This window comes from Chamaea fasciata, unplaced genomic scaffold (assembly GCF_029207755.1).
Source record: "Chamaea fasciata isolate MVZ Bird 193981 ecotype frontalis unplaced genomic scaffold, bChaFas1.0.hap1 SCAF_426, whole genome shotgun sequence".
NCBI lineage: Eukaryota > Metazoa > Chordata > Aves > Passeriformes > Sylviidae > Chamaea > Chamaea fasciata.
This window is the reverse complement of record NW_027094511.1, coordinates 16,441-87,184: the sequence shown is the minus strand read 5'-3', so window position 1 is coordinate 87,184 and position 70,744 is coordinate 16,441. Positions and strand designations below refer to the sequence as shown.

Here is a 70,744-nt window from a genome sequence, read left to right as displayed (position 1 = left end):
CCCTAACCCTAACCCTAACCCTAACCCTAACCCTAACCCTAACCCTAACCCTAACCCTAACCCTAACCCTAACCCTAACCCTAACCCTAACCCTAACCCTAACCCTAACCCTAACCCTAACCCTAACCCTAACCCTAACCCTAACCCTAACCCTAACCCTAACCCTAACCCTAACCCTAACCCTAACCCTAACCCTAACCCTAACCCTAACCCTAACCCTAACCCTAACCCTAACCCTAACCCTAACCCTAACCCTAACCCTAACCCTAACCCTAACCCTAACCCTAACCCTAACCCTAACCCTAACCCTAACCCTAACCCTAACCCTAACCCTAACCCTAACCCTAACCCTAACCCTAACCCTAACCCTAACCCTAACCCTAACCCTAACCCTAACCCTAACCCTAACCCTAACCCTAACCCTAACCCTAACCCTAACCCTAACCCTAACCCTAACCCTAACCCTAACCCTAACCCTAACCCTAACCCTAACCCTAACCCTAACCCTAACCCTAACCCTAACCCTAACCCTAACCCTAACCCTAACCCTAACCCTAACCCTAACCCTAACCCTAACCCTAACCCTAACCCTAACCCTAACCCTAACCCTAACCCTAACCCTAACCCTAACCCTAACCCTAACCCTAACCCTAACCCTAACCCTAACCCTAACCCTAACCCTAACCCTAACCCTAACCCTAACCCTAACCCTAACCCTAACCCTAACCCTAACCCTAACCCTAACCCTAACCCTAACCCTAACCCTAACCCTAACCCTAACCCTAACCCTAACCCTAACCCTAACCCTAACCCTAACCCTAACCCTAACCCTAACCCTAACCCTAACCCTAACCCTAACCCTAACCCTAACCCTAACCCTAACCCTAACCCTAACCCTAACCCTAACCCTAACCCTAACCCTAACCCTAACCCTAACCCTAACCCTAACCCTAACCCTAACCCTAACCCTAACCCTAACCCTAACCCTAACCCTAACCCTAACCCTAACCCTAACCCTAACCCTAACCCTAACCCTAACCCTAACCCTAACCCTAACCCTAACCCTAACCCTAACCCTAACCCTAACCCTAACCCTAACCCTAACCCTAACCCTAACCCTAACCCTAACCCTAACCCTAACCCTAACCCTAACCCTAACCCTAACCCTAACCCTAACCCTAACCCTAACCCTAACCCTAACCCTAACCCTAACCCTAACCCTAACCCTAACCCTAACCCTAACCCTAACCCTAACCCTAACCCTAACCCTAACCCTAACCCTAACCCTAACCCTAACCCTAACCCTAACCCTAACCCTAACCCTAACCCTAACCCTAACCCTAACCCTAACCCTAACCCTAACCCTAACCCTAACCCTAACCCTAACCCTAACCCTAACCCTAACCCTAACCCTAACCCTAACCCTAACCCTAACCCTAACCCTAACCCTAACCCTAACCCTAACCCTAACCCTAACCCTCACCCTAACCCTAACCCTAACCCTAACCCTAACCCTAACCCTAACCCTAACCCTAACCCTAACCCTAACCCTAACCCTAACCCTAACCCTAACCCTAACCCTAACCCTAACCCTAACCCTAACCCTAACCCTAACCCTAACCCTAACCCTAACCCTAACCCTAACCCTAACCCTAACCCTAACCCTAACCCTAACCCTAACCCTAACCCTAACCCTAACCCTAACCCTAACCCTAACCCTAACCCTAACCCTAACCCTAACCCTAACCCTAACCCTAACCCTAACCCTAACCCTAACCCTAACCCTAACCCTAACCCTAACCCTAACCCTAACCCTAACCCTAACCCTAACCCTAACCCTAACCCTAACCCTAACCCTAACCCTAACCCTAACCCTAACCCTAACCCTAACCCTAACCCTAACCCTAACCCTAACCCTAACCCTAACCCTAACCCTAACCCTAACCCTAACCCTAACCCTAACCCTAACCCTAACCCTAACCCTAACCCTAACCCTAACCCTAACCCTAACCCTAACCCTAACCCTAACCCTAACCCTAACCCTAACCCTAACCCTAACCCTAACCCTAACCCTAACCCTAACCCTAACCCTAACCCTAACCCTAACCCTAACCCTAACCCTAACCCTAACCCTAACCCTAACCCTAACCCTAACCCTAACCCTAACCCTAACCCTAACCCTAACCCTAACCCTAACCCTAACCCTAACCCTAACCCTAACCCTAACCCTAACCCTAACCCTAACCCTAACCCTAACCCTAACCCTAACCCTAACCCTAACCCTAACCCTAACCCTAACCCTAACCCTAACCCTAACCCTAACCCTAACCCTAACCCTAACCCTAACCCTAACCCTAACCCTAACCCTAACCCTAACCCTAACCCTAACCCTAACCCTAACCCTAACCCTAACCCTAACCCTAACCCTAACCCTAACCCTAACCCTAACCCTAACCCTAACCCTAACCCTAACCCTAACCCTAACCCTAACCCTAACCCTAACCCTAACCCTAACCCTAACCCTAACCCTAACCCTAACCCTAACCCTAACCCTAACCCTAACCCTAACCCTAACCCTAACCCTAACCCTAACCCTAACCCTAACCCTAACCCTAACCCTAACCCTAACCCTAACCCTAACCCTAACCCTAACCCTAACCCTAACCCTAACCCTAACCCTAACCCTAACCCTAACCCTAACCCTAACCCTAACCCTAACCCTAACCCTAACCCTAACCCTAACCCTAACCCTAACCCTAACCCTAACCCTAACCCTAACCCTAACCCTAACCCTAACCCTAACCCTAACCCTAACCCTAACCCTAACCCTAACCCTAACCCTAACCCTAACCCTAACCCTAACCCTAACCCTAACCCTAACCCTAACCCTAACCCTAACCCTAACCCTAACCCTAACCCTAACCCTAACCCTAACCCTAACCCTAACCCTAACCCTAACCCTAACCCTAACCCTAACCCTAACCCTAACCCTAACCCTAACCCTAACCCTAACCCTAACCCTAACCCTAACCCTAACCCTAACCCTAACCCTAACCCTAACCCTAACCCTAACCCTAACCCTAACCCTAACCCTAACCCTAACCCTAACCCTAACCCTAACCCTAACCCTAACCCTAACCCTAACCCTAACCCTAACCCTAACCCTAACCCTAACCCTAACCCTAACCCTAACCCTAACCCTAACCCTAACCCTAACCCTAACCCTAACCCTAACCCTAACCCTAACCCTAACCCTAACCCTAACCCTAACCCTAACCCTAACCCTAACCCTAACCCTAACCCTAACCCTAACCCTAACCCTAACCCTAACCCTAACCCTAACCCTAACCCTAACCCTAACCCTAACCCTAACCCTAACCCTAACCCTAACCCTAACCCTAACCCTAACCCTAACCCTAACCCTAACCCTAACCCTAACCCTAACCCTAACCCTAACCCTAACCCTAACCCTAACCCTAACCCTAACCCTAACCCTAACCCTAACCCTAACCCTAACCCTAACCCTAACCCTAACCCTAACCCTAACCCTAACCCTAACCCTAACCCTAACCCTAACCCTAACCCTAACCCTAACCCTAACCCTAACCCTAACCCTAACCCTAACCCTAACCCTAACCCTAACCCTAACCCTAACCCTAACCCTAACCCTAACCCTAACCCTAACCCTAACCCTAACCCTAACCCTAACCCTAACCCTAACCCTAACCCTAACCCTAACCCTAACCCTAACCCTAACCCTAACCCTAACCCTAACCCTAACCCTAACCCTAACCCTAACCCTAACCCTAACCCTAACCCTAACCCTAACCCTAACCCTAACCCTAACCCTAACCCTAACCCTAACCCTAACCCTAACCCTAACCCTAACCCTAACCCTAACCCTAACCCTAACCCTAACCCTAACCCTAACCCTAACCCTAACCCTAACCCTAACCCTAACCCTAACCCTAACCCTAACCCTAACCCTAACCCTAACCCTAACCCTAACCCTAACCCTAACCCTAACCCTAACCCTAACCCTAACCCTAACCCTAACCCTAACCCTAACCCTAACCCTAACCCTAACCCTAACCCTAACCCTAACCCTAACCCTAACCCTAACCCTAACCCTAACCCTAACCCTAACCCTAACCCTAACCCTAACCCTAACCCTAACCCTAACCCTAACCCTAACCCTAACCCTAACCCTAACCCTAACCCTAACCCTAACCCTAACCCTAACCCTAACCCTAACCCTAACCCTAACCCTAACCCTAACCCTAACCCTAACCCTAACCCTAACCCTAACCCTAACCCTAACCCTAACCCTAACCCTAACCCTAACCCTAACCCTAACCCTAACCCTAACCCTAACCCTAACCCTAACCCTAACCCTAACCCTAACCCTAACCCTAACCCTAACCCTAACCCTAACCCTAACCCTAACCCTAACCCTAACCCTAACCCTAACCCTAACCCTAACCCTAACCCTAACCCTAACCCTAACCCTAACCCTAACCCTAACCCTAACCCTAACCCTAACCCTAACCCTAACCCTAACCCTAACCCTAACCCTAACCCTAACCCTAACCCTAACCCTAACCCTAACCCTAACCCTAACCCTAACCCTAACCCTAACCCTAACCCTAACCCTAACCCTAACCCTAACCCTAACCCTAACCCTAACCCTAACCCTAACCCTAACCCTAACCCTAACCCTAACCCTAACCCTAACCCTAACCCTAACCCTAACCCTAACCCTAACCCTAACCCTAACCCTAACCCTAACCCTAACCCTAACCCTAACCCTAACCCTAACCCTAACCCTAACCCTAACCCTAACCCTAACCCTAACCCTAACCCTAACCCTAACCCTAACCCTAACCCTAACCCTAACCCTAACCCTAACCCTAACCCTAACCCTAACCCTAACCCTAACCCTAACCCTAACCCTAACCCTAACCCTAACCCTAACCCTAACCCTAACCCTAACCCTAACCCTAACCCTAACCCTAACCCTAACCCTAACCCTAACCCTAACCCTAACCCTAACCCTAACCCTAACCCTAACCCTAACCCTAACCCTAACCCTAACCCTAACCCTAACCCTAACCCTAACCCTAACCCTAACCCTAACCCTAACCCTAACCCTAACCCTAACCCTAACCCTAACCCTAACCCTAACCCTAACCCTAACCCTAACCCTAACCCTAACCCTAACCCTAACCCTAACCCTAACCCTAACCCTAACCCTAACCCTAACCCTAACCCTAACCCTAACCCTAACCCTAACCCTAACCCTAACCCTAACCCTAACCCTAACCCTAACCCTAACCCTAACCCTAACCCTAACCCTAACCCTAACCCTAACCCTAACCCTAACCCTAACCCTAACCCTAACCCTAACCCTAACCCTAACCCTAACCCTAACCCTAACCCTAACCCTAACCCTAACCCTAACCCTAACCCTAACCCTAACCCTAACCCTAACCCTAACCCTAACCCTAACCCTAACCCTAACCCTAACCCTAACCCTAACCCTAACCCTAACCCTAACCCTAACCCTAACCCTAACCCTAACCCTAACCCTAACCCTAACCCTAACCCTAACCCTAACCCTAACCCTAACCCTAACCCTAACCCTAACCCTAACCCTAACCCTAACCCTAACCCTAACCCTAACCCTAACCCTAACCCTAACCCTAACCCTAACCCTAACCCTAACCCTAACCCTAACCCTAACCCTAACCCTAACCCTAACCCTAACCCTAACCCTAACCCTAACCCTAACCCTAACCCTAACCCTAACCCTAACCCTAACCCTAACCCTAACCCTAACCCTAACCCTAACCCTAACCCTAACCCTAACCCTAACCCTAACCCTAACCCTAACCCTAACCCTAACCCTAACCCTAACCCTAACCCTAACCCTAACCCTAACCCTAACCCTAACCCTAACCCTAACCCTAACCCTAACCCTAACCCTAACCCTAACCCTAACCCTAACCCTAACCCTAACCCTAACCCTAACCCTAACCCTAACCCTAACCCTAACCCTAACCCTAACCCTAACCCTAACCCTAACCCTAACCCTAACCCTAACCCTAACCCTAACCCTAACCCTAACCCTAACCCTAACCCTAACCCTAACCCTAACCCTAACCCTAACCCTAACCCTAACCCTAACCCTAACCCTAACCCTAACCCTAACCCTAACCCTAACCCTAACCCTGACCCTGACCCTGACCCTGACCCTGACCCTGACCCTGACCCTGACCCTGACCCTGACCCTGACCCTGACCCTGACCCTGACCCTGACCCTGACCCTAACCCTAACCCTAACCCTAACCCTAACCCTAACCCTAACCCTAACCCTAACCCTAACCCTAACCCTAACCCTAACCCTAACCCTAACCCTAACCCTAACCCTAACCCTAACCCTAACCCTAACCCTAACCCTAACCCTAACCCTAACCCTAACCCTAACCCTAACCCTAACCCTAACCCTAACCCTAACCCTAACCCTAACCCTAACCCTAACCCTAACCCTAACCCTAACCCTAACCCTAACCCTAACCCTAACCCTAACCCTAACCCTAACCCTAACCCTAACCCTAACCCTAACCCTAACCCTAACCCTAACCCTAACCCTAACCCTAACCCTAACCCTAACCCTAACCCTAACCCTAACCCTAACCCTAACCCTAACCCTAACCCTAACCCTAACCCTAACCCTAACCCTAACCCTAACCCTAACCCTAACCCTAACCCTAACCCTAACCCTAACCCTAACCCTAACCCTAACCCTAACCCTAACCCTAACCCTAACCCTAACCCTAACCCTAACCCTAACCCTAACCCTAACCCTAACCCTCTTGGGAACCCTAACCCTAACCCTAACCCTAACCCTAACCCTAACCCTAACCCTAACCCTAACCCTAACCCTAACCCTAACCCTAACCCTAACCCTAACCCTAACCCTAACCCTAACCCTAACCCTAACCCTAACCCTAACCCTAACCCTAACCCCTAACCCTAACCCTAACCCTAACCCTAACCCTAACCCTAACCCTAACCCTAACCCTAACCCTAACCCTAACCCTAACCCTAACCCTAACCCTAACCCTAACCCTAACCCTAACCCTAACCCTAACCCTAACCCTAACCCTAACCCTAACCCTAACCCTAACCCTAACCCTAACCCGAACCCGAACCCTAACCCGAACCCTAACCCGAACCCTAACCCTAACCCGAACCCTAACCCTAACCCCGAACCCTAACCCTAACCCCGAACCCTAACCCTAACCCCGAACCCTAACCCTAACCCTAATGGGACCCTAACCCTAACCCTAACCCTAACCCTAACCCTAACCCTAACCCTAACCCTAACCCGGGACCCTAACCCTAACCCTAACCCTAACCCTAACCCTGACGTCGGCGACGAGGGGGCGGGGGCTGCGGTGACGTCGACGACAGGGGGTGGGGCTGCGGTGACGTCGACGACAGGGGGTGGGGCTGCGGTGACGTCGACGACAGGGGGTGGGGCTGCGGTGACGTCGACGACAGGGGGTGGGGCTGCGGTGACGTCGACGACAGGGGGTGGGGCTGCGGTGACGTCGACGACAGGGGGTGGGGCTGCGGTGACGTCGACGACAGGGGGTGGGGCTGCGGTGACGTCGACGACAGGGGGTGGGGCTGCGGTGACGTCGACGACAGGGGGTGGGGCTGCGGTGACGTCGACGACAGGGGGTGGGGCTGCGGTGACGTCGACGACAGGGGGTGGGGCTGCGGTGACGTCGACGACAGGGGGTGGGGCTGCGGTGACGTCGACGACAGGGGGTGGGGCTGCGGTGACGTCGACGACAGGGGGTGGGGCTGCGGTGACGTCGACGACAGGGGGTGGGGCTGCGGTGACGTCGACGACAGGGGGTGGGGCTGCGGTGACGTCGACGACAGGGGGTGGGGCTGCGGTGACGTCGACGACAGGGGGTGGGGCTGCGGTGACGTCGACGACAGGGGGTGGGGCTGCGGTGACGTCGACGACAGGGGGTGGGGCTGCGGTGACGTCGACGACAGGGGGTGGGGCTGCGGTGACGTCGACGACAGGGGGTGGGGCTGCGGTGACGTCGACGACAGGGGGTGGGGCTGCGGTGACGTCGACGACAGGGGGTGGGGCTGCGGTGACGTCGACGACAGGGGGTGGGGCTGCGGTGACGTCGACGACAGGGGGTGGGGCTGCGGTGACGTCGACGACAGGGGGTGGGGCTGCGGTGACGTCGACGACAGGGGGTGGGGCTGCGGTGACGTCGACGACAGGGGGTGGGGCTGCGGTGACGTCGACGACAGGGGGTGGGGCTGCGGTGACGTCGACGACAGGGGGTGGGGCTGCGGTGACGTCGACGACAGGGGGTGGGGCTGCGGTGACGTCGACGACAGGGGGTGGGGCTGCGGTGACGTCGACGACAGGGGGTGGGGCTGCGGTGACGTCGACGACAGGGGGTGGGGCTGGTGGGCTAGCTGTCAATCAACCCTGGGGGGTGTGTCGCTGTCAATCAAAATCAGGGGATGTCTGTGTGCGCGCGCGCCGAAAAAATTTTGCTAATTAGCTCATTTGCATAATTAGTGACGTCATGTGCATAATTAGGGGTTAATTGGGGGGTAATTAGTACTCCAGATGGGAGTAGACTGTGGTGATGATTAATAATTATTGGTTGCTACTCCCATCTGGAGTACTAATTGGGGGGGCTATATAGTATATGGGATGTATATACACCCTATATACTATATATAGTATATAAATAAAAAGAATAAAAATAATAAGTCTGGTGCAGCAGTAGGGGTTTTCAGGCGGCCAGGGAGTAAATATTTTTATTTTAAATTTAAAGTTTTTTTTAATATTTATTCCCTGGCCGCCTGAAAAGCCCTACTGCTGCACCAGAGAGAAAGGAAAAGAGAGAAAAAGACAGAGAGAGAAAAAGACAAAGACAGAGAAACAGAAATAGAGACAGAGAGAAATAGAGACTAAGAGAAATAGAGACAGAGAGAAATAGAGACAGAGAGAAATAGACAAAGACAGAGAGAAATAGACAAAGACAGAGAGAAATAGACAAAGACAGAGAGAAATAGACAGAGAGAGAAAAAGACAAAGACAGAGAGAAATAGACAAAGACAAAGAGAAATAGAGACAGAGAGAAATAGACAAAGACAGAGAGAAATAGAGACAGAGAGAAATAGACAAAGACAGAGAAATAGAGACAGAGAGAAAATGACAGAGACAGAGAGAAATAGAGACAGAGAAAATGACAGAGACAGAGAGAAATAGAGACAGAGAAAAATAGACAAAGACAGAGAAATAGAGACAGAGAAAATGACAGAGACAGAGAGAAATAGAGACAGAGAGAAATAGACAAAGACAGAGAAATAGAGACACAGAAATAGAGACAGAGAAAAATAGACAGACAGAGAAATAGAGACAGAGAGAAAATGACAGAGACAGAGAGAAATAGAGACAGAGAGAAATAGACAAAGACAGAGAAATAGAGACAGAGAAATAGAGACAGAGAAATAGAGACAGAGAAATAGAGACAGAGACAGAGAAATAGAGACAGAGAGAAATAGAGACAGAGAGAAATAGACAAAGACAGAGAAATAGAGACAGAGAAATAGAGACAGAGAAATAGAGACAAAGACAGAGAAATAGAGACAGAGAGAAAATGACAGAGACAGAGAGAAATAGAGACAGAGAGAAATAGACAAAGACAGAGAAATAGAGACAGAGAAATAGAGACAGAGAAAAATAGACAAAGACAGAGAAATACAGACAGAGAAAATGACAGAGACAGAGAGAAATAGACAAAGACAGAGAAATAGACAAAGACAGAGAAATAGACAAAGACAGAGAAATAGACAAAGACAGAGAAATAGAGACAGAGAGAAAATGACAGAGACAGAGAGAAATAGACAAAGAGAGAAATACAGACAGACAAAAAGACAAAGACAGAGAGAAATAGAGATGGAGAGAAAATGACAGAAACAGAGAGAAATAGAGAAAGAGAAAAACACAAAGAGAGAAATTGTCTATTTCTCTCTGTCTTTGTCTAAGACAGAAAAAGACAAAGACAGAGAGAAATAGAGAAATAGACAAAGACAGAGAAATAGAAAGAAACAGAGAAAAACACAGAGAAACAGACAAAGAGAGAGAAATAGACAGAGCCAGAGAGAAATAGACAGAGAGAAATAGAAAGGAAGTGAAATAGAGAGTGAAATAGACACAAAGACATACAGAGAAACAGGGTTAGAGAAAAATAGAAATCAAAAGAGAAAAACAGAGAAACAGCATGAGAGAGAAAGAGTGAAACAGTTAGAGTGAAAGCAAAAGACAGACTGAAACAGACTGAAAGCAAAACAGACAGAAAAAGAGAGTTAAAGAGAAAGAGAAACAGAAAAACATCTAGAAATAGAATAACAGAGAAAAATTAAGAGTTAAGAGAGAAAGAAGCAGAATTAGACAGAAAAGGAAATAGCATGAAGGTGTAGAGAGGAAAATAGACTTACCTTGAGGTAGGAAATAGAATAAATGACTCTGACACCAAATAAACACAGGAGCCAAATGGGGGAGAGGGGGGCACGGGGTATCTTTATTGGGGGGGCAGGGGGGCATCTTTATTAGGGTATATTCAGCTTTTATTGCATGAATGGGTTTCTTTACACTTTAGTAAACATACAGAAACAACAGATACAAATGCAAATACAGATACAGTCCATAGGCACACCTATAAAATTACAATTTACATACAGAGCAATACATTGAAATACAGCAGCAAATGCCAATACAGAACAATACAAGGCAATACAAGCCAAATGACTATTAACACAATAGAACCATTTTTCAAAATCTGAAACACTCATTATATCTTGTTTTATTGTTACAGGAAACCCAAAACAAAAGCAGCACACATAAAACATAACAATCGTCCACCGCACACACCTCCTTCAGCATGCGCACCGTGCACCCTCTCTCGCCTCTCAATCCCCTACCGTCAGCACACACTCGCAACGCTCCTCGGGAACGTGGTTCCCGGGAGCCCTGAAAAAATCAGCCTGCCTGACGAAAACCCCGGTCCCTAGGCCGTCGGCACCCAAACTTTGGCGATGAACGTCGCCTCGCAGACCGGCCGGGACCGAGGAAAAAAAAAACCCAGCCGGGGGGAAAAAAAAAAAAACCCCCCCGGCTGGGGATTTTTTATTCTAAGTTTAAAATGTGTTGAAAAACCTGGAAGGCAAAAGTCACACACACAAGGTTAGAACCAGTCAACATGCACACAAACCCACCCTCTCTCACCTCTCAATCCCCTACCATCAGCACACACTCGCACCGCTCCTCGGGAACGTGGTTCCCGGGAGCCCTGAAAAAATCAGCCTGCCTGACGAAAACCCCGGTCCCTAGGCCGTCGGCGCCCAAACTTTGGCGATGAACGTCGCCTCGCAGACCGGCCGGGACCGAGGAAAAAAAAACCCAGCCGGGGGGAAAAAAAAAAAAACCCCCCCGGCTGGGGATTTTTTATTCTAAATTTAAAATGTGTTGAAAAACCTGGAAGGCAAAAGTCACACACACAAGGTTAGAACCAGTCAGCACACACACTCGCACAGGCAAACCCAAGCAGACAGACAAGTCTCAGACATACACAGTCACTCTTCAGCTTACCCAGTAGATTCCAAGAGACTCCGTAGCATCAGCAACCACAGAGAGACTAATCCTGCCCGGAGACCTGCAAGACAACGACAGGTGGTCAACAAGTGGTTACCTGACAGCTAGGCATCATCCCCCCTCAGGGCCCATACCTTCTCTACCCAAAACTCCACAGAAAAAAGATGAACTGCAAAGCCCTACAACTCTTCTACCTAACTGTGACTGTGCCAGGGCAGGGCAGCTCAAGCATAAGTCATACAGTAGGATACAGCAACATCATGACTTAGAGTGCAATACAAACACAGTCACTTTCAATACAATACAAGCACAGTGACTTTGAGTGCAATACAAGCACAGTGACTTAGAGTGCAATACAAACAGTCACTTGCAACGCAAACAGAGTCACTGGCAGTGCAATGCAAACAGAGTCACTTGCAATACAAACAGAGTCACTGGCAATACAATACAATACAGAGTCACTTGCAATACAATACAATACAGAGTCACTTGCAATACAATACAATACAGAGTCACTTGCAATACAATACAATACAGAGTCACTTGCAATACAATACAAACACAGTCACTTGCAATACAATACAAACACAGTCACTTGCAATACAATACAAACACAGTCACTTGCAATACAATACAGAGTCACTGGCAATACAATACAAACAGAGTCACTTGCAATACAATACAAACAGAGTGACTTGCAATACAAACAGAGTCACTGGCAGTGCAATACAAACAGAGTCACATGCAATACAATACAAACACAGTCACTTGCAATACAATACAAACACAGTCACATGCAAGACAATACAGAGTCACTGGCAATGCAATACAATACAGAGTCACTGGCAATGCAATACAATACAGAGTCACTGGCAATGCAATACAATACAGAGTCACTTGCAATACAAACAGAGTCACAGGCAGTGCAATACAAACAGAGTCACAGGCAATACAATACAAACAGAGTCACAGGCAATACAATACAAACAGAGTCACAGGCAATACAATACAAACAGAGTCACTGGCAATACAATACAAACAGAGTCACTGGCAATACAATACAAACAGAGTCACTGGCAATACAATACAAACAGAGTCACTGGCAATACAATACAAACAGAGTCACTGGCAATGCAATACAATACAGAGTCACTGGCAATGCAATACAATACAGAGTCACTGGCAATGCAATACAAACATAGTCACTGGCAATACAAAACAAACATAGTCACTTGCAATACAAAACAAACATAGTCACTTCCAAGACAAACATAGTCAGTTCCAAGTCAATACAAACAAAACTGCTCACTAGACTAAGTGCCTAAGCTGTTAAGAGGACGCGCCAGAAGCTCGGGAAGCCGAGTGAAGAAAGCGATGACTGCCGGGTGACCGTGGCGATGCCTCCGGATGAAAGGCAACCTCGTCGGGTGAACACGTCCGCTACGCCGCCGAGACTCAAAGACTGCTGACGACGCAAAACACGCTAGAATGCTGAACTGCCCTGCCCGGCAAATGCTCCGGCGAGACCGAGTGGAAACCCTCTCCCATTACTTCAGAGGGACCCATCCCACTAGGGCCCTCTCTTCTAAGCTAATGTGAAATTGCCTCCCACTTCCAAAGTTTTTTCCCCTGCACCCAAACACAAACCCCAACACTTATCTTTTGGAAGACGAGCGGACAAAATCCATCCTCCGAGGACTTCGGCGCTGCCGTATCCAAACTTAGGCTCTGCACCTCCTCTCAATACCTAAGACAACAAAGTACAAACTGTGAAAATTGTGTGACAGGAAACTAATCCCCAGGCTTTCCAAGCACCTCTGCCCCAACTCACCTCAGATACTGATTTGGCTCCACAGTCTACCCAGAGGGTACCTGCAAAAGGAAAAGGTACACATTTAGCATGCTGCTACACACCCCATGCCTATGGATCACCCCTAATGCCTAAAAGCCAACTTACCCGCTTGCCCCTAATCCTTGGCATGTGTAGGACAGTAGCAGCACCTGCAAAGACACAAAGAAAACAGCAGGCTGAGTCACTGAGAAAACACAATCACCACAATCTAACAGAACTCAGTAATACATAAAGCTCAAGCTGATACCCACCAAGTCACTGGCATCCAGGACCAGGAAATCTTGCAAGTGGACCACCTAAAATGAAAGTAAATTAAACAGTGGATGTTAGAGTTACACCAGAAATTGAGACCTGAGCAATGACAGCAGCTTCCATCCACCAGTTAATGCTCACCTAGGCAGCTGATCCTGGACTGCCAAGCTCCCGCTTTACCTCCTAAAAATAAAAACAAAAAACAAGGCTGTAGCAGAGTCACAATGTACATCCCCCTGGCAAAACCAAACTGGGACTGACTTAAACTCACACCCACCTGGCCGCTGCCAGCCTGAGCCACGACAACCTAACAAGCAGACCACCTGAAATAAAACAAAAATCAACAGTGGATGGTTAGACTTGAGCCAGAAATGGAGAGCGGAGCAACAACAACAGCTGCTGTCCACCAGTGAATGCTCACCTGGCGCGCTTCTCCTGGACTGCCAATATCCTGCATAAGCTCCTAAAAACAAAGACAAAGGTCAGGGCTGTATCAGAGCCACCATTTACACCTCCCCTGCAAAGACCGACAGGGACTGACCTTCTCGGGGGAACCAATGAATCCCACAGGGGCTGCTCTGCCACAGGGTTAAACCATCTGCATCTGAAAGAAAGTTAGGACAAGAGTCAAAGGGCTGCAGGATAACTTGACAGCTCCAGACATCTTGGGTCAATCTACAGATCCCACCTAGAAGCCAATGCACCCTGCATTTCAAATTTGTCCTATTACCCCTACACCCAGCTGTGCTGCAGGGCAGAGCAGCTCCGGGCCAAATACACACCCACACCCGTGACACAAGACGCAACAAACAAAGGGACGCGACAGGGAAAGAAAACTCTCGATGAGAGGAATGACCCTGAGGACCGAGAGAACTCGGGAGCAGATGACCGAGGTAAGCTGAAAGGAGAGCTGACCGGGCTCAGAGAAACCTGCAGGAAAAAAGATGCTAAGGGGATGAATTATCCCAAGAACCGCAAAGATGGACGCTCGAGAATGCTCCGGTCACACTCTGCTACCTAGCTTTGCATTCTTACAAGTCCTAATCCACCGGAATGGATGCTGGTGGTGCTCGGCTGTCAGTACAGCTCAGAACAAGACCTGGAAAGACATTGGACTGGATGCTTCTGAAGAGAGATACGATGCCCATGCCTGCCCGAGCTCCCGAGTCGATGGTCCGAGGGCATCGGCACCTGGCCGAGGAACTGAGAGTCCTAAGAGGCTAAGAGGGATGCCAGGGTTTTTGGTAGGCCCCTTGAAGGGCTAAGGCAAAAGACATGAAACAAAGAGTGCGCAACAAACGAGGGACACGACAAGCACCGGGACTGCTCTGCCCTGCACACCTCAGTGGTGAGATCAAAAGGGAGACTTTCCCTGTAGGAAGCCTAAGGGGCCGCTTCCTGGACAACCCCAGCTCCAAACCCAACTGAAAAACCACTCCCGGTTGAAAGCCGACCCGGCCCCCCACTTTCGTCCCCTCCGTGGCTCGGAGCCCTCCACTTATCTCTCAGACATCTGAAGATGCAGAGTCCAGGCAGGTGAAAAGGAAGGCTGGCTCTCCCTCAGGGAAATTCCTGGTAACACCAGGCTGCTCTCTCTTAGTCAGCTGCAATAAAGAAAAGCAAACATCACTGTGTGATCTTAGCAGCACAGCGCCCAAACCCCAACAATTCTGCTACTCACCATCTCTTGAGAACGCCCAGGCCCTCAAGCCCGCTGCCTCAGCCGTGCTTGGAGAGTCATGCCATCGTCCTGGGGTAGGTCTGGATTAAGAACACACAAGGGATTTGACAGTGCTGAAACTTGACAGGACCCTCTCTCCTCCCTGCCTCCCCAACTCCTCAGCTGTTATCAAAGCCTACCTGGAAAGCAGCTTCAAACAGAGAAATTGAGGCTTGATCACACAGTCCTGTAATGCTTCTGAAGGGCTCACAAAAAAAGGTGCCCAAGTTCATGATCTCATGGCAGAGGGTACTTCAGCAGAAGAAGAGTGGACCACCTAAAACACAATAATAGAAGCTTAGAGGTGCACCAGAAATTGAGACCTGAGCGATTACAGCCACTTCCATCCACCAGTCAATGCTCACCTAGGCAGCTGGTCCTGGACTGCCAAGATCCCGCTTTACCTCCTAAAAATAAAAACAAAAAACAAGGCTGTAACATACTCACAATGTACACCTCCCCAGCAAAACCAAACTGGGACTGACTTAAACTCACACCCACCTGGCCGCTGCCAGCCTGAGCCACGACAACCTAACAAGCAGACCACCTGAAATAAAACAAAAATCAACAGTGGATGGTTAGACTTGAGCCAGAAATTCAGACGGGAGCAATAACAACTGCTTCGGTCCACCGGTCAATGCTCACCTGGCGCGCTTCACCTGGACTGGCAATATCCTGCATAAGCTCCTAAAAACAAAGACAAAGGTCAGGGCTGTATCAGAGCCACCATTTACACCTCCCCTGCAAAGACCGACAGGGACTGACCTTCTCGGGGGAACCAATGAATCCCACAGGGGCTGCTCTGCCACAGGGTTAAACCATCTGCATCTGAAAGAAAGTTAGGACAAGAGTCAAAGGGCTGCAGGATAACTTGACAGCTCCAGACATCTTGGGTCAATCTACAGATCCCACCTAGAAGCCAATGCACCCTGCATTTCAAATTTGTCCTACTACCCCTACACCCAGCTGTGCTGCAGGGCAGAGCAGCTCCGGGCCAAATACACACCCACACCCGTGACACAAGACGCAACAAACAAAGGGACGCGACAGGGAAAGAAAACTCTCGATGAGAGGAATGACCCTGAGGACCGAGAGAACTCGGGAGCAGATGACCGAGGTAAGCTGAAAGGAGAGCTGACCGGGCTCAGAGAAACCTGCAGGAAAAAAGATGCTAAGGGGATGACTTATCCCAAGAACCGCAAAGATGAACACTCGAGAATGCTCCGGTCACACTCTGCTACCTAGCTATGCATTCTTACAAGTCCTAATCCACCGGAATGGATGCTGGTGGTGCTCGGCTGTCAGTACAGCTCAGAACAAGACCTGGAAAGACATTGGACTGGATGCTTCTGAAGAGAGATACGATGCCCATGCCTGCCCGAGCTCCCGAGTCGATGGTCCGAGGGCATTGCCACCTGGCCGAGGAACTGAGAGTCCAGAGAGGCTAAGAGGGATACCAGGGTTTTTGGTAGGCCCCTTGAAGGGCTAAGGCAAAAGACATGAAACAAAGAGTGCGCAACAAACAAGGGACACGACAAGCACCGGGACTGCTCTGCCCTGCACACCTCAGTGGAGAGATCAAAAGGGAGACTTTCCCTGTAGGAAGCCTAAGGGGCCGCTTCCTGGACAACCCCAGCTCCAAACCCCCGCCCGGTGGAAAGCCGACCCGGCCCCCCGCTTTCATCCCCTCCGTGGCTCGGAGCCCTCCACTTATCTCTCAGACATCTGGAGATGCAGAATCCTGGCAGGTGAAAAGGAAGGCCGCCTCTCCCTCAGGGAAATTCCTGCTAACACCAGGTTGCTCTCTCTTAGTCAGCTGCAATAAAGAAAAGCAAACATCACTGTGTGGTCTTAGCACCGCATCGCCCAAAACCCAACAATTCTGCTACCCACCGCCTCTTGAGAACGCCCGGGTGCTCGGGCCCGCTGCCTCGGCCGTGCTTGGAGGGTGATGGCATCATCAGGGGGTAGGTCTGGATTAAGAGCAGACAAGGGATTTGACATTGCTGATACTTGAGAGGACCCTCGCTCCTCCTCTCCTCCCTGCCTCCCCGACTCCTCAGCCGTTATCAAAGACTACCTGGAAAGCAGCTTCAAACGGAGAAATCGAGGCTTGATCACACAGTCCTGTAATGCTTCTGAAGGGCTCCAAAGAGAGGGACCCGGTCCATCACCTCATTGGAGAAGGGACTTCAGCATAATGACAGCAGACTGCCTAAAACAGACAAAAACACAACCTTAGAGTTGCACCAGATATTGAGACCTGAGTGATAACAGCTGCTTCCATCCACCGGACAATGCTCACCTGGGCCACTTCACCTGGACTGCCAATATCCCTCTTTACCTCCTAAAAAAAAAAGACAAAAAACAACGCTGTAACACAGTCATCATTTACACTGCCCCGGCAAAGGCAAACTGGGACTGACTTAAGCACACACCCTCTTGGCTGCTGGTATCCACGACCGGGACATTTCACAAGCGGGCCACCTAAAAATAAGAAAACAAACAGCAGATATTAGATTTTCACCAGAAACTGAGACCTGAGCAACAGCAACCGGTTCTGTCCGCAGATCAATGCTCACCTTGCACGCTTCACCTTCACCGCCAACATCCTGCTTTACCTCCTAAAAATAGAGACAAAGAAACAGGCAGTAACAAGGGCACCAATTACACTGCCCCTGCAAAGACAAACTGCAACTGACGTAAGCTGACACCTACCTGGCCGCTGGAATCCACAAACAGGACATCTCAAAACCAGACCACCTGAAAAAAAAAAAAAAATCCCAACAGTGGATGGTTAGAGTTGCACCAGAAATTGACACCGGAGAAATAACAACTGCTTCTGTTCACCGGTCCATGCTCACCTTGCCCGCTTCTTCTGGACTGCCAATATCCTCCATTAGCTCCTAAAAACAAAGACAAAGGTCAGGGCTGTAACAGAGCCACCATTTACACCTCCCCTGCAAAGACCGACTCGGACTGACCTTCTCGGGAGAACCGACTCCACCGATAGGGGCTGCTCTGCCACAGGTTTAATCAGTCTGCATCTGAAAGAAAGTTAGGACAAAAGTCAAAGGGCTGCAGGATAACTTGACAGCTCCACACATCTTGGGTCAATCTACAGATCCCACCTAGAAGCCAATGCACCCTGCATTTCAAATTTGTCCTATTACCCCTACACCCAGCTGTGCTACAGGGCAGGGCAGAGCAGCGCTGGGCCAAATACACACCCACACCCGTGACGCAAGACGCAACAAACGAGGAGACACGACAGGGAAAGAAAAAATCTCGAAGAGAGGAATGACCCTGAGGACCGAGAGAACTCGGGAGGAGATGATCGAGGTAAGACGGATGGAGAGCTGACCGGGCTCAGAGAAACCTGCAGGAAAAAAGATGCTAAGGGGACGACTTATGCCAAGAACCTCAAAGATGGACGCTCGAGAATGCTCCGGTCAGAATCCTCTCCCTAGCTTTGCATCCTTACAAGTCCTAATCCACCGGAATGGATCGTGGTGGTGCTTGGCTGTCAGTACAGCTCAGAACAAGACCTGAAAAGACAGTAAACTGGATGCTTCTGAAAATAAATACGATTCCCATGCTGGCCTGAGCTCCCGAGTCGATGGTTTGATGGTATCGGCGCCTGGCCGAGGAACTGAGGGACCGGAGATGCTAAAAATGATGCCGGGATTTTGATGGCCCCTTGAAAAGCCACAGAAAATTACATGAAATACAAGACACTCAAAAGACACAGAGTGCACAACAGACAACTGACAGGACATGCACCGGGACTGGACTGCCCTGCACCACAGCATTGGGATCAAAATTAAGGCTTCCCCTTGACAGCTAACGGGATCGCTGAGTGGGGCTGGACGACACTGCGCGCCGGACCGCACGATGCGGACGGGGACCGTTCTGCCTTGCGTGCCCCGTAGTTGCTATTGAAGTATAGCCGTTCCCTTCGGCTGTCCTAAGTGGCCCCTTAAGGGACACCCCTGTCCCCTCTGGTAGCTGTTAAACCGGACCCATAAATTTCTGACACCCCTGTCGTCCTATCTCGAGGCCGTGGCCCCTGACTTATCTTTGAGATGACCGGTAAGGTGAATCCACGTTGGACTGGAAATAAGTCTGTCTCAGAAGGCCCTCCGATCGCCGATTAGCCTCTTAGCTATGAAAAAGAAAAATGAAAATCGATGCACGAATTTAGCGGCACGTGCGCCGAATCCCGAGGGGGCGGCCGCTCGCCCTCGCCTAAGCGTGCCCGGGTCCTCGAGTCTGTGGCTTCGTCCCGCATCTAAGCCTAGGGCTGTTACAATGTCCGGTACCTGAGTTAGCAGGGGGCAAAACTGTAGGGCAGGTCTGTGAGCAAAACTTAGGTGCTCACATTTACGTATCTTAGGTGCTCTTCTGTGCTATAAGACAGATAAATGCAGCTGCTATTACTTGCAAAAAAGCCTTGGGGGAGGCCCTCAAATGCAGTTCATTCCTCATTTTGCTCCCTTCAAAACCTGCTAACTCTCAACCGGGTACCCTGAACGTAGTCCTCGCCTTACCGATCGGAAGCCTGGATCTCGGTCGTTGCCTCTGACGTGTACAGTGGCCCTTTTGAGGTGACAAATCTTCTGAAAGAATCTGGAAGATCGTGCTGGATGTGACCTATAACTTCAGGAGTACTGCTCCTCCTAAAAGAAAATGAGAACAAACCCAGAAATTACAAAAGCGCCTTTCCTCCCCTGAAGGTGCAAACAAAACCCCTGAACTTAAATACTCCCTGTATTTGATAGCATCTTCTTTGTAGTGTCCTCAAAGCTCCTGTTATTTGTAGGTACCCAAAAACACCTAACAAAAATAAGCTGATAGAGCCTCTTCGCTGAAATGAGAGAAGAGCTCTTACCCTGGCTGATTCCCAGGAGGGAATGAAGCCCCTTGGCAAAAGCTGGGGTTAATATACCCCTGATTGGGCCCGCCCCTCGTTCCCAGAATGCCCGGGAAAAGGGAGGAGGCAACTCCCACGGGGTATAAAAGCTCTCGAAGGAGCTGCAGCTGTTTGGCTCCTCTGACTCAAATGCAAGGTAAGTACAGGGCTCGACAGAGAAAAAAACTCCTCGGGGTAATAATGCTATTTTTCTGTTTTGGCTGTAATGACTTCAGGCTACAGGGCAAAAATAAAACTTAGTGTTTTAGTAACATAGCAAGATAGTAATTTGGGTAATTTGCTGTTGACGGGGGTAATTATTCCTGGGTGACTGCAATTAGTATTCCACGAGTGACTAAGTAGGATGACAAAGAACAGTAAGATTATGAATGCTGTAAGGCTCATTAGCACCTCTAAGTAAGGATATTCATGTATTAATTACAAAGGAAAACAAAATAAACTCCCAGGTGGTGTTAAGCTTATATATACGCCTGGGTTGCTCCCATCTGAGATAGGTGTTACCGGGGTACCCGTTCGAGTGCAACTGAAGTCCAATTTTAAATCCTTAAAATGCTGAAAAAGGCACGGGTTCCTTCAACTTAAAATTAGCATATGGGCAGTTACCTCTGCTTAAACTGTGACGTGGAAAATAAATGGCTTGTGCCCCTTAACTTAATCTCCTAAAATTTTTGGAAAAGAGGAGTTTCCTTCAGTTTAAGTCTCTCCAGGGAGGAGAAAAAAGGGGAGTTTTCCCTAAAATTCAAGCCCTTAAAAAGCAGAGACAGCTAGGCCCCTCTGAACTAGCACCTCCCCGCCGGGGTGTGCCCAGGAAACCCTCTGAAGACAGGGGGCATTGTGGGATGAGGTCGAGAAAGATCCCGCAGATTGTTCGTTCCCCTGCGTGACCCTTCGTCTGCTCTGAAACGCTGGGGTGCTAGGCTTCCGTTCTGTGGAAGAGAACTGTTCTTCTTGTGGCCGGTGGCCGAGATGGAAGTTCTATCCCCAGAATTCCCTATGTCCTAAGTTTGTAAGTATTTAGGAAATTCTTCCCAGACTGTAAGCAATTACCAGAAATATTTACTTAGGAATCCTTACTGAATTGTGTTTCTGTTGAGGTCTTCTATGTATCCCTTAAGGAGCCAAGGGGGTGGCCAGGTGACTGATGTCTAATCCTGACCGGCCCGGAGCAAACCGGAGTCCTGCTGCCGGTGGCTGGTCCGCCCTAAATTACAGTAACATATTAATGTAATTTATAAGAACTCCCTTTGCCTATTAAACAAATTTTCCAGGATGATCCAGGGAAGAGATCTGCTCCATCCTTAGTTTGGGAAATGCCAGTTCTCAGATCCATCTAGGCAGAAAACTACTAAAAGTATTTGCTTGTTTTTTACTACATCTAGCTGTATGATGAAAATAGATGAATGGTCATTAGGTAAAAACTTTTCAGAGGGCAAAATATTTCACACAGATCCCATTTTGACAGTATGGCAGTTTTGGGGATTAGGAATCCCATCCATAGAAGACATCAAAGAAATGATACTTTGCAACTTGATATTTAGAAATTGTCTTAGAGATGTTATAACTTAATATTCTAACATTATGAAATAGAATGGTTTTGGCATGTTGAAACTGGGTGATTCTGGTATTCCGGAACCCATCCCGTATTTTGCAATGGAGACTTTGAAACGTACATGTTTAATACTTTGAAACCTGGTGAACACCTATATGAAATCCAGGCAGAGTAATGTTTCTGAATCTAGATGGAGAGAGATGAGGGTTGTAGCAATGTTGCAAGCAGATTGACGGACATCTTATAAAAACGACATGTAACTGCTTTCAAATTAGGGGAGTTACTTTTTTCAATCTAGGGCAGGCAGGATTTTTAGGGTCAGAGGAGAAGTCTCCCTGCAAAAATTACCGATAGAAGAATATTTCACCCAAACCCAATAAACCAAAACTAGGATTCAGGGAGGGTACATACTACCAGTGGACTATAAAAACAGACATCAGGACCCTAAGGGGGTGACTTAACTTTCCCACAAAAGGAACGTCCAGTCAGGTCTAAGGCCTTCTACATGGAACTAGACTTCTAGAAAATAGAATGCTGAATGCATCAGCATTGCACCAAGACCCATGCTACTAGAAGCAGAATGCCAGACTGGCCGTGGAGTGCCAAACACCTCCTAAAAACTGAAATCAGGAATGTGATAGGGTGAGTCCAGCTTGCCACACAAAAGGGCCACTGATGTTGAACAGAGCGCTATGCCCAGGAGTGGACTTATGCCATCTACAAATCTAAACATAGCTACACTTCTCCCAGAGCCAAGGTGCCAGAAGCTGGAACCCTAACTGTCCTTCGAGTGCCAAATGTCTCCTACAACCGAACATTACGAACCTCTAGGAGTGAGTTTCTGTTCCATCAGAAGAGAACCACCGTTCCTGCACAGAACTCTCTGCCACGGAGTGGGCTGCCAAATGATAAAATTAACTTCAGCACAGGACATCTGCCAGATCCAAACTGCCAGAAGCTGGAACCCTTACTGTCCTTGGAGTGCCAAATCTATCCTATGAACTGACATCAGGAACCTGATGGGGTGAGTTTAGGTTCCCACAAAAGACCCACCTTTCCTTCAGAGACCTCTGTGCCCCAGATTGGGCTTCTGCCTCTTAGAATTCTGAACAACACACTTTCTCCCAGATCCACGCTGTCAGTACCTGGAAGCCTGGCTCCCCTGAGACGGCCAAATGGCTCCTTAAAACGAACAATCTGAACCAGGGGGTTTGTTTAGTTTCCCCAGAAAAAGGGACACCATTCCTGCACAGAGCTCTGAGCCCAGGAGTGAGCTTCTGCCACTTACAATTCTGAACACTGCTGCACTTCTCCCATGGCCAAGCTGCCAGAATCTGGAGCCCTAACTGTCCTTCGAGTGGCAAATGTCTCCTACCACCTGATATGAGGAACCTGGTGCGGGCAGTTTAGCTTCCCACCGAACAGAGGCACCACGGCTGCACAGAACTCCCTGCCCCGGAGGGGGCTTCTGCCTCCTAAAAATAAGTTAAGCACAGGATATCTGCCAGACCCAAGCTGCCAGATGCTGGAACCCTAACTGTCCTTGGAGGACAAAATGTCTCCTACAACCTGAAATGAAGGACTTGGAGGAGTGAGTTTAGCTTCCCACAGAAGAGAGCCACCGTTGCTGCACAGAACTCTCTGGAGCCAAATTGGGGTTCTGCCTGCTAAACATAAAGTCACCACAGGATACCTGCCAGATCAAAGCTTTCAAAAGTTGGAAATCTAACTGTCCTTGGAGTGCCAAATGTCTCCTACAACCTGACATTAGGAACGTGGAGAGGTGAGTTTAGCTTCCCACAGAAAAGAGCCACCATTCCTGCACAGAACTCTCTGCCCCAGACTGGGCTGCTAACTCATAAAATTAAGTTCAGCACAGGACTGCTACCAGATCCAAGCTCCCAGACGCTGGAACCCTTACTGGCCTTGGAGTGCCAAATCTATCCTATAAATTGAAATCAGGAACCTGATGGGGTGAGTCCAGATTCCCACAGAAAAGGGGCGACACTTCCTGCACAGAGCCCTCTGACCCAGAGAGGACTACTGCCTGCTAAAAATAAATCCACACCGGATATCAGCCAAATCCAAGCTCCCAGAGGCTGGAACTCTAACTGTCCTTGGAGTGCCCAATATCTACTACAACCTGACATCAGGAACTTGGAGGGGTGAGTTTAGCTTCCCAGAGAAGAGAGCCACTCTTCCTGCACAGAACTCTCAGCAACAGAGTGGGCTGCTAACTGATACAAATAAGTTCAGTACAAAACTTCTGCCAGATCCAACCTTAGAGAAGCTGGAACCCTTACAGTCCTTGGAGTGTCCAATGTCTCCTACAACCTGACATTAGAAACTTAGGGGGTGAGTATAGCGTCCCACAGAAGAGAGCCACTGTTCCTGCACAGAGCTCTGTGCCCGGGAGTGGGCTTCTGCCACTTAGAATTCTGAACAGTGTACTTACTCCCGCAACCAAGCTGCCATGAAGCTGAAACCCTAGCTACCCTTAGACTGCCAAACACCCCCTGCAAACTTACATCAGGAACTTGGAGGGGTGAGTTTAGCTTTCCACAGAAAAGACCCACCGTTCCTGCAAAGAACTCTCGGCCACGGAGTGGGCTGCTAACTGAAAAAAAGAAGTTCTGCACAGGACTTCTGCCAGATCCAAGCATCCAAAAGCTGGAACCCTAACTGTCCTGCGAGTGCCCAATGTCTCCTACAACCTGACATTAGGAACTTAGTCGGTGAGTATAGCTTCCCACAGAAGAGAGCCACTGTTCCTGCACAGAGCTCTGTGCCCGGGAGGGGGCTTCTGCCACTTAGAATTCTGAACAGTGTACTCACTCCCACAACCAAGCTGCCAAGAAGCTGAAACCCTAGCTGCCCTTAGACTGCCAAACACCCCCTGCAAACTGACATCAGGAATTTGGAGGGGTGAGTTTAGCTTCCCACAGAAAAGACCCCCCGTTCCTGCACAGAACTCTCGGCCACGGAGTGGGCTGCTAACTGATAAAAATAAGTTCAGCACAGGACTTCTGCCAGATCCAAGCATCCAGAAGCTGGAACCCTTACTGGCCTTGGAGTGCCAAATGTCTCCTACAGCCTGACATCAGAAACCTGCTGGGGTGAGTTTAGTTTCCCACAGAAAAGACCCACAGTTCCTGCACAGAGATCTGTGTCCCGGAGTGGGCTTCTGCGACTTAGAATTCTGAACAGTGCACATTACTCCCAGAACCAAGCTGTCAGAAGCTGGAACCCTAACTGTCCTTGGAGTGCCCAATGTCTCCTACAGCCTGACATCACGAACTTAGTCGGTGAGTTTAGCTTCCCACAGAAAAGACACACCGTTCCTGCACAGAACTCTCCGCCACGGAGTGGGCTGCGAACTCAAAAAAATAAGGTCTGCACAGGACTTCTACCAGATCCAAGCATCCAAAAGCTGGAACCCTAACTGTCCTACGAGTGCCCAATGTCTCCTACAACCTGACATCAGGAACTTAGTCGGTGAGTGTACCTTTCCACAGAAAAGACCCACCGTTCCTGCACAGAACTCTCGGCCACGGAGTGGGCTGCTAACTGATAAAAATAAGTTCAGCACAGGACATCTCCCAGATCCAAGCATCCAAAAGCTGGAACCCTAACTGTCCTTGGAGTGCCCAATGTCTCCTACAGCCTGACATTAGGAACTTAGTCGGTGAGTATAGCTTCCCACAGAAGAGAGCCACTGTTCCTGCACAGAGCTCTGTGCCCGGGACTGGGCTTCTGCCACTTAGAATTCTGAACAGTGTACTTACTGCCACAACCAAGCTGCCATGAAGCTGAAACCCTAGCTGCCCTTAGACTGCCAAACACCTCCTGCAAACCGACATCAGGAACTTGGAGGAGTGACTTTAACTTCCCACAGAAGAGATCCACCGTTCCTGCACAGAGCTCTGTGCCCGGGAGTGGGCTTCTGCCACTTAGAATTCTGAACAGTGCACATTACTCCCAGAACCAAGCTCTAAGAAGCTGGAACCCTAACTGTCCTTGGAGTGCCCAATGTCTCCTAAAACCTGCCATTAGGAACTTAGGGGGTGAGTATAGCTTCCCACAGAAGAGAGCCACTGTTCCTGCACAGAGTTCTGTGCCCGGAAGTGGGCTTCTGCCACTTAGAATTCTGAACACTGCTGCACTTCTCCCATAGCCAAGCTCCCAGAAGCTGGAACCCTAACTGTCCTGCGAGTGCCCAATGTCTCCTACAACCTGACATTAGGAACTTCAGGGGGTGAGTTTAGCTTCCCACAGAAGAGACCCACAGTTCCTGCACAGAGCTCTGTGTCCCGGAGTGGGTTTCTGCCACTTAGAATTCTGAACAGTGTATTTACTTCCACAACCAAGCTGCCATGAAGCTGAAACCCTAGCTGCCCTTAGACTGCCAAACACCCCCTGCAAACTGACATCAGGAACTTGGAGGGGTGAATTTAGCTTTCCACAGAAAAGACCCACCGTTTCTGCACAGAACTATCGACCACGGAGTGGGCTGCGAACTGAAAAAAATAAGTTCTGCACAGGACTTCTACCAGATCCAAGCATCCAAAAGCTGGAACCCTAACTGTCCTGCGAGTGCCCAATGTCTCCTACAACCTGACATTAGGAACTTAGTCGGTGAGTATAGCTTCCCACAGAAGAGAGCCACTGTTCCTACAGAGCTCTGTACCCGGGAGTGGGCTTCTGCCACTTAGAATTCTGAACAGTGTACTCACTCCCACAACCAAGCTGCCATGAAGCTGAAACCCTAGCTGCCCTTAGACTGCCAAACACCCCCTGCAAACTGACATCAGGAACTTGGAGGGGTGAGTTTAGCTTTCCACAGAAAAGACCCCCCGTTCCTGCACAGAACTCTCGGCCACGGAGTGCGCTGCTAACTGATAAAAATAAGTTCAGCACAGGACTTCTGCCAGATCCAAGCATCCAGAAGCTGGAACCCTAACTGGCCTTGGAGCGCCAAATGACTCCTACAGCCTGACATCACGAACTTAGTCGGTGAGTATAGCTTCCCACAGAAGAGAGCCACTGTTCCTGCACAGAGCTCTGTACCCGGGAGTGGGCTTCTGCCACTTAGAATTCTGAACAGTGTACTTACTCCCACAACCAAGCTGCCATGAAGCTGAAACCCTAGCTGCCCTTAGACTGCCAAACACCCCCTGCAAACTGACATCATGAACTTGGAGGGGTGAGTTTTGCTTCCCACAGAAAAGACCCACAGTTCCTGCACAGAACTCTCGGCCACGGAGTGGGCTGCTAACTGATAAAAATAAGTTCAGCACAGGACTTCTGCCAGATCCAATCATCCAGAAGCTGGAACCCTTACTGGCTTTGGAGTGCCAATGTCTCCTACAGCCTGACATCAGGAACCTGCTGGGGGGAGTTTAGTTTCCCACAGAAGAGACCCACAGTTCCTGCACAGAGTTCTGTGCCCGGGAGTGGGCTTCTGCCACTTAGAATTCTGAACAGTGCACATTACTCCCAGAACCAAGCTGTCAGAAGCTGGAACCCTAACTGTCCTTGGAGTGCCCAATGTCTCCTACAACCTGACATTAGGAACTTAGTCGGTGAGTATACCTTCCCACAGAAGAGAGCCACTGTTCCTGCACAGAGCTCTGTGCCCGGGAGTGGGCTTCTGCCACTTAGAATTCTGAACAGTGTACTTACTCCCACAACCAAGCTGCCATGAAGCTGAAACCCTAGCTGCCCTTAGACTGCCAAACATCCCCTGCAAACTGACATCAGGAATTTGGAGGGGTGAGTTTAGCTTTCCACAGAAAAGACCCACCGTTCCTGCACAGAACTCTCGGCCACGGAGTGGGCTGTGAACTGAAAAAAATAAGTTCTGCACAGGACTTCTGCCAGATGCAAGCATCCAAAAGCTGGAACCCTAACTGTCCTGCGACTGCCCAATGTCTCCTACAACCTGACATTAGGAACTTAGTCGGTGAGTATAGCTTCCCACAGAAGAGAGCCGCTGTTCCTGCACAGAGATCTGTGCCCCAGAGTGGGCTTCTGCCACTTAGAATTCTGAACAGTGTACTTACTCCCACAACCAAGCTGCCATGAAGCTGAAACCCTAGCTGCCCTTAGACTGCCAAACACCCCCTGCAAACTGACATCAGGAACTTGGAGGGGTGAGTTTAGCTTTCCACAGAAAAGACCCACCGTTCCTGCACAGAACTCTCGGCCACGGAGTGCGCTGCTAACTGATAAAAATAAGTTCAGCACAGGACTTCTGCCAGATCCAAGCATCCAGAAGCTGGAACCCTTACTGACCTTGGAGTGCCAAATGTCTCCTACAGCCTGACATCAGGAACCTGCTGGGGGGAGTTTAGTTTCCCACAGAAAAGACCCACAGTTCCTGCACAGAGCTCGGTGTCCCGGAGTGGGCTTCTGCGACATAGAATTCTGAACAGTGCACATTACTCCCAGAACCAAGCTGTCAGAAGCTGGAACCCTAACTGTCCTTGGAGTGCCCAATGTCTCCTACAACCTGACATTAGGAACGTAGTCGGTGAGTATAGCTTCCCACAGAAAAGACCCACCGTTCCTTCACAGAACTCTCGGCCACGGAGTGGGCTGCTACCTGATAAAAATAAGTTCAGCACAGGACTTCTGCCAGATCCAAGCATCCAGAAGCTGGAACCCTAACTGGCCTTGGAGCGCCAAATGTCTCCTACAGCCTGACATCACGAACTTAGTCGGTGAGTATAGCTTCCCACAGAAGAGACCCACAGTTCCTGCACAGAGCTCTGTGCCCGGGAGTGGGCTTCTGCCACTTAGAATTCTAAACAGTGCACATTACTCCCAGTACCAAGCTGTCAGAAGCTGGAACCCTAACTGTCCTTGGAGTGCCCAATGTCTCCTACAACCTGACATTAGGAACTTAGTCGGTGAGTATACCTTCCCACAGAAGAGAGCCACTGTTCCTGCACAGAGCTCTGTGCCCGGGAGTGGGCTTCTGCCACTTAGAATTCTGAACAGTGTACTTACTCCCACAACCAAGCTGCCATGAAGCTGAAACCCTAGCTGCCCTTAGACTGCAAAACACCCCCTGCAAACTGACATCATGAACTTGGAGGGGTGAGTTTAGCTTTCCACAGAAAAGACCCACCGTTCCTACACAGAGCTCTGTGCCCCGGAGTGGGCTTCTGCCACTTAGAATTCTGAACAGTGCACATTACTCCCACAACAAAGCTGTCATAAGCTGGAACCCTAACTGTCCTTGGAGTGCCCAATGTCTCCTACAACCTGACATTAGGAACTTAGTCGGTGAGTATAGCTTCCCACAGAAAAGACCCACCGTTCCTGCACAGAACTCTCGGCCACGGAGTGCGCTGCTAACTGATAAAAATAAGTTCAGCACAGGACTTCTGCCAGATCCAAGCATCCAGAAGCTGGAACCCTTACTGGCCTTGGAGCGCCAAATGTCTCCTACAGCCTGACATCAGGAACCTGCTGGGGTGAGTTTTGTTTCCCACAGAAAAGACCCACAGTTCCTGCACAGAGCTCTGTGCCCGGGAGTGGGCTTCTGCCACTTAGAATTCTGAACAGTGCACATTACTCCCAGAACCAAGCTGTCAGAAGCTGGAACCCTAACTGTCCTTGGAGTGCCCAATGTCTCCTACAACCTGACATTAGGAACTTAGTCGGTGAGTATACCTTCCCACAGAAGAGAGCCACTGTTCCTGCACAGAGCTCTGTGCCCAGGAGTGGGCTTCTGCCACTTAGAATTGTGAACAGTGTACTTACTCCCACAACCAAGCTGCCATGAAGCTGAAACCCTAGCTGCCCTTAGACTGCCAAACACCCCCTGCAAACTGACATCAGGAATTTGGAGGGGTGAGTTTAGCTTTCCACAGAAAAGACCCACCGTTCCTGCACAGAACTCTCGGCCACGGAGTGGGCTGTGAACTGAAAAAAATAAGTTCTGCACAGGACTTCTGCCAGATGCAAGCATCCAAAAGCTGGAACCCTAACTGTCCTGCGACTGCCCAATGTCTCCTACAACCTGACATTAGGAACTTAGTCGGTGAGTATAGCTTCCCACAGAAGAGAGCCGCTGTTCCTGCACAGAGATCTGTGCCCCGGAGTGGGCTTCTGCCACTTAGAATTCTGAACAGTGTACTTACTCCCACAACCAAGCTGCCATGAAGCTGAAACCCTAGCTGCCCTTAGACTGCCAAACACCCCCTGCAAACTGACATCAGGAACTTGGAGGGGTGAGTTTAGCTTTCCACAGAAAAGACCCACCGTTCCTGCACAGAACTCTCGGCCACGGAGTGCGCTGCTAACTGATAAAAATAAGTTCAGCACAGGACTTCTGCCAGATCCAAGCATCCAGAAGCTGGAACCCTTACTGGCCTTGAAGTGCCAAATGGCTCCGACAGCCTGACATCAGGAACCTGCTGGGGTGAGTTTAGTTTCCCACAGAAAAGACCCACCGTTCCTACACAGAGCTCTGTGCACCGAAATGGGCTTCTGCCACTTAGGATTCTGAACAGTGCACATTACTCCCACAAGAAAGCTGTCAGAAGCTGGAACCCTAACTGTCCTGCGAGTGCCCAATGTCTCCTACAACCTGACATTAGGAACTTAGTCGGTGAGTATAGCTTCCCACAGAAGAGAGCCACTGTTCCTACAGAGCTCTGTACCCGGGAGTGGGCTTCTGCCACTTATAATTCTGAACAGTGTACTCACTCCCACAACCAAGCTGCCATGAAGCTGAAACCCTAGCTGCCCTTAGACTGCCAAACACCCCCTGCAAACTGACATCAGGAACTTGGAGGGGTGAGTTTAGCTTTCCACAGAAAAGACCCCCCGTTCCTGCACAGAACTCTCGGCCACGGAGTGCGCTGCTAACTGATAAAAATAAGTTCAGCACAGGACTTCTGCCAGATCCAAGCATCCAGAAGCTGGAACCCTAACTGGCCTTGGAGCGCCAAATGACTCCTACAGCCTGACATCACGAACTTAGTCGGTGAGTATAGCTTCCCACAGAAGAGAGCCACTGTTCCTGCACAGAGCTCTGTACCCGGGAGTGGGCTTCTGCCACTTAGAATTCTGAACAGTGTACTTACTCCCACAACCAAGCTGCCATGAAGCTGAAACCCTAGCTGCCCTTAGACTGCCAAACACCCCCTGCAAACTGACATCATGAACTTGGAGGGGTGAGTTTTGCTTCCCACAGAAAAGACCCACAGTTCCTGCACAGAACTCTCGGCCACGGAGTGGGCTGCTAACTGATAAAAATAAGTTCAGCACAGGACTTCTGCCAGATCCAATCATCCAGAAGCTGGAACCCGTACTGGCTTTGGAGTGCCAAATGTCTCCTACAGCCTGACATCAGGAACCTGCTGGGGGGAGTTTAGTTTCCCACAGAAGAGACCCACAGTTCCTGCACAGAGTTCTGTGCCCGGGAGTGGGCTTCTGCCACTTAGAATTCTGAACAGTGCACATTACTCCCAGAACCAAGCTGTCAGAAGCTGGAACCCTAACTGTCCTTGGAGTGCCCAATGTCTCCTACAACCTGACATTAGGAACTTAGTCGGTGAGTATACCTTCCCACAGAAGAGAGCCACTGTTCCTGCACAGAGCTCTGTGCCCGGGAGTGGGCTTCTGCCACTTAGAATTCTGAACAGTGTACTTACTCCCACAACCAAGCTGCCATGAAGCTGAAACCCTAGCTGCCCTTAGACTGCCAAACATCCCCTGCAAACTGACATCAGGAATTTGGAGGGGTGAGTTTAGCTTTCCACAGAAAAGACCCACCGTTCCTGCACAGAACTCTCGGCCACGGAGTGGGCTGCGAACTGAAAAAAATAAGTTCTGCACAGGACTTCTGCCAGATGCAAGCATCCAAAAGCTGGAACCCTAACTGTCCTGCGACTGCCCAATGTCTCCTACAACCTGACATTAGGAACTTAGTCGGTGAGTATAGCTTCCCACAGAAGAGAGCCACTGTTCCTGCACAGAGATCTGTGCCCCGGAGTGGGCTTCTGCCACTTAGAATTCTGAACAGTGTACTTACTCCCACAACCAAGCTGCCATGAAGCTGAAACCCTAGCTGCCCTTAGACTGCCAAACACCCCCTGCAAACTGACATCAGGAACTTGGAGGGGTGAGTTTAGCTTTCCACAGAAAAGACCCACCGTTCCTGCACAGAACTCTCGGCCACGGAGTGCGCTGCTAACTGATAAAAATAAGTTCAGCACAGGACTTCTGCCAGATCCAAGCATCCAGAAGCTGGAACCCTTACTGACCTTGGAGTGCCAAATGTCTCCTACAGCCTGACATCAGGAACCTGCTGGGGGGAGTTTAGATTCCCACAGAAAAGACCCACAGTTCCTGCACAGAGCTCGGTGTCCCGGAGTGGGCTTCTGCGACTTAGAATTCTGAACAGTGCACATTACTCCCAGAACCAAGCTGTCAGAAGCTGGAACCCTAACTGTCCTTGGAGTGCCCAATGTCTCCTACAACCTGACATTAGGAACGTAGTCGGTGAGTATAGCTTCCCACAGAAAAGACCCACCGTTCCTTCACAGAACTCTCGGCCACGGAGTGGGCTGCTACCTGATAAAAATAAGTTCAGCACAGGACTTCTGCCAGATCCAAGCATCCAGAAGCTGGAACCCTAACTGGCCTTGGAGCGCCAAATGTCTCCTACAGCCTGACATCACGAACTTAGTCGGTGAGTATAGCTTCCCACAGAAGAGAGCCACTGTTCCTGCACAGAGCTCTGTGCCCGGGAGTGGGCTTCTGCCACTTAGAATTCTGAACAGTGTACTTACTCCCACAACCAAGCTGCCATGAAGCTGAAACCCTAGCTGCCCTTAGACTGCAAAACACCCCCTGCAAACTGACATCATGAACTTGGAGGGGTGAGTTTAGCTTTCCACAGAAAAGACCCACCGTTCCTACACAGAGCTCTGTGCCCCGGAGTGGGCTTCTGCCACTTAGAATTCTGAACAGTGCACATTACTCCCACAACAAAGCTGTCATAAGCTGGAACCCTAACTGTCCTTGGAGTGCCCAATGTCTCCTACAACCTGACATTAGGAACTTAGTCGGTGAGTATAGCTTCCCACAGAAAAGACCCACCGTTCCTGCACAGAACTCTCGGCCACGGAGTGCGCTGCTAACTGATAAAAATAAGTTCAGCACAGGACTTCTGCCAGATCCAAGCATCCAGAAGCTGGAACCCTTACTGGCCTTGGAGCGCCAAATGTCTCCTACAGCCTGACATCAGGAACCTGCTGGGGTGAGTTTTGTTTCCCACAGAAAAGACCCACAGTTCCTGCACAGAGCTCTGTGCCCGGGAGTGGGCTTCTGCCACTTAGAATTCTGAACAGTGCACATTACTCCCAGAACCAAGCTGTCAGAAGCTGGAACCCTAACTGTCCTTGGAGTGCCCAATGTCTCCTACAACCTGACATTAGGAACTTAGTCGGTGAGTATACCTTCCCACAGAAGAGAGCCACTGTTCCTGCACAGAGCTCTGTGCCCGGGAGTGGGCTTCTGCCACTTAGAATTGTGAACAGTGTACTTACTCCCACAACCAAGCTGCCATGAAGCTGAAACCCTAGCTGCCCTTAGACTGCCAAACACCCCCTGCAAACTGACATCAGGAATTTGGAGGGGTGAGTTTAGCTTTCCACAGAAAAGACCCACCGTTCCTGCACAGAACTCTCGGCCACGGAGTGGGCTGTGAACTGAAAAAAATAAGTTCTGCACAGGACTTCTGCCAGATGCAAGCATCCAAAAGCTGGAACCCTAACTGTCCTGCGACTGCCCAATGTCTCCTACAACCTGACATTAGGAACTTAGTCGGTGAGTATAGCTTCCCAGAGAAGAGAGCCGCTGTTCCTGCACAGAGATCTGTGCCCCGGAGTGGGCTTCTGCCACTTAGAATTCTGAACAGTGTACTTACTCCCACAACCAAGCTGCCATGAAGCTGAAACCCTAGCTGCCCTTAGACTGCCAAACACCCCCTGCAAACTGACATCAGGAATTTGGAGGGGTGAGTTTAGCTTTCCACAGAAAAGACCCACCGTTCCTGCACAGAACTCTCGGCCACGGAGTGCGCTGCTAACTGATAAAAATAAGTTCAGCACAGGACTTCTGCCAGATCCAAGCATCCAGAAGCTGGAACCCTTACTGGCCTTGAAGTGCCAAATGGCTCCGACAGCCTGACATCAGGAACCTGCTGGGGTGAGTTTAGTTTCCCACAGAAAAGACCCACCGTTCCTACACAGAGCTCTGTGCACCGAAATGGGCTTCTGCCACTTAGGATTCTGAACAGTGCACATTACTCCCACAAGAAAGCTGTCAGAAGCTGGAACCCTAACTGTCCTTGGAGTGCCCAATGTCTCCTACAACCTGACATTAGGAACTTAGTCGGTGAGTATAGCTTCCCACAGAAAAGACCCACCGTTCCTGCACAGAACTCTCGGCCACGGAGTGCGCTGCTAACTGATAAAAATAAGTTCAGCACAGGACTTCTGCCAGATCCAAGCATCCAGAAGCTGGAACCCTTACTGGCCTTGGAGTGCCAAATGTCTCCTACAGCCTGACATCAGGAACCTGCTGGGGTGAGTTTTGTTTCCCACAGAAAAGACCCACAGTTCCTGCACAGAGCTCTGTGCCCGGGAGTGGGCTTCTGCCACTTAGAATTCTGAACAGTGCACATTACTCCCAGAACCAAGCTCTAAGAAGCTGGAACCCTAACTGTCCTTGGAGTGCCCAATGTCTCCTAAAACCTGCCATTAGGAACTTCGGGGGTGAGTATAGCTTCCCACAGAAGAGAGCCACTGTTCCTGCACAGAGTTCTGTGCCCGGAAGTGGGCTTCTGCCACTTAGAATTCTGAACACTGCTGCACTTCTCCCATAGCCAAGCTCCCAGAAGCTGGAACCCTAACTGTCCTGCGAGTGCCCAATGTCTCCTACGACCTGACATTAGGAACTTAGTCGGTGAGTATAGCTTCCCACAGAAGAGACCCACAGTTCCTCCACAGAGCTCTGTGCCCCGGAGTGGGCTTCTGCCACTTAGAATTCTGAACAGTGTACTTACTCCCACAACCAAGCTGCCATGAAGCTGAAACCCTAGCTGCCCTTAGACTGCCAAACACCCCCTGCAAACTGACATCAGGAACTTGGAGGGGTGAGTTTAGCTTTCCACAGAAAAGACCCACCGTTCCTGCACAGAACTCTCAGCCACGGAGTGCGCTGCTAACTGATAAAAATAAGTTCAGCACAGGACTTCTGCCAGATCCAAGCATCCAGAAGCTGGAACCCTTACTGGCCTTGGAGTGCCAAATGTCTCCTACAGCCTGACATCAGGAACCTGCTGGGGGGAGTTTAGTTTCCCACAGAAAAGACCCACAGTTCCTGCACAGAGCTCTGTGCCCGGGAGTGGGCTTCTGCCACTTAGAATTCTGAACAGTGCACATTACTCCCAGAACCAAGCTGTCAGAAGCTGGAACCCTAACTGTCCTGCGAGTGCCCAATGTCTCCTACAACCTGACATTAGGAATGTAGTCGGTGAGTATAGCTTTCCACAGAAAAGACCCACCGTTCCTGCACAGAACTCTCGGCCACGGAGTGGGCTGCTATCTGATAAAAATAAGTTCAGCACAGGACTTCTGCCAGATCCAAGCATCCAGAAGCTGGAACCCGAACTGTACTTGGAGTGCCCAATGTCTCCTACAGCCTGACATTAGGAACTTAGTCGGTAAGTATAACTTCCCACAGAAGAGAGCCACTGTTCCTGCACAGAGTTCTGTGCCCGGAAGTGGGCTTCTGCCACTTAGAATTCTGAACACTGCTGCACTTCCCCCATAGCCAAGCTCCCAGAAGCTGGAACCCTAACTGTCCTGCGAGTGCCCAATGTCTCCTACAACCTGACATTAGGAACTTCAGGGGGTGAGTTTAGCTTCCCACAGAAGAGACCCACAGCTCCTGCACAGAGCTCTGTGTCCCGGAGTGGGCTTCTGCCACTTAGAATTCTGAACAGTGTACTTACTCCCACAACCAAGCTGCCATGAAGCTGAAACCCTAGCTGCCCTTAGACTGCCAAACACCCCCTGCAAACTGACATCAGGAACTTGGAGGGGTGAGTTTTGCTTCCCACAGAAAAGACGCACAGTTCCTGCACAGAACTCTCGGCCACGGAGTGGGCTGCTAACTGATAAAAATAAGTTCAGCACAGGACTTCTGCCAGATCCAAGCATCCAGAAGCTGGAACCCTTACTGGCCTTGGAGTGCCAAATGTCTCCTACAGCCTGACATCAGGAACCTGCTGGGGGGAGTTTAGTTTCCCACAGAAAAGACCCACCGTTCCTGCACAGAGCTCTGTGCCCGGGAGTGGGCTTCTACCACTTAGAATTCTGAACAGTGCACATTACTCCCAGAACCAAGCTGTCAGAAGCTGGAACCCTAACTGTCCTTGGAGTGCCCAATGTCTCCTACAACCTGACATTAGGAACTTAGTCGGTGAGTATACCTTCCCACAGAAGAGAGCCACTGTTCCTGCACAGAGCTCTGTGCCCGGGAGTGGGCTTCTGCCACTTAGAATTGTGAACAGTGTACTTACTCCCACAACCAAGCTGCCATGAAGCTGAAACCCTAGCTGCCCTTAGACTGCCAAACACCCCCTGCAAACTGACATCAGGAATTTGGAGGGGTGAGTTTAGCTTTCCACAGAAAAGACCCACCGTTACTGCACAGAACTCTCGGCCACGGAGTGGGCTGCGAACTGAAAAAAATAAGTTCTGCACAGGACTTCTGCCAGATGCAAGCATCCAAAAGCTGGAACCCTAACTGTCCTGCGACTGCCCAATGTCTCCTACAACCTGACATTAGGAACTTAGTCGGTGAGTATAGCTTCCCACAGAAGAGAGCCACTGTTCCTGCACAGAGATCTGTGCCCCGGAGTGGGCTTCTGCCACTTAGAATTCTGAACAGTGTACTTACTCCCACAACAAAGCTGTCAGAAGCTGGAACCCTAACTGTCCTTGGAGTGCCCAATGTCTCCTACAACCTGACATTAGGAACTTAGTCGGTGAGTATAGCTTCCCACAGAAAAGACCCACCGTTCCTGCACAGAACTCTCGGCCACGGAGTGGGCTGCTAACTGATAAAAATAAGTTCAGCACAGGACTTCTGCCAGATCCAAGCATCCAGAAGCTGGAACCCTAACTGGCCTTGGAGCGCCAAATGTCTCCTACAGCCTGACATCACGAACTTAGTCGGTGAGTATAGCTTCCCACAGAAGAGAGCCACTGTTCCTGCACAGAGCTCTGTACCCGGGAGTGGGCTTCTGCCACTTAGAATTCTGAACAGTGTACTTACTCCCACAACCAAGCTGCCATGAAGCTGAAACCCTAGCTGCCCTTAGACTGCCAAACACCCCCTGCAAACTGACATCATGAACTTGGAGGGGTGAGTTTTGCTTCCCACAGAAAAGACGCACAGTTCCTGCACAGAACTCTCGGCCACGGAGTGGGCTGCTAACTGATAAAAATAAGTTCAGCACAGGACTTCTGCCAGATCCAAGCATCCAGAAGCTAGAACCCTTACTGGCTTTGGAGCGCCAAATGTCTCCTACAGCCTGACATCAGGAACCTGCTGGGGGGAGTTTAGTTTCCCACAGAAGAGACCCACAGTTCCTGCACAGAGCTCTGTGCCCGGGAGTGGGCTTCTGCCACTTAGAATTCTGAACAGTGCACATTACTCCCAGAACCAAACTGACAGAAGCTGGAACCCTAACTGTCCTTGGAGTGCCCAATGTCTCCTACAACCTGACATTAGGAACTTAGTCGGTGAGTATAGCTTCCCACAGAAGAGAGCCACTGTTCCTGCACAGAGCTCTGTGCCCGGGAGTGGGCTTCTGCCACTTAGAATTCTGAACAGTGTACTTACTCCCACAACCAAGCTGCCGTGAAGCTGAAACCCTAGCTGCCCTTAGACTGCCAAACACCCCCTGCAAACTGACATCAGGAATTTGGAGGGGTGAGTTTAGCTTTCCACAGAAAAGACCCACCGTTCCTGCACAGAACTCTCGGCCACGGAGTGGGCTGTGAACTGAAAAAAATAAGTTCTGCACAGGACTTCTGCCAGATGCAAGCATCCAAAAGCTGGAACCCTAACTGTCCGGCGAGTGCCCAGTGTCTCCTAAAACCTGACATTAGGAACTTAGTCGGTGAGTATAGCTTCCCACAGAAGAGAGCCACTGTTCCTGCACAGAGATCTGTGCCCCGGAGTGGGCTTCTGCCACTTAGAATTCTGAACAGTGTACTTACTCCCACAACCAAGCTGCCATGAAGCTGAAACCCTAGCTGCCCTTAGACTGCAAAACACCCCCTGCAAACTGACATCAGGAACTTGGAGGGGTGAGTTTAGCTTTCCACAGAAAAGACCCACCGTTCCTGCACAGAACTCTCGGCCACGGAGTGGGCTGCGAACTGAAAAAAATAAGTTCTGCACAGGACTTCTGCCAGATCCAAGCATCCAGAAGCTGGAACCCTAACTGGCCTTGGAGCGCCAAATGTCTCCTACAGCCTGACATCACGAACTTAGTCGGTGAGTATAGCTTCCCACAGAAGAGAGCCACTGTTCCTGCACAGAGCTCTGTGCCCGGGACTGGGCTTCTGCCACTTAGAATTCTGAACAGTGTACTTACTGCCACAACCAAGCTGCCATGAAGCTGAAACCCTAGCTGCCCTTAGACTGCCAAACACCTCCTGCAAACCGACATCAGGAACTTGGAGGAGTGACTTTAACTTCCCACAGAAGAGATCCACCGTTCCTGCACAGAGCTCTGTGCCCCGAAGTGGGCTTCTGCCACTTAGAATTCTGAACAGTGTACTTACTCCCAGAACCAAGCTGCCATGAAGCTGAAACCCTAGCTGCCCTTAGACTGCCAAACACCCCCTGCAAACTGACATCAGGAACTTGGAGGGGTGAGTTTTGCTTCCCACAGAAAAGACCCACCGTTCCTACACAGAGCTCTGTGCCCCGGAGTGGGCTTCTGCCACTTAGAATTCTGAACAGTGCACATTACTCCCACAACAAAGCTGTCATAAGCTGGAACCCTAACTGTCCTTGGAGTGCCCAATGTCTCCTACAACCTGACATTAGGAACTTAGTCGGTGAGTATAGCTTCCCACAGAAAAGACCCACCGTTCCTGCACAGAACTCTCGGCCACGGAGTGCGCTGCTAACTGATAAAAATAAGTTCAGCACAGGACTTCTGCCAGATCCAAGCATCCAGAAGCTGGAACCCTTACTGGCCTTGGAGCGCCAAATGTCTCCTACAGCCTGACATCAGGAACCTGCTGGGGTGAGTTTTGTTTCCCACAGAAAAGACCCACAGTTCCTGCACAGAGCTCTGTGCCCGGGAGTGGGCTTCTGCCACTTAGAATTCTGAACAGTGCACATTACTCCCAGAACCAAGCTGTCAGAAGCTGGAACCCTAACTGTCCTTGGAGTGCCCAATGTCTCCTACAACCTGACATTAGGAACTTAGTCGGTGAGTATACCTTCCCACAGAAGAGAGCCACTGTTCCTGCACAGAGCTCTGTGCCCGGGAGTGGGCTTCTGCCACTTAGAATTGTGAACAGTGTACTTACTCCCACAACCAAGCTGCCATGAAGCTGAAACCCTAGCTGCCCTTAGACTGCCAAACACCCCCTGCAAACTGACATCAGGAATTTGGAGGGGTGAGTTTAGCTTTCCACAGAAAAGACCCACCGTTCCTGCACAGAACTCTCGGCCACGGAGTGGGCTGTGAACTGAAAAAAATAAGTTCTGCACAGGACTTCTGCCAGATGCAAGCATCCAAAAGCTGGAACCCTAACTGTCCTGCGACTGCCCAATGTCTCCTACAACCTGACATTAGGAACTTAGTCGGTGAGTATAGCTTCCCACAGAAGAGAGCCGCTGTTCCTGCACAGAGATCTGTGCCCCGGAGTGGGCTTCTGCCACTTAGAATTCTGAACAGTGTACTTACTCCCACAACCAAGCTGCCATGAAGCTGAAACCCTAGCTGCCCTTAGACTGCCAAACACCCCCTGCAAACTGACATCAGGAACTTGGAGGGGTGAGTTTAGCTTTCCACAGAAAAGACCCACCGTTCCTGCACAGAACTCTCGGCCACGGAGTGCGCTGCTAACTGATAAAAATAAGTTCAGCACAGGACTTCTGCCAGATCCAAGCATCCAGAAGCTGGAACCCTTACTGGCCTTGAAGTGCCAAATGGCTCCGACAGCCTGACATCAGGAACCTGCTGGGGTGAGTTTAGTTTCCCACAGAAAAGACCCACCGTTCCTACACAGAGCTCTGTGCACCGAAATGGGCTTCTGCCACTTAGAATTCTGAACAGTGCACATTACTCCCACAAGAAAGCTGTCAGAAGCTGGAACCCTAACTGTCCTGCGAGTGCCCAATGTCTCCTACAACCTGACATTAGGAACTTAGTCGGTGAGTATAGCTTCCCACAGAAGAGAGCCACTGTTCCTACAGAGCTCTGTACCCGGGAGTGGGCTTCTGCCACTTATAATTCTGAACAGTGTACTCACTCCCACAACCAAGCTGCCATGAAGCTGAAACCCTAGCTGCCCTTAGACTGCCAAACACCCCCTGCAAACTGACATCAGGAACTTGGAGGGGTGAGTTTAGCTTTCCACAGAAAAGACCCCCCGTTCCTGCACAGAACTCTCGGCCACGGAGTGCGCTGCTAACTGATAAAAATAAGTTCAGCACAGGACTTCTGCCAGATCCAAGCATCCAGAAGCTGGAACCCTAACTGGCCTTGGAGCGCCAAATGACTCCTACAGCCTGACATCACGAACTTAGTCGGTGAGTATAGCTTCCCACAGAAGAGAGCCACTGTTCCTGCACAGAGCTCTGTACCCGGGAGTGGGCTTCTGCCACTTAGAATTCTGAACAGTGTACTTACTCCCACAACCAAGCTGCCATGAAGCTGAAACCCTAGCTGCCCTTAGACTGCCAAACACCCCCTGCAAACTGACATCATGAACTTGGAGGGGTGAGTTTTGCTTCCCACAGAAAAGACCCACAGTTCCTGCACAGAACTCTCGGCCACGGAGTGGGCTGCTAACTGATAAAAATAAGTTCAGCACAGGACTTCTGCCAGATCCAATCATCCAGAAGCTGGAACCCTTACTGGCTTTGGAGTGCCAAATGTCTCCTACAGCCTGACATCAGGAACCTGCTGGGGGGAGTTTAGTTTCCCACAGAAGAGACCCACAGTTCCTGCACAGAGTTCTGTGCCCGGGAGTGGGCTTCTGCCACTTAGAATTCTGAACAGTGTACTTACTCCCACAACCAAGCTGCCATGAAGCTGAAACCCTAGCTGCCCTTAGACTGCCAAACATCCCCTGCAAACTGACATCAGGAATTTGGAGGGGTGAGTTTAGCTTTCCACAGAAAAGACCCACCGTTCCTGCACAGAACTCTCGGCCACGGAGTGGGCTGTGAACTGAAAAAAATAAGTTCTGCACAGGACTTCTGCCAGATGCAAGCATCCAAAAGCTGGAACCCTAACTGTCCTGCGACTGCCCAATGTCTCCTACAACCTGACATTAGGAACTTAGTCGGTGAGTATAGCTTCCCACAGAAGAGAGCCACTGTTCCTGCACAGAGATCTGTGCCCCGGAGTGGGCTTCTGCCACTTAGAATTCTGAACAGTGTACTTACTCCCACAACCAAGCTGCCATGAAGCTGAAACCCTAGCTGCCCTTAGACTGCCAAACACCCCCTGCAAACTGACATCAGGAACTTGGAGGGGTGAGTTTAGCTTTCCACAGAAAAGACCCACCGTTCCTGCACAGAACTCTCGGCCACGGAGTGCGCTGCTAACTGATAAAAATAAGTTCAGCACAGGACTTCTGCCAGATCCAAGCATCCAGAAGCTGGAACCCTTACTGACCTTGGAGTGCCAAATGTCTCCTACAGCCTGACATCAGGAACCTGCTGGGGGGAGTTTAGTTTCCCACAGAAAAGACCCACAGTTCCTGCACAGAGCTCGGTGTCCCGGAGTGGGCTTCTGCGACTTAGAATTCTGAACAGTGCACATTACTCCCAGAACCAAGCTGTCAGAAGCTGGAACCCTAACTGTCCTTGGAGTGCCCAATGTCTCCTACAACCTGACATTAGGAACGTAGTCGGTGAGTATAGCTTCCCACAGAAAAGACCCACCGTTCCTTCACAGAACTCTCGGCCACGGAGTGGGCTGCTACCTGATAAAAATAAGTTCAGCACAGGACTTCTGCCAGATCCAAGCATCCAGAAGCTGGAACCCTAACTGGCCTTGGAGCGCCAAATGTCTCCTACAGCCTGACATCACGAACTTAGTCGGTGAGTATAGCTTCCCACAGAAGAGACCCACAGTTCCTGCACAGAGCTCTGTGCCCGGGAGTGGGCTTCTGCCACTTAGAATTCTAAACAGTGCACATTACTCCCAGTACCAAGCTGTCAGAAGCTGGAACCCTAACTGTCCTTGGAGTGCCCAATGTCTCCTACAACCTGACATTAGGAACTTAGTCGGTGAGTATACCTTCCCACAGAAGTGAGCCACTGTTCCTGCACAGAGCTCTGTGCCCGGGAGTGGGCTTCTGCCACTTAGAATTCTGAACAGTGTACTTACTCCCACAACCAAGCTGCCATGAAGCTGAAACCCTAGCTGCCCTTAGACTGCCAAACACCCCCTGCAAACTGACATCAGGAACTTGGAGGGGTGAGTTTAGCTTTCCACAGAAAAGACCCACCGTTCCTGCACAGAACTCTCGGCCACGGAGTGCGCTGCTAACTGATAAAAATAAGTTCAGCACAGGACTTCTGCCAGATCCAAGCATCCAGAAGCTGGAACCCTTACTGGCCTTGAAGTGCCAAATGGCTCCGACAGCCTGACATCAGGAACCTGCTGGGGTGAGTTTAGTTTCCCACAGAAAAGACCCACCGTTCCTACACAGAGCTCTGTGCACCGAAATGGGCTTCTGCCACTTAGGATTCTGAACAGTGCACATTACTCCCACAAGAAAGCTGTCAGAAGCTGGAACCCTAACTGTCCTTGGAGTGCCCAATGTCTCCTACAACCTGACATTAGGAACTTAGTCGGTGAGTATAGCTTCCCACAGAAAAGACCCACCGTTCCTGCACAGAACTCTCGGCCACGGAGTGCGCTGCTAACTGATAAAAATAAGTTCAGCACAGGACTTCTGCCAGATCCAAGCATCCAGAAGCTGGAACCCTTACTGGCCTTGGAGTGCCAAATGTCTCCTACAGCCTGACATCAGGAACCTGCTGGGGTGAGTTTTGTTTCTCACAGAATAGACCCACAGTTCCTGCACAGAGCTCTGTGCCCGGGAGTGGGCTTCTGCCACTTAGAATTCTGAACAGTGCACATTACTCCCAGAACCAAGCTCTAAGAAGCTGGAACCCTAACTGTCCTTGGAGTGCCCAATGTCTCCTAAAACCTGCCATTAGGAACTTCGGGGGTGAGTATAGCTTCCCACAGAAGAGAGCCACTGTTCCTGCACAGAGTTCTGTGCCCGGAAGTGGGCTTCTGCCACTTAGAATTCTGAACACTGCTGCACTTCTCCCATAGCCAAGCTCCCAGAAGCTGGAACCCTAACTGTCCTGCGAGTGCCCAATGTCTCCTACGACCTGACATTAGGAACTTAGTCGGTGAGTATAGCTTCCCACAGAAGAGACCCACAGTTCCTCCACAGAGCTCTGTGCCCCGGAGTGGGCTTCTGCCACTTAGAATTCTGAACAGTGTACTTACTCCCACAACCAAGCTGCCATGAAGCTGAAACCCTAGCTGCCCTTAGACTGCCAAACACCCCCTGCAAACTGACATCAGGAACTTGGAGGGGTGAGTTTAGCTTTCCACAGAAAAGACCCACCGTTCCTGCACAGAACTCTCAGCCACGGAGTGCGCTGCTAACTGATAAAAATAAGTTCAGCACAGGACTTCTGCCAGATCCAAGCATCCAGAAGCTGGAACCCTTACTGGCCTTGGAGTGCCAAATGTCTCCTACAGCCTGACATCAGGAACCTGCTGGGGGGAGTTTAGTTTCCCACAGAAAAGACCCACAGTTCCTGCACAGAGCTCTGTGCCCGGGAGTGGGCTTCTGCCACTTAGAATTCTGAACAGTGCACATTACTCCCAGAACCAAGCTGTCAGAAGCTGGAACCCTAACTGTCCTGCGAGTGCCCAATGTCTCCTACAACCTGACATTAGGAATGTAGTCGGTGAGTATAGCTTTCCACAGAAAAGACCCACCGTTCCTGCACAGAACTCTCGGCCACGGAGTGGGCTGCTATCTGATAAAAATAAGTTCAGCACAGGACTTCTGCCAGATCCAAGCATCCAGAAGCTGGAACCCGAACTGTACTTGGAGTGCCCAATGTCTCCTACAGCCTGACATTAGGAACTTAGTCGGTAAGTATAACTTCCCACAGAAGAGAGCCACTGTTCCTGCACAGAGTTCTGTGCCCGGAAGTGGGCTTCTGCCACTTAGAATTCTGAACACTGCTGCACTTCCCCCATAGCCAAGCTCCCAGAAGCTGGAACCCTAACTGTCCTGCGAGTGCCCAATGTCTCCTACAACCTGACATTAGGAACTTCAGGGGGTGAGTTTAGCTTCCCACAGAAGAGACCCACAGCTCCTGCACAGAGCTCTGTGTCCCGGAGTGGGCTTCTGCCACTTAGAATTCTGAACAGTGTACTTACTCCCACAACCAAGCTGCCATGAAGCTGAAACCCTAGCTGCCCTTAGACTGCCAAACACCCCCTGCAAACTGACATCAGGAACTTGGAGGGGTGAGTTTTGCTTCCCACAGAAAAGACCCACAGTTCCTGCACAGAACTCTCGGCCACGGAGTGGGCTGCTAACTGATAAAAATAAGTTCAGCACAGGACTTCTGCCAGATCCAAGCATCCAGAAGCTGGAACCCTTACTGGCCTTGGAGTGCCAAATGTCTCCTACAGCCTGACATCAGGAACCTGCTGGGGGGAGTTTAGTTTCCCACAGAAAAGACCCACCGTTCCTGCACAGAGCTCTGTGCCCGGGAGTGGGCTTCTACCACTTAGAATTCTGAACAGTGCACATTACTCCCAGAACCAAGCTGTCAGAAGCTGGAACCCTAACTGTCCTTGGAGTGCCCAATGTCTCCTACAACCTGACATTAGGAACTTAGTCGGTGAGTATACCTTCCCACAGAAGAGAGCCACTGTTCCTGCACAGAGCTCTGTGCCCGGGACTGGGCTTCTGCCACTTAGAATTGTGAACAGTGTACTTACTCCCACAACCAAGCTGCCATGAAGCTGAAACCCTAGCTGCCCTTAGACTGCCAAACACCCCCTGCAAACTGACATCAGGAATTTGGAGGGGTGAGTTTAGCTTTCCACAGAAAAGACCCACCGTTACTGCACAGAACTCTCGGCCACGGAGTGGGCTGCGAACTGAAAAAAATAAGTTCTGCACAGGACTTCTGCCAGATGCAAGCATCCAAAAGCTGGAACCCTAACTGTCCTGCGACTGCCCAATGTCTCCTACAACCTGACATTAGGAACTTAGTCGGTGAGTATAGCTTCCCACAGAAGAGAGCCACTGTTCCTGCACAGAGATCTGTGCCCCGGAGTGGGCTTCTGCCACTTAGAATTCTGAACAGTGTACTTACTCCCACAACCAAGCTGCCATGAAGCTGAAACCCTAGCTGCCCTTAGACTGCCAAACACCCCCTGCAAACTGACATCATGAACTTGGAGGGGTGAGTTTTGCTTCCCACAGAAAAGACGCACAGTTCCTGCACAGAACTCTCGGCCACGGAGTGGGCTGCTAACTGATAAAAATAAGTTCAGCACAGGACTTCTGCCAGATCCAAGCATCCAGAAGCTAGAACCCTTACTGGCTTTGGAGCGCCAAATGTCTCCTACAGCCTGACATCAGGAACCTGCTGGGGGGAGTTTAGTTTCCCACAGAAGAGACCCACAGTTCCTGCACAGAGCTCTGTGCCCGGGAGTGGGCTTCTGCCACTTAGAATTCTGAACAGTGCACATTACTCCCAGAACCAAACTGACAGAAGCTGGAACCCTAACTGTCCTTGGAGTGCCCAATGTCTCCTACAACCTGACATTAGGAACTTAGTCGGTGAGTATAGCTTCCCACAGAAGAGAGCCACTGTTCCTGCACAGAGCTCTGTGCCCGGGAGTGGGCTTCTGCCACTTAGAATTCTGAACAGTGTACTTACTCCCACAACCAAGCTGCCGTGAAGCTGAAACCCTAGCTGCCCTTAGACTGCCAAACACCCCCTGCAAACTGACATCAGGAATTTGGAGGGGTGAGTTTAGCTTTCCACAGAAAAGACCCACCGTTCCTGCACAGAACTCTCGGCCACGGAGTGGGCTGTGAACTGAAAAAAATAAGTTCTGCACAGGACTTCTGCCAGATGCAAGCATCCAAAAGCTGGAACCCTAACTGTCCGGCGAGTGCCCAGTGTCTCCTAAAACCTGACATTAGGAACTTAGTCGGTGAGTATAGCTTCCCACAGAAGAGAGCCACTGTTCCTGCACAGAGATCTGTGCCCCGGAGTGGGCTTCTGCCACTTAGAATTCTGAACAGTGTACTTACTCCCACAACCAAGCTGCCATGAAGCTGAAACCCTAGCTGCCCTTAGACTGCAAAACACCCCCTGCAAACTGACATCAGGAACTTGGAGGGGTGAGTTTAGCTTTCCACAGAAAAGACCCACCGTTCCTGCACAGAACTCTCGGCCACGGAGTGGGCTGCGAACTGAAAAAAATAAGTTCTGCACAGGACTTCTGCCAGATCCAAGCATCCAGAAGCTGGAACCCTAACTGGCCTTGGAGCGCCAAATGTCTCCTACAGCCTGACATCACGAACTTAGTCGGTGAGTATAGCTTCCCACAGAAGAGAGCCACTGTTCCTGCACAGAGCTCTGTGCCCGGGACTGGGCTTCTGCCACTTAGAATTCTGAACAGTGTACTTACTGCCACAACCAAGCTGCCATGAAGCTGAAACCCTAGCTGCCCTTAGACTGCCAAACACCTCCTGCAAACCGACATCAGGAACTTGGAGGAGTGACTTTAACTTCCCACAGAAGAGATCCACCGTTCCTGCACAGAGCTCTGTGCCCCGAAGTGGGCTTCTGCCACTTAGAATTCTGAACAGTGTACTTACTCCCAGAACCAAGCTGCCATGAAGCTGAAACCCTAGCTGCCCTTAGACTGCCAAACACCCCCTGCAAACTGACATCAGGAACTTGGAGGGGTGAGTTTTGCTTCCCACAGAAAAGACGCACAGTTCCTGCACAGAACTCTCGGCCACGGAGTGGGCTGCTAACTGATAAAAATAAGTTCAGCACAGGACTTCTGCCAGATCCAAGCATCCAGAAGCTGGAATCCTTACTGGCTTTGGAGTGCCAAATGTCTCCTACAGCCTGACATCAGGAACCTGCTGGGGGGAGTTTAGTTTCCCACAGAAAAGACCCACAGTTCCTGCACAGAGCTCTGTGCCCGGGAGTGGGCTTCTGCCACTTAGAATTCTAAACAGTGCACATTACTCCCAGTACCAAGCTGTCAGAAGCTGGAACCCTAACTGTCCTTGGAGTGCCCAATGTCTCCTACAACCTGACATTAGGAACTTAGTCGGTGAGTATACCTTCCCACAGAAGAGAGCCACTGTTCCTGCACAGAGCTCTGTGCCCGGGAGTGGGCTTCTGCCACTTAGAATTCTGAACAGTGTACTTACTCCCACAACCAAGCTGCCATGAAGCTGAAACCCTAGCTGCCCTTAGACTGCAAAACACCCCCTGCAAACTGACATCATGAACTTGGAGGGGTGAGTTTAGCTTTCCACAGAAAAGACCCACCGTTCCTACACAGAGCTCTGTGCCCCGGAGTGGGCTTCTGCCACTTAGAATTCTGAACAGTGCACATTACTCCCACAACAAAGCTGTCATAAGCTGGAACCCTAACTGTCCTTGGAGTGCCCAATGTCTCCTACAACCTGACATTAGGAACTTAGTCGGTGAGTATAGCTTCCCACAGAAAAGACCCACCGTTCCTGCACAGAACTCTCGGCCACGGAGTGCGCTGCTAACTGATAAAAATAAGTTCAGCACAGGACTTCTGCCAGATCCAAGCATCCAGAAGCTGGAACCCTTACTGGCCTTGGAGCGCCAAATGTCTCCTACAGCCTGACATCAGGAACCTGCTGGGGTGAGTTTTGTTTCCCACAGAAAAGACCCACAGTTCCTGCACAGAGCTCTGTGCCCGGGAGTGGGCTTCTGCCACTTAGAATTCTGAACAGTGCACATTACTCCCAGAACCAAGCTGTCAGAAGCTGGAACCCTAACTGTCCTTGGAGTGCCCAATGTCTCCTACAACCTGACATTAGGAACTTAGTCGGTGAGTATACCTTCCCACAGAAGAGAGCCACTGTTCCTGCACAGAGCTCTGTGCCCGGGAGTGGGCTTCTGCCACTTAGAATTGTGAACAGTGTACTTACTCCCACAACCAAGCTGCCATGAAGCTGAAACCCTACCTGCCCTTAGACTGCCAAACACCCCCTGCAAACTGACATCAGGAATTTGGAGGGGTGAGTTTAGCTTTCCACAGAAAAGACCCACCGTTCCTGCACAGAACTCTCGGCCACGGAGTGGGCTGTGAACTGAAAAAAATAAGTTCTGCACAGGACTTCTGCCAGATGCAAGCATCCAAAAGCTGGAACCCTAACTGTCCTGCGACTGCCCAATGTCTCCTACAACCTGACATTAGGAACTTAGTCGGTGAGTATAGCTTCCCACAGAAGAGAGCCGCTGTTCCTGCACAGAGATCTGTGCCCCGGAGTGGGCTTCTGCCACTTAGAATTCTGAACAGTGTACTTACTCCCACAACCAAGCTGCCATGAAGCTGAAACCCTAGCTGCCCTTAGACTGCCAAACACCCCCTGCAAACTGACATCAGGAACTTGGAGGGGTGAGTTTAGCTTTCCACAGAAAAGACCCACCGTTCCTGCACAGAACTCTCAGCCACGGAGTGCGCTGCTAACTGATAAAAATAAGTTCAGCACAGGACTTCTGCCAGATCCAAGCATCCAGAAGCTGGAACCCTTACTGGCCTTGGAGTGCCAAATGTCTCCTACAGCCTGACATCAGGAACCTGCTGGGGGGAGTTTAGTTTCCCACAGAAAAGACCCACAGTTCCTGCACAGAGCTCTGTGCCCGGGAGTGGGCTTCTGCCACTTAGAATTCTGAACAGTGCACATTACTCCCAGAACCAAGCTGTCAGAAGCTGGAACCCTAACTGTCCTGCGAGTGCCCAATGTCTCCTACAACCTGACATTAGGAATGTAGTCGGTGAGTATAGCTTTCCACAGAAAAGACCCACCGTTCCTGCACAGAACTCTCGGCCACGGAGTGGGCTGCTATCTGATAAAAATAAGTTCAGCACAGGACTTCTGCCAGATCCAAGCATCCAGAAGCTGGAACCCGAACTGTACTTGGAGTGCCCAATGTCTCCTACAGCCTGACATTAGGAACTTAGTCGGTAAGTATAACTTCCCACAGAAGAGAGCCACTGTTCCTGCACAGAGTTCTGTGCCCGGAAGTGGGCTTCTGCCACTTAGAATTCTGAACACTGCTGCACTTCCCCCATAGCCAAGCTCCCAGAAGCTGGAACCCTAACTGTCCTTGGAGTGCCCAATGTCTCCTACAACCTGACATTAGGAACTTAGTCGGTGAGTATAGCTTTCCACAGAAAAGACCCACCGTTCCTGCACAGAACTCTCGGCCACGGAGTGGGCTGCTAACTGATAAAAATAAGTTCAGCACAGGACTTCTGCCAGATCCAAGCATCCAGAAGCTGGAACCCTAACTGGCCTTGGAGCGCCAAATGTCTCCTACAGCCTGACATCACGAACTTAGTCGGTGAGTATAGCTTCCCACAGAAGAGAGCCACTGTTCCTTCACAGAGTTCTGTGCCCGGAAGTGGGCTTCTGCCACTTAGAATTCTGAACACTGCTGCACTTCTCCCATAGCCAAGCTCCCAGAAGCTGGAACCCTAACTGTCCTGCGAGTGCCCAATGTCTCCTACAACCTGACATTAGGAACTTAGGGGGGTGAGTTTAGCTTCCCACAGAAGAGAGCCACTGTTCCTGCACAGAGCTCTGTACCCGGGAGTGGGCTTCTGCCACTTAGAATTCTGAACAGTGTACTTACTCCCACAACCAAGCTGCCATGAAGCTGAAACCCTAGCTGCCCTTAGACTGCCAAACACCCCCTGCAAACTGACATCATGAACTTGGAGGGGTGAGTTTTGCTTCCCACAGAAAAGACGCACAGTTCCTGCACAGAACTCTCGGCCACGGAGTGGGCTGCTAACTGATAAAAATAAGTTCAGCACAGGACTTCTGCCAGATCCAAGCATCCAGAAGCTAGAACCCTTACTGGCTTTGGAGCGCCAAATGTCTCCTACAGCCTGACATCAGGAACCTGCTGGGGGGAGTTTAGTTTCCCACAGAAGAGACCCACAGTTCCTGCACAGAGCTCTGTGCCCGGGAGTGGGCTTCTGCCACTTAGAATTCTGAACAGTGCACATTACTCCCAGAACCAAACTGACAGAAGCTGGAACCCTAACTGTCCTTGGAGTGCCCAATGTCTCCTACAACCTGACATTAGGAACTTAGTCGGTGAGTATAGCTTCCCACAGAAGAGAGCCACTGTTCCTGCACAGAGCTCTGTGCCCGGGAGTGGGCTTCTGCCACTTAGAATTATGAACAGTGTACTTACTCCCACAACCAAGCTGCCGTGAAGCTGAAACCCTAGCTGCCCTTAGACTGCCAAACACCCCCTGCAAACTGACATCAGGAATTTGGAGGGGTGAGTTTAGCTTTCCACAGAAAAGACCCACCGTTCCTGCACAGAACTCTCGGCCACGGAGTGGGCTGTGAACTGAAAAAAATAAGTTCTGCACAGGACTTCTGCCAGATGCAAGCATCCAAAAGCTGGAACCCTAACTGTCCGGCGAGTGCCCAGTGTCTCCTAAAACCTGACATTAGGAACTTAGTCGGTGAGTATAGCTTCCCACAGAAGAGAGCCACTGTTCCTGCACAGAGATCTGTGCCCCGGAGTGGGCTTCTGCCACTTAGAATTCTGAACAGTGTACTTACTCCCACAACCAAGCTGCCATGAAGCTGAAACCCTAGCTGCCCTTAGACTGCAAAACACCCCCTGCAAACTGACATCAGGAACTTGGAGGGGTGAGTTTAGCTTTCCACAGAAAAGACCCACCGTTCCTGCACAGAACTCTCGGCCACGGAGTGGGCTGCGAACTGAAAAAAATAAGTTCTGCACAGGACTTCTGCCAGATCCAAGCATCCAGAAGCTGGAACCCTAACTGGCCTTGGAGCGCCAAATGTCTCCTACAGCCTGACATCACGAACTTAGTCGGTGAGTATAGCTTCCCACAGAAGAGAGCCACTGTTCCTGCACAGAGCTCTGTGCCCGGGACTGGGCTTCTGCCACTTAGAATTCTGAACAGTGTACTTACTGCCACAACCAAGCTGCCATGAAGCTGAAACCCTAGCTGCCCTTAGACTGCCAAACACCTCCTGCAAACCGACATCAGGAACTTGGAGGAGTGACTTTAACTTCCCACAGAAGAGATCCACCGTTCCTGCACAGAGCTCTGTGCCCCGAAGTGGGCTTCTGCCACTTAGAATTCTGAACAGTGTACTTACTCCCAGAACCAAGCTGCCATGAAGCTGAAACCCTAGCTGCCCTTAGACTGCCAAACACCCCCTGCAAACTGACATCAGGAACTTGGAGGGGTGAGTTTTGCTTCCCACAGAAAAGACGCACAGTTCCTGCACAGAACTCTCGGCCACGGAGTGGGCTGCTAACTGATAAAAATAAGTTCAGCACAGGACTTCTGCCAGATCCAAGCATCCAGAAGCTGGAATCCTTACTGGCTTTGGAGTGCCAAATGTCTCCTACAGCCTGACATCAGGAACCTGCTGGGGGGAGTTTAGTTTCCCACAGAAAAGACCCACAGTTCCTGCACAGAGCTCTGTGCCCGGGAGTGGGCTTCTGCCACTTAGAATTCTAAACAGTGCACATTACTCCCAGTACCAAGCTGTCAGAAGCTGGAACCCTAACTGTCCTTGGAGTGCCCAATGTCTCCTACAACCTGACATTAGGAACTTAGTCGGTGAGTATACCTTCCCACAGAAGAGAGCCACTGTTCCTGCACAGAGCTCTGTGCCCGGGAGTGGGCTTCTGCCACTTAGAATTCTGAACAGTGTACTTACTCCCACAACCAAGCTGCCATGAAGCTGAAACCCTAGCTGCCCTTAGACTGCAAAACACCCCCTGCAAACTGACATCATGAACTTGGAGGGGTGAGTTTAGCTTTCCACAGAAAAGACCCACCGTTCCTACACAGAGCTCTGTGCCCCGGAGTGGGCTTCTGCCACTTAGAATTCTGAACAGTGCACATTACTCCCAGAACCAAGCTGTCAGAAGCTGGAACCCTAACTGTCCTTGGAGTGCCCAATGTCTCCTACAACCTGACATTAGGAACTTAGTCGGTGAGTATACCTTCCCACAGAAGAGAGCCACTGTTCCTGCACAGAGCTCTGTGCCCGGGAGTGGGCTTCTGCCACTTAGAATTGTGAACAGTGTACTTACTCCCACAACCAAGCTGCCATGAAGCTGAAACCCTAGCTGCCCTTAGACTGCCAAACACCCCCTGCAAACTGACATCAGGAATTTGGAGGGGTGAGTTTAGCTTTCCACAGAAAAGACCCACCGTTCCTGCACAGAACTCTCGGCCACGGAGTGGGCTGTGAACTGAAAAAAATAAGTTCTGCACAGGACTTCTGCCAGATCCAAGCATCCAGAAGCTGGAACCCTTACTGGCCTTGAAGTGCCAAATGGCTCCGACAGCCTGACATCAGGAACCTGCTGGGGTGAGTTTAGTTTCCCACAGAAAAGACCCACAGTTCCTGCACAGAGCTCTGTGCCCGGGAGTGGGCTTCTGCCACTTAGAATTCTGAACAGTGCACATTACTCCCAGAACCAAGCTCTAAGAAGCTGGAACCCTAACTGTCCTTGGAGTGCCCAATGTCTCCTAAAACCTGCCATTAGGAACTTCGGGGGTGAGTATAGCTTCCCACAGAAGAGAGCCACTGTTCCTGCACAGAGCTCTGTGCCCGGAAGTGGACTTCTGCCACTTACAATTCTGAACACTGCTGCACTTCTCCCATAGCCAAGCTCCCAGAAGCTGGAACCCTAACTGTCCTGCGAGTGCCCAATGTCTCCTACGACCTGACATTAGGAACTTAGTCGGTGAGTATAGCTTCCCACAGAAGAGACCCACAGTTCCTCCACAGAGCTCTGTGCCCCGGAGTGGGCTTCTGCCACTTAGAATTCTGAACAGTGTACTTACTCCCACAACCAAGCTGCCATGAAGCTGAAACCCTAGCTGCCCTTAGACTGCCAAACACCCCCTGCAAACTGACATCAGGAACTTGGAGGGGTGAGTTTAGCTTTCCACAGAAAAGACCCACCGTTCCTGCACAGAACTCTCAGCCACGGAGTGCGCTGCTAACTGATAAAAATAAGTTCAGCACAGGACTTCTGCCAGATCCAAGCATCCAGAAGCTGGAACCCTTACTGGCCTTGGAGTGCCAAATGTCTCCTACAGCCTGACATCAGGAACCTGCTGGGGGGAGTTTAGTTTCCCACAGAAAAGACCCACAGTTCCTGCACAGAGCTCTGTGCCCGGGAGTGGGCTTCTGCCACTTAGAATTCTGAACAGTGCACATTACTCCCAGAACCAAGCTGTCAGAAGCTGGAACCCTAACTGTCCTGCGAGTGCCCAATGTCTCCTACAACCTGACATTAGGAATGTAGTCGGTGAGTATAGCTTTCCACAGAAAAGACCCACCGTTCCTGCACAGAACTCTCGGCCACGGAGTGGGCTGCTATCTGATAAAAATAAGTTCAGCACAGGACTTCTGCCAGATCCAAGCATCCAGAAGCTGGAACCCGAACTGTACTTGGAGTGCCCAATGTCTCCTACAGCCTGACATTAGGAACTTAGTCGGTAAGTATAACTTCCCACAGAAGAGAGCCACTGTTCCTGCACAGAGTTCTGTGCCCGGAAGTGGGCTTCTGCCACTTAGAATTCTGAACACTGCTGCACTTCCCCCATAGCCAAGCTCCCAGAAGCTGGAACCCTAACTCTCCTTGGAGTGCCCAATGTCTCCTACAACCTGACATTAGGAACTTAGTCGGTGAGTATAGCTTCCCACAGAAAAGACCCACCGTTCCTGCACAGAACTCTCGGCCACGGAGTGGGCTGCTAACTGATAAAAATAAGTTCAGCACAGGACTTCTGCCAGATCCAAGCATCCAGAAGCTGGAACCCTAACTGGCCTTGGAGCGCCAAATGTCTCCTACAGCCTGACATCACGAACTTAGTCGGTGAGTATAGCTTCCCACAGAAGAGAGCCACTGTTCCTTCACAGAGTTCTGTGCCCGGAAGTGGGCTTCTGCCACTTAGAATTCTGAACACTGCTGCACTTCTCCCATAGCCAAGCTCCCAGAAGCTGGAACCCTAACTGTCCTGCGAGTGCCCAATGTCTCCTACAACCTGACATTAGGAACTTAGGGGGGTGAGTTTAGCTTCCCACAGAAGAGAGCCACTGTTCCTGCACAGAGCTCTGTACCCGGGAGTGGGCTTCTGCCACTTAGAATTCTGAACAGTGTACTTACTCCCACAACCAAGCTGCCATGAAGCTGAAACCCTAGCTGCCCTTAGACTGCCAAACACCCCCTGCAAACTGACATCATGAACTTGGAGGGGTGAGTTTTGCTTCCCACAGAAAAGACGCACAGTTCCTGCACAGAACTCTCGGCCACGGAGTGGGCTGCTAACTGATAAAAATAAGTTCAGCACAGGACTTCTGCCAGATCCAAGCATCCAGAAGCTAGAACCCTTACTGGCTTTGGAGCGCCAAATGTCTCCTACAGCCTGACATCAGGAACCTGCTGGGGGGAGTTTAGTTTCCCACAGAAGAGACCCACAGTTCCTGCACAGAGCTCTGTGCCCGGGAGTGGGCTTCTGCCACTTAGAATTCTGAACAGTGCACATTACTCCCAGAACCAAACTGACAGAAGCTGGAACCCTAACTGTCCTTGGAGTGCCCAATGTCTCCTACAACCTGACATTAGGAACTTAGTCGGTGAGTATAGCTTCCCACAGAAGAGAGCCACTGTTCCTGCACAGAGCTCTGTGCCCGGGAGTGGGCTTCTGCCACTTAGAATTATGAACAGTGTACTTACTCCCACAACCAAGCTGCCGTGAAGCTGAAACCCTAGCTGCCCTTAGACTGCCAAACACCCCCTGCAAACTGACATCAGGAATTTGGAGGGGTGAGTTTAGCTTTCCACAGAAAAGACCCACCGTTCCTGCACAGAACTCTCGGCCACGGAGTGGGCTGTGAACTGAAAAAAATAAGTTCTGCACAGGACTTCTGCCAGATGCAAGCATCCAAAAGCTGGAACCCTAACTGTCCGGCGAGTGCCCAGTGTCTCCTAAAACCTGACATTAGGAACTTAGTCGGTGAGTATAGCTTCCCACAGAAGAGAGCCACTGTTCCTGCACAGAGATCTGTGCCCCGGAGTGGGCTTCTGCCACTTAGAATTCTGAACAGTGTACTTACTCCCACAACCAAGCTGCCATGAAGCTGAAACCCTAGCTGCCCTTAGACTGCAAAACACCCCCTGCAAACTGACATCAGGAACTTGGAGGGGTGAGTTTAGCTTTCCACAGAAAAGACCCACCGTTCCTGCACAGAACTCTCGGCCACGGAGTGGGCTGCGAACTGAAAAAAATAAGTTCTGCACAGGACTTCTGCCAGATCCAAGCATCCAGAAGCTGGAACCCTAACTGGCCTTGGAGCGCCAAATGTCTCCTACAGCCTGACATCACGAACTTAGTCGGTGAGTATAGCTTCCCACAGAAGAGAGCCACTGTTCCTGCACAGAGCTCTGTGCCCGGGACTGGGCTTCTGCCACTTAGAATTCTGAACAGTGTACTTACTGCCACAACCAAGCTGCCATGAAGCTGAAACCCTAGCTGCCCTTAGACTGCCAAACACCTCCTGCAAACCGACATCAGGAACTTGGAGGAGTGACTTTAACTTCCCACAGAAGAGATCCACCGTTCCTGCACAGAGCTCTGTGCCCCGAACTGGGCTTCTGCCACTTAGAATTCTGAACAGTGTACTTACTCCCACAACCAAGCTGCCATGAAGCTGAAACCCTAGCTGCCCTTAGACTGCCAAACACCCCCTGCAAACTGACATCAGGAACTTGGAGGGGTGAGTTTAGCTTCCCACAGAAGAGAGCCAATGTTCCTGCACAGAACTCTCGGCCACGGAGTGCGCTGCTAACTGATAAAAATAAGTTCAGCACAGGACTTCTGCCAGATGCAAGCATCCAGAAGCTGGAACCCTAACTGGCCTTGGAGCGCCAAATGTCTCCTACAGCCTGACATCACGAACTTAGTCGGTGAGTTTAGCTTCCCACAGAAGAGAGCCACTGTTCCTGCACAGAGCTCTGTGCCCGGGAGTGGGCTTCTGCCACTTAGAATTCTGAACAGTGTACTTACTCCCACAACCAAGCTGCCATGAAGCTGAAACCCTAGCTGCCCTTAGACTGCCAAACACCCCCTGCAAACTGACATCAGGAACTTGGAGGGGTGAGTTTTGCTTCCCACAGAAAAGACCCACAGTTCCTGCACAGAACTCTCGGCCATGGAGTGGGCTGCTAACTGATAAAAATAAGTTCAGCACAGGACTTCTGCCAGATCCAAGCATCCAGAAGCTGGAACCCTTACTGGCTTTGGAGTGCCAAATGTCTCCTACAGCCTGACATCAGGAACCTGCTGGGGGGAGTTTAGTTTCCCACAGAAGAGACCCACAGTTCCTGCACAGAGCTCTGTGCCCGGGAGTGGGCTTCTGCCACTTAGAATTCTGAACAGTGCACATTACTCCCAGAACCAAGCTGTCAGAAGCTGGAACCCTAACTGTCCTTGGAGTGCCCAATGTCTCCAACAACCTGACATTAGGAACTTAGTCGGTGAGTATAGCTTCCCACAGAAGAGAGCCACTGTTCCTGCACAGAGCTCTGTGCCCGGGACTGGGCTTCTGCCACTTAGAATTGTGAACAGTGTACTTACTCCCACAACCAAGCTGCCGTGAAGCTGAAACCCTAGCTGCCCTTAGACTGCCAAACACCCCCTGCAAACTGACATCAGGAATTTGGAGGGGTGAATTTAGCTTTCCACAGAAAAGACCCACCGTTCCTGCACAGAACTCTCGGCCACGGAGTGGGCTGTGAACTGAAAAAAATAAGTTCTGCACAGGACTTCTGCCAGATGCAAGCATCCAAAAGCTGGAATCCTAACTGTCCGGCGAGTGCCCAGTGTCTCCTACAACCTGACATTAGGAACTTAGTCGGTGAGTATAGCTTCCCACAGAAGAGAGCCACTGTTCCTGCACAGAGATCTGTGCCCCGGAGTGGGCTTCTGCCACTTAGAATTCTGAACAGTGTACTTACTCCCACAACCAAGCTGCCATGAAGCTGAAACCCTAGCTGCCCTTAGACTGCAAAACACCCCCTGCAAACTGACATCAGGAACTTGGAGGGGTGAGTTTAGCTTTCCACAGAAAAGACCCACAGTTCCTGCACAGAACTCTCGGCCACGGAGTGCGCTGCTAACTGATAAAAATAAGTTCAGCACAGGACTTCTGCCAGATCCAAGCATCCAGAAGCTGGAACCCTTACTGGCCTTGAAGCGCCAAATGTCTCCTACAGCCTGACATCAGGAACCTGCTGGGGTGAGTTTAGTATCCCACAGAAAAGACCCACCGTTCCTACACAGAGCTCTGTGCCCCGGAGTGGGCTTCTGCCACTTAGAATTCTGAACAGTGCACATTACTCCCACAAAAAAGCTGTCAGAAGCTGGAACCCTAACTGTCCTTGGAGTGCCCAATGTCTCCTAAAACCTGACATTAGGAACTTAGGGGGTGAGTATAGCTTCCCACAGAAGAGAGCCACTGTTCCTGCACAGAGTTCTGTGCCCGGAAGTGGGCTTCTGCCACTTAGAATTCTGAACACTGCTGCACTTCTCCCATAGCCAAGCTCCCAGAAGCTGGAACCCTAACTGTCCTGCGAGTGCCCAATGTCTCCTACAACCTGACATTAGGAACTTCAGGGGGTGAGTTTAGCTTCCCACAGAAGAGACCCACCGTTCCTGCACAGAGCTCTGTGCCCGGGAGTGGGCTTCTGCCACTTAGAATTCTGAACAGTGTACTTACTCCCACAACCAAGCTGCCATGAAGCTGAAACCCTAGCTGCCCTTAGACTGCCAAACACCCCCTGCAAACTGACATCATGAACTTGGAGGGGTGAATTTAGCTTTCCACAGAAAAGACCCACCGTTCCTGCACAGAACTCTCGGCCACGGAGTGGGCTGCGAACTGAAAAAAATAAGTTCTGCACAGGACTTCTACCAGATCCAAGCATCCAAAAGCTGGAACCCTAACTGTCCTGCGAGTGCCCAATGTCTCCTACAACCTGACATTAGGAACTTAGTCGGTGAGTATAGCTTCCCACAGAAGAGAGCCACTGTTCCTGCACAGAGCTCTGTACCCGGGAGTGGGCTTCTGCCACTTAGAATTCTGAACAGTGTACTCACTCCCACAACCAAGCTGCCATGAAGCTGAAACCCTAGCTGCCCTTAGACTGCCAAACACCCCCTGCAAACTGACATCAGGAACTTGGAGGGGTGAGTTTAGCTTTCCACAGAAAAGACCCACCGTTCCTGCACAGAACTCTCGGCCACGGAGTGCGCTGCTAACTGATAAAAATAAGTTCAGCACAGGACTTCTGCCAGATCCAAGCATCCAGAAGCTGGAACCCTTACTGGCCTTGGAGTGCCAAATGTCTCCTACAGCCTGACATCAGGAACCTGCTGGGGTGAGTTTAGTTTCCCAGAGAAAAGACCCACAGTTCCTGCACAGAGCTCGGTGTCCCGGAGTGGGCTTCTGCGACTTAGAATTCTGAACAGTGCACATTACTCCCAGAACCAAGCTGTCAGAAGCTGGAACCCTAACTGTCCTTGGAGTGCCCAATGTCTCCTACAACCTGACATTAGGAACGTAGTCGGTGAGTATAGCTTCCCACAGAAAAGACCCACCGTTCCTTCACAGAACTCTCGGCCACGGAGTGGGCTGCTACCTGATAAAAATAAGTTCAGCACAGGACTTCTGCCAGATCCAAGCATCCAGAAGCTGGAACCCTAACTGGCCTTGGAGCGCCAAATGTCTCCTACAGCCTGACATCACGAACTTAGTCGGTGAGTATAGCTTCCCACAGAAGAGAGCCACTGTTCCTGCACAGAGCTCTGTGCCCGGGAGTGGGCTTCTGCCACTTAGAATTCTGAACAGTGTACTTACTCCCACAACCAAGCTGCCATGAAGCTGAAACCCTAGCTGCCCTTAGACTGCCAAACACCCCCTGCAAACTGACATCAGGAATTTGGAGGGGTGAGTTTAGCTTTCCACAGAAAAGACCCACCGTTCCTGCACAGAACTCTCGGCCACGGAGTGGGCTATGAACTGAAAAAAATAAGTTCTGCACAGGACTTCTGCCAGATCCAAGCATCCAAAAGCTGGAACCCTAACTGTCCTGCGAGTGCCCAATGTCTCCTACAACCTGACATTAGGAACTTAGTCGGTGAGTATAGCTTCCCACAGAAGACAGCCACTGTTCCTGCACAGGGCTCTGTGCCCGGGAGTGGGCTTCTGCCACTTAGAATTCTGAACAGTGTACTTACTCCCACAACCAAGCTGCCATGAAGCTGAAACCCTAGCTACCCTTAGACTGCCAAACACCCCCTGCAAACTGACATCAGGAACTTGGAGGGGTGAGTTTAGCTTTCCACAGAAAAGACCCACCGTTCCTGCACAGAACTCTCGGCCACGGAGTGGGCTGCGAACTGAAAAAAATAAGTTCTGCACAGGACTTCTGCCAGATCCAAGCATCCAGAAGCTGGAACCCTAACTGGCCTTGGAGCGCCAAATGTCTCCTACAGCCTGACATCAGGAACCTGCTGGGGTGAGTATAGCTTCCCACAGAAGAGAGCCACTGTTCCTGCACAGAGCTCTGTGCCCGGGACTGGGCTTCTGCCACTTAGAATTCTGAACACTGCTGCACTTCTCCCATAGCCAAGCTCCCAGAAGCTGGAACCCTAACTGTCCTGCGAGTGCCCAATGTCTTCTACGACCTGACATTAGGAACTTCGGGGGGTGAGTTTAGCTTCCCACAGAAGAGAGCCACTGTTCCTGCACAGGGCTCTGTGCCCGGGAGTGGGCTTCTGCCACTTAGAATTCTGAACAGTGTACTTACTCCCACAACCAAGCTGCCATGAAGCTGAAACCCTAGCTGCCCTTAGACTGCCAAACACCCCCTGCAAACTGACATCAGGAACTTGGAGGGGTGAGTTTAGCTTTCCACAGAAAAGACCCACCGTTCCTGCACAGAACTCTCGGCCACGGACTGGGCTGCTAACTGATAAAAATAAGTTCAGCACAGGACTTCTGCCAGATCCAAGCATCAAGAAGCTGGAACCCTAACTGTCCTTGGAGTGCCCAATGTCTCCTACAGCCTGACATTAGGAACTTAGTCGGTGAGTATAGCTTCCCACAGAAGAGAGCCACTGTTCCTGCACAGAGCTCTGTGCCCGGGACTGGGCTTCTGCCACTTAGAATTGTGAACAGTGTACTTACTCCCAGAACCAAGCTGTCAGAAGTTGGAACGCTAACTGTCCTTGGAGTGCCCAATGTCTCCTACAACCTGACATTAGGAACTTAGTCGGTAAGTATAGCTTCCCACAGAAAAGACCCACCGTTCCTGCACAGAACTCTCGGCCACGGAGTGGGCTGCTAACTGATAAAAATAAGTTCAGCACAGGACTTCTGCCAAATCCAAGCATCCAGGAGCTGGAACCCTAACTGTCCTTGGAGTGCCCAATGTCTCCTAAAACCTGACATTAGGAACTTAGTCGGTGAGTATAGCTTCCCACAGAAGAGAGCCACTGTTCCTGCACAGAGTTCTGTGCCCGGAAGTGGGCTTCTGCCACTTAGAATTCTGAACACTGCTGCACTTCTCCCATATCCAAGCTCCCAGAAGCTGGAACGCTAAGTGTCCTGCGAGTGCCCAATGTCTCCTACAACCTGACATTAGGAACTTAGTCGGTGAGAATAGCTTCCCACAGAAGAGAGCCACAGTTCCTGCACAGAGCTCTGTACCCGGGAGTGGGCTTCTGCCACTTAGAATTCTGAACAGTGTACTCACTCCCACAACCAAGCTGCCATGAAGCTGAAACCCTACCTGCCCTTAGACTGCCAAACACCCCCTGCAAACTGACATCAGGAACTTGGAGGGGTGAGTTTAGCTTTCCACAGAAAAGACCCACCGTTCCTGCACAGAACTCTCAGCCACGGAGTGCGCTGCTAACTGATAAAAATAAGTTCAGCACAGGACTTCTGCCAGATCCAAGCATCCAGAAGCTGGAACCCTTACTGGCCTTGGAGTGCCAAATGTCTCCTACAGCCTGACATCAGGAACCTGCTGGGGTGAGTTTAGTTTCCCACAGAAAAGACCCACAGTTCCTGCACAGAGCTCTGTGTCCCGGAGTGGGCTTCTGCCACTTAGAATTCTGAACAGTGCACATTACTCCCAGAACCAAGCTGTCAGAAGCTGGAACCCTAACTGTCCTTGGAGTGCCCAATGTCTCCTAAAACCTGCCATTAGGAACTTAGGGGGTGAGTATAGCTTCCCACAGAAGAGAACCACTGTTCCTGCACAGAGTTCTTTGCCCGGAAGTGGGCTTCTGCCACTTAGAATTCTGAACACTGCTGCACTTCGCCCATAGCCAAGCTCCCAGAAGCTGGAACCCTAACTGTCCTGCGAGTGCCCAATGTCTCCTACAACCTGACATTAGGAACTTCAGGGGGTGAGTTTAGCTACCCACAGAAGAGACCCACAGTTCCTGCACAGAACTCTCGGCAACGGAGTGGGCTGCTAACTGATAATAATAAGTTCAGCACAGGACTTCTGCCAGATCCAATCATCCAGAAGCTGGAACCCTAACTGGCCTTGGAGCGCCAAATGTCTCCTACAGCCTGACATTAGGAACTTAGTCGGTGAGTATAGCTTCCCACAGAAAAGACCCACCGTTCCTGCATAGAACTCTCGGCCACGGAGTGGGCTGCTAACTGATAAAAATAAGTTCAGCACAGGACTTCTGCCAGATCCAAGCATCCAGAAGCTGGAACCCTTACTAGCCTTGGAGCGCCAAATGTCTCTTACAGCCTGACATCAGGAACCTGCTGGGGGGAGTTTAGTTTCCCACAGAAAAGACCCACCGTTCCTGCACAGAGCTCTGTGCCCGGGAGTGGGCTTCTGCCACTTAGAATTCTGAACAGTGCACATAACTCCCAGAACCAAGCTGTCAGAAGCTGGAACCCTAACTGTCCCTGGAGTGCCCAATGTCTCCTACAACCTGACATTAGGAACTTAGTCGGTGAGAATAGCTTCCCACAGAAGAGAGCCGCTGTTCCTGCACAGAGCTCTGTGTCCAGGAGTGGGCTTCTGCCACTTAGAATTCTGAACAGTGTACTTACTCCCACAACCAAGCTGCCATGAAGCTGAAACCCTAGCTGCCCTTAGACTGCCAAACACCCCCTGCAAACTGACATCAGGAACGTGGAGGGGTGAGTTTAGCTTTCCACAGAAAAGACCCACCGTTCCTGCACAGAACTCTCGGCCACAGAGTGGGCTGCGAACTGATAAAAATAAGTTCAGCACAGGACTTCTGCCAGATCCAAGCATCCAGAAGCTGGAACCCTAACTGTCCCTGGAGTGCCCAATGTCTCCTACAACCTGACATCAGGAACTTAGGGGGTGAGTTTAGCTTCCCACAGAAGAGAGGCACTGTTCCTGAACAGAGCTCTGTGCCCGGAAGTGGGCTTCTGCCACTTAGAATTCTGAACACTGCTGCACTTCTCCCATATCCAAGCTCCCAGAAGCGGGAACCCTTACTGTCCTTGGAGTGCCCAATGTCTCCTACAACCTGACATTAGGAACTTAGTCGGTGAGTATAGCTTCCCACAGAAGAGAGCCGCTGTTCCTGCACAGAGATCTGTGCCCCGGAGTGGGCTTCTGCCACTTAGAATTCTGAACAGTGTACTTACTCCCACAACCAAGCTGCCATGAAGCTGAAACCCTAGCTGCCCTTAGACTGCCAAACATCCCCTGCAAACTGACATCAGGAACTTGGAGGGGTGAGTTTAGCTTTCCACAGAAAAGACCCACCGTTCCTGCATAGAACTCTCGGCCACGGAGTGGGCTGCGAACTGCTAAAAATAAGTTCAGCACAGGACTTCTGCCAGATCCAAGCATCCAAAAGCTGGAACCCTTACTGTCCTTGGAGTGCCAAATGTCTCCTACAACCTGACATCAGGAACCTGCTGGGGTGAGTTTAGTTTCCCACAGAAAAGACCCACAGTTCCTGCACAGAGCTCTGTGTCCCGGAGTGGGCTTCTGCCACTTAGAATTCTGAACAGTGTACTTACTCCCACAACCAAGCTGCCATGAAGCTGAAACGCTAGCTGCCCTTAGACTGCCAAACACCCCCTGCAAACTGACATCAGGAACCTGCTGGGGTGAGTTTAGCTTCCCACAGAAAAGACCCACCGTTCCTACACAGAGCTCTGTGCCCCGGAGTGGGCTTCTGCCACTTAGAATTCTGAACACTGCTGCACTTCTCCCATATCCAAGCTCCCAGAAGCTGGAACCCTAACTGTCCTTGGAGTGCCCAATGTCTCCTACAACCTGACATTAGGAACTTAGTCGGTGAGTTTAGCTTCCCACAGAAGAGAGCCAATGTTCCTGCACAGAGCTCTGTGCCCGGGAGTGGGCTTCTGCCACTTAGAATTCTGAACAGTGTACTTACTCCCACAACCAAGCTGCCATGAAGCTGAAACCCTAGCTGCCCTTAGACTGCCAAACACCCCCTGCAAACTGACATCAGGAACTTGGAGGGGTGAGTTTGGCTTTCCACAGAAAAGACCCACCGTTCCTGCACAGAACTCTCGGCCACGGAGTGCGCTGCTAACTGATAAAAATAAGTTCAGCACAGGACTTCTGCCAGATCCAAGCATCCAGAAGCTGGAACCCTTACTGGCCTTGGAGTGCCAAATGTCTCCTACAGCCTGACATCAGGAACCTGCTGGGGTGAGTTTTGTTTCCCACAGAAAAGACCCACCGTTCCTGCACAGAGCTCTGTGCCCGGGAGTGGGCTTCTGCCACTTAGAATTCTGAACAGTGCACATTACTCCCAGAACCAAGCTGTCAGAAGTTGGAACGCTAACTGTCCTTGGAGTGCCCAATGTCTCCTACAACCTGACATTAGGAACTTAGTCGGTAAGTATAGCTTCCCACAGAAAAGACCCACCGTTCCTGCACAGAACTCTCGGCCACGGAGTGGGCTGCTAACTGATAAAAATAAGTTCAGCACAGGACTTCTGCCAAATCCAAGCATCCAGGAGCTGGAACCCTAACTGTCCTTGGAGTGCCCAATGTCTCCTAAAACCTGACATTAGGAACTTAGTCGGTGAGTATAGCTTCCCACAGAAGAGAGCCACTGTTCCTGCACAGAGTTCTGTGCCCGGAAGTGGGCTTCTGCCACTTAGAATTCTGAACACTGCTGCACTTACCCCATAGCCAAGCTCCCAGAAGCTGGAACCCTAACTGTCCTGCGAGTGCCCAATGTCTCCTACAACCTGACATTAGGAACTTCAGGGGGTGAGTTTAGCTTCCCACAGAAGAGACCCACAGCTCCTGCACAGAGCTCTGTGTCCCGGAGTGGGCTTCTGCCACTTAGAATTCTGAACAGTGTACTTACTCCCACAACCAAGCTGCCATGAAGCTGAAACCCTAGCTGCCCTTAGACTGCCAAACACCCCCTGCAAACTGACATCATGAACTTGGAGGGGTGAGTTTAGCTTTCCACAGAAAAGACCCACCGTTCCTGCACAGAACTCTCGGCCACGGAGTGGGCTGCGAACTGAAAAAAATAAGTTCTGCACAGGACTTCTGCCAGATCCAAGCATCCAAAAGCTGGAACCCTAACTGTCCTGCGAGTGCCCAATGTCTCCTACAACCTGACATTAGGAACTTAGTCGGTGAGTATAGCTTCCCACAGAAGAGAGCCACAGTTCCTGCACAGAGCTCTGTACCCGGGAGTGGGCTTCTGCCACTTAGAATTCTGAACAGTGCACATTACTCCCAGAACCAAGCTGTCAGAAGCTGGAACCCTAACTGTCCTGCGAGTGCCCAATGTCTCCTACAACCTGACATTAGGAATGTAGTCGGTGAGTATAGCTTTCCACAGAAAAGACCCACCGTTCCTGCACAGAACTCTCGGCCACGGAGTGGACTGCTAACTGATAAAAATAAGTTCAGCACAGGACTTCTGCCAGATCCAAGCATCCAGAAGCTGGAACCCTAACTGTCCTTGGAGTGCCCAATGTCTCCTACAGCCTGACATTAGGAACTTAGTCGGTGAGTATAGCTTCCCACAGAAGAGAGCCACTGTTCCTGCACAGAGCTCTGTGCCCGGGACTGGGCTTCTGCCACTTAGAATTCTGAACAGTGTACTTACTGCCACAACCAAGCTGCCATGAAGCTGAAACCCTAGCTGCCCTTAGACTGCCAAACACCTCCTGCAAACCGACATCAGGAACTTGGAGGAGTGACTTTAACTTCCCACAGAAGAGAGCCACTGTTCCTGCACAGAGCTCTGTACCCGGGAGTGGGCTTCTGCCACTTAGAATTCTGAACAGTGTACTTACTCCCACAACCAAGCTGCCATGAAGCTGAAACCCTAGCTGCCCTTAGACTGCCAAACACCCCCTGCAAACTGACATCAGGAACTTGGAGGGGTGAGTTTAGCTTTCCACAGAAAAGACCCACCGTTCCTGCACAGAACTCTCAGCCACGGAGTGCGCTGCTAACTGATAAAAATAAGTTCAGCACAGGACTTCTCCTAGATCCAAGCATCCAGAAGCTGGAACCCTTACTGGCCTTGGAGCGCCAAATGTCTCCTACAGCCTGACATCAAGAACCTGCTGGGGGGAGTTTAGTTTCCCACAGAAGAGACCCACAGTTCCTGCACAGAGCTCTGTGCCCGGGAGTGGGCTTCTGCCACTTAGAATTCTGAACAGTGCACATTACTCCCAGAACCAAGCTGTAAGAAGTTGGAACGCTAACTGTCCTTGGAGTGCCCAATGTCTCCTACAACCTGACATTAGGAACTTAGTCGGTAAGTATAGCTTCCCACAGAAAAGACCCACCGTTCCTGCACAGAACTCTCGGCCACGGAGTGGGCTGCTAACTGATAAAAATAAGTTCAGCACAGGACTTCTGCCAAATCCAAGCATCCAGGAGCTGGAACCCTAACTGTCCTTGGAGTGCCCAATGTCTCCTACAACCTGACATTAGGAACTTAGTCGGTGAGCATAGCTTCCCACAGAAGAGAGCCACTGTTCCTGCACAGAGCTCTGTACCCGGGAGTGGGCTTCTGCCACTTAGAATTCTGAACAGTGTACTCACTCCCACAACCAAGCTGCCATGAAGCTGAAACCCTAGCTGCCCTTAGACTGCCAAACACCCCCTGCAAACTGACATCAGGAACTTGGAGGGGTGAGTTTAGCTTTCCACAGAAAAGACCCACCGTTCCTGCACAGAACTCTCAGCCACGGAGTGCGCTGCTAACTGATAAAAATAAGTTCAGCACAGGACTTCTGCCAGATCCAAGCATCCAGAAGCTGGAACCCTAACTGGCCTTGGAGCGCCAAATGTCTCCTACAACCTGACATTAGGAACTTAGTCGGTGAGTATAGCTTCCCACAGAAAAGACCCACCGTTCCTGCATAGAACTCTCGGCCACGGAGTGGGCTGCTAACTGATAAAAATAAGTTCAGCACAGGACTTCTGCCAGATCCAAGCATCCAGAAGCTGGAACCCTTACTAGCCTTGGAGCGCCAAATGTCTCCTACAGCCTGACATCAGGAACCTGCTGGGGGGAGTTTAGTTTCCCACAGAAAAGACCCACAGTTCCTGCACAGAGCTCTGTGTCCCAAAGTGGGCTTCTGCCACTTAGAATTCTGAACAGTGCACATTACTCCCAGAACCAAGCTGTCAGAAGCTGGAACCCTAACTGTCCTTGGAGTGCCCAATGTCTCCTACAACCTGACATCAGGAACTTAGTCGGTGAGTATAGCTTCCCACAGAAGAGAGCCGCTGTTCCTGCACAGAGCTCTGTGCCCCGGAGTGGGCTTCTGCCACTTAGAATTCTGAACAGTGTACTTACTCCCACAACCAAGCTGCCATGAAGCTGAAACCCTAGCTGCCCTTAGACTGCCAAGCACCCCATGCAAACTGACATCAGGAACTTGGAGGGGTGAGTTTAGCTTTCCACAGAAAAGACCCACCGTTCCTGCACAGAACTCTCGGCCACAGAGTGGGCTGCGAACTGATAAAAATAAGTTCAGCACAGGACTTCTGCCAGATCCAAGCATCCAGAAGCTGGAACCCTAACTGTCCCTGGAGTGCCCAATGTCTCCTACAACCTGACATCAGGAACTTAGGGGGTGAGTTTAGCTTCCCACAGAAGAGAGGCACTGTTCCTGCACAGAGCTCTGTGCCCGGGAGTGGGCTTCTGCCACTTAGAATTCTGAACAGTGCACATTACTCCCACAACCAAGCGGTCAGAAGCTGGAACCCTAACTGTCCCTGGAGTGCCCAATGTCTCCTACAACCTGACATCACGAACTTAGTCGGTGAGTTTAGCTTCCCACAGAAGAGAGCCACTGTTCCTGCACAGAGCTCTGTGTCCAGGAGTGGGCTTCTGCCACTTAGAATTCTGAACAGTGTACTTACTCCCACAACCAAGCTGCCATGAAGCTGAAACGCTAGCTGCCCTTAGACTGCCAAACACCCCCTGCAAACTGACATCAGGAACCTGCTGGGGTGAGTTTAGCTTCCCACAGAAAAGACCCACCGTTCCTACACAGAACTCTCGGCCACGGAGTGGGCTTCTGCCACTTAGAATTCTGAACACTGCTGCACTTCTCCCATATCCAAGCTCCCAGAAGCTGGAACCCTAACTGTCCTTGGAGTGCCCAATGTCTCCTACAACCTGACATTAGGAACTTAGTCGGTGAGTTTAGCTTCCCACAGAAGAGAGCCAATGTTCCTGCACAGAGCTCTGTGCCTGGGAGTGGGCTTCTGCCACTTAGAATTCTGAACACTGCTGCACTTCTCCCATATCCAAGCTGTCAGAAGCTGGAACCCTAACTGTCCTGCGAGTGCCAAACGTCTCCTACAACCTGACATTAGGAACTTCGGGGGGTGAGTTTAGCTTCCCACAGAAGAGAGCCACTGTTCCTGCACAGAGATCTGTGCCCCGGAGTGGGCTTCTGCCACTTAGAATTCTGAACAGTGTACTTACTCCCACAACCAAGCTGCCATGAAGCTGAAACCCTAGCTGCCCTTAGACTGCAAAACACCCCCTGCAAACTGACATCAGGAACTTGGAGGGGTGAGTTTAGCTTTCCACAGAAAAGACCCACAGTTCCTGCACAGAACTCTCGGCCACGGAGTGCGCTGCTAACTGATAAAAATAAGTTCAGCACAGGACTTCTGCCAGATCCAAGCATCCAGAAGCTGGAACCCTTACTGGCCTTGAAGCGCCAAATGTCTCCTACAGCCTGACATCAGGAACCTGCTGGGGTGAGTTTAGTATCCCACAGAAAAGACCCACCGTTCCTACACAGAGCTCTGTGCCCCGGAGTGGGCTTCTGCCACTTAGAATTCTGAACAGTGCACATTACTCCCAGAACCAAGCTGTCAGAAGTTGGAACGCTAACTGTCCTTGGAGTGCCCAATGTCTCCTACAACCTGACATTAGGAACTTAGTCGGTAAGTATAGCTTCCCACAGAAAAGACCCACCGTTCCTGCACAGAACTCTCGGCCACGGAGTGGGCTGCTAACTGATAAAAATAAGTTCAGCACAGGACTTCTGCCAAATCCAAGCATCCAGGAGCTGGAACCCTAACTGTCCTTGGAGTGCCCAATGTCTCCTAAAACCTGACATTAGGAACTTAGTCGGTGAGTATAGCTTCCCACAGAAGAGAGCCACTGTTCCTGCACAGAGTTCTGTGCCCGGAAGTGGGCTTCTGCCACTTAGAATTCTGAACACTGCTGCACTTACCCCATAGCCAAGCTCCCAGAAGCTGGAACCCTAACTGTCCTGCGAGTGCCCAACGTCTCCTACAACCTGACATTAGGAACTTCGGGGGGTGAGTTTAGCTTCCCACAGAAGAGAGCCACTGTTCCTGCACAGAGATCTGTGCCCCGGAGTGGGCTTCTGCCACTTAGAATTCTGAACACTGCTGCACTTCTCCCATAGCCAAGCTCCCAGAAGCTGGAACCCTAACTGTCCTGCGAGTGCCCAATGTCTCCTACAACCTGACATTAGGAACTTCAGGGGGTGAGTTTAGCTTCCCACAGAAGAGACCCACAGTTCCTGCACAGAGCTCTGTGTCCCGGAGTGGATTTCTGCCACTTAGAATTCTGAACAGTGTACTTACTCCCACAACCAAGCTGCCATGAAGCTGAAACCCTAGCTGCCCTTAGACTGCCAAACACCCCCTGCAAACTGACATCATGAACTTGGAGGGGTGAATTTAGCTTTCCACAGAAAAGACCCACCGTTCCTGCACAGAACTCTCGGCCACGGAGTGGGCTGCGAACTGAAAAAAATAAGTTCTGCACAGGACTTCTACCAGATCCAAGCATCCAAAAGCTGGAACCCTAACTGTCCTGCGAGTGCCCAATGTCTCCTACAACCTGACATTAGGAACTTAGTCGGTGAGTATAGCTTCCCACAGAAGAGAGCCACTGTTCCTGCACAGAGCTCTGTACCCGGGAGTGGGCTTCTGCCACTTAGAATTCTGAACAGTGTACTCACTCCCACAACCAAGCTGCCATGAAGCTGAAACCCTAGCTGCCCTTAGACTGCCAAACACCCCCTGCAAACTGACATCAGGAACTTGGAGGGGTGAGTTTAGCTTTCCACAGAAAAGACCCACCGTTCCTGCACAGAACTCTCGGCCACGGAGTGCGCTGCTAACTGATAAAAATAAGTTCAGCACAGGACTTCTGCCAGATCCAAGCATCCAGAAGCTGGAACCCTTACTGGCCTTGGAGTGCCAAATGTCTCCTACAGCCTGACATCAGGAACCTGCTGGGGTGAGTTTAGTTTCCCAGAGAAAAGACCCACAGTTCCTGCACAGAGCTCGGTGTCCCGGAGTGGGCTTCTGCGACTTAGAATTCTGAACAGTGCACATTACTCCCAGAACCAAGCTGTCAGAAGCTGGAACCCTAACTGTCCTTGGAGTGCCCAATGTCTCCTACAACCTGACATTAGGAACGTAGTCGGTGAGTATAGCTTCCCACAGAA

The 70,744-nt window shown here is 50.7% G+C and overlaps 3 long non-coding RNA genes across 3 annotated transcripts; all 3 read right to left on the bottom strand.

Annotated features, from left to right (window-relative positions):
- Nucleotides 1–12,772: 12,772 nt before the first annotated feature.
- LOC136305462 (uncharacterized) lies at nt 12,773–14,086 on the bottom strand. Its single transcript, XR_010725337.1, has 5 exons — nt 13,953–14,086; nt 13,811–13,855; nt 13,665–13,708; nt 13,539–13,579; nt 12,773–13,454 (listed from the first exon to the last, which is right to left on the bottom strand). It is a non-coding gene; the product is annotated as an uncharacterized lncRNA (long non-coding RNA).
- A 411-nt stretch (nt 14,087–14,497) lies between these two features.
- LOC136305461 (uncharacterized) lies at nt 14,498–16,081 on the bottom strand. Its single transcript, XR_010725336.1, has 5 exons — nt 16,033–16,081; nt 15,897–15,938; nt 15,672–15,808; nt 15,493–15,572; nt 14,498–15,415 (listed from the first exon to the last, which is right to left on the bottom strand). It is a non-coding gene; the product is annotated as an uncharacterized lncRNA (long non-coding RNA).
- Nucleotides 16,082–17,181: 1,100 nt separating this feature from the next.
- LOC136305460 (uncharacterized) lies at nt 17,182–18,581 on the bottom strand. The gene is made up of 9 exons (XR_010725335.1): nt 18,516–18,581; nt 18,396–18,437; nt 18,250–18,294; nt 18,114–18,155; nt 17,970–18,018; nt 17,837–17,878; nt 17,612–17,746; nt 17,425–17,504; nt 17,182–17,347 (listed from the first exon to the last, which is right to left on the bottom strand). It is a non-coding gene; the product is annotated as an uncharacterized lncRNA (long non-coding RNA).
- Nucleotides 18,582–70,744: the final 52,163 nt, after the last annotated feature.